This window comes from Cavia porcellus, unplaced genomic scaffold (assembly GCF_034190915.1).
Source record: "Cavia porcellus strain 051 isolate PalLab524CR breed Dunkin Hartley unplaced genomic scaffold, mCavPor4.1 scaffold_17, whole genome shotgun sequence".
Lineage (NCBI taxonomy): Eukaryota > Metazoa > Chordata > Mammalia > Rodentia > Caviidae > Cavia > Cavia porcellus.
Genome location: NW_026947500.1, coordinates 54566243 through 54638331, shown reverse-complemented (window position 1 = coordinate 54638331; position 72089 = coordinate 54566243). Strand labels below are relative to the sequence as shown.

The following is a 72089-nucleotide window of genomic DNA, read 5'->3' as shown; positions in this document are numbered from 1 at the left end:
AGGCTTTGCTCAGGATAGAAGAATCATTGCTGCTACTTCTTTCCTTCCTGTGGATTTGCTCTGGGCAAGAACGAGGTATCAGAGTGAACATGCACTGGGGTGCTTTGAAGGGGTAATTTCTTAATAACTGGGAGTCCTAAGACTTTTGGTTGCTAGAATTTATTGTCCCATTCTACAGTTAGTAATTCTCACCAGTGCCAGGCTTTATTCTCTCCTTGGGTCCAGCAAAAGGTGTCAAATGAATCCTGTACTCAGGTTGCTGTTATGTTCTCTGAGTTTTCCCACAGTTTATTCCACCTCCTCACCCCTCACTTTTCCTACTTGGAATTTCCCAGGAAGTCACCTGTGGGAGGATTGCTCTTCTACATGACTCTCCCTGAATTACTCAACCACATATCCACACTGGTCTCCCTACCCCATTGCCTCTCTTCCCATCTGGGTTACCAGAGTTATTTTTTCTTAAGCTACAACTCTGCACAGTCCTTCTTAAACTCTCCAGTGCTTCCCTTCAGCCACGAAGGTGGGGCACAGACTGGCCTTCTGTGTCCTACAAAGACTGACCCCAGGCTGCCCTTGATTCCAGGTGTCCAGTTGCTTCCCAGAGCACCACAAAAAGGACATTTAAGATGCTTGTTTTTCCAAGGGCTGGAAGTTCAGTGAAAGGGAATAAGGGTTTTCTAGGCCACAGAGATTTCAGGTTTTATGCAAATTATGAGAGGAAGGAGAAATCTGCATACACACTGGTCAAGTGGTTGTGTCCACAGCCATCCTAAAAAGAGAGGGAATCTGGAGGCAATGCACTCCTGTAGGAGGCTGCTGACCCATCCCAAGTGAGATGGCAGTACTGTGACCATGAACAGGTGTGAGCTAAACTTCCAAGGAATAAGTGAAAAGATTTGGGTAGAGTAGATTGTGCCTATGAAAGGAAAGAAGGAATTGGAAATAAATTCTAAATTCTTTTGGCTTGGATATTGGATGGATTATGGTGCTATTGACTGCCCTACAGAGAAAATATACAGGAAATTGGGTAAAATTACGAGTTCTCTATTGAAAAATGTCCCTTTTGAAAGGATTATTTCAAGTATATTCTTCATATCTAGTAGCTAACCAGAGAAATGAGCCTAAAACTCAGGAGAAGGGTCCACACCAGCATAAATACAACATACTGGTCTCCTGGGATGCCAGGATTTCAGTCCCAAGAGTGACAAGCCAGCACAATTCCCAGTCCTGGCTCTGTCCTGCTTCTTCGACCTTGTCACTTTAATCTCGTCACATAGTGGATATCAGCTATCTTGTGGCACACTGCTATGGCTAAAGACTTAAATGTGTGATCTGTCAGCAAAGGGCTCAAGTTCTATAGAGACATCACGTTAGGATCCTGGACCAGATAGAGCTCTGAGGGTTCTTTCTGAGCATAGTGCAACTTGATGGTGGCCACTGGGGGACAGGCGGTAAGGACAGGAACCCTTAAAGCAGTGAGAAGAGGGGTATTCATGTGGGTTTCCTTCAAGTGGCCTATTCCCACTCAAATTTAAATTGTTCTTTAAGCTGATTGTTTTCTCTTCTCTTTTAACAGTGTCGGTGCAGTGCACCCGTTTTAATTTCCATGCTATTGCTAAAACGACAATGTTTGGCGCAGATCAATTGGTATACCCTGACGAATTATCTTTAGGGACCGGCTGTGGGCCTTCTCTTGTGCTATTAGATGAAGTTCATTTCAGTTATCCTGTCAACCTCTGTGGAATTAAAATGCTGGTAAGAGAAGCAACCTTTTTACCCAGTGCCATCTATAACATCCTCGGGAAGGCTGATTTGTATTTGGATTATAATATGGTACAGGTATTCCTCCCCAGAGGAGGACACATGACTGTTTTTGTTGTTTTCATTTGCCCATCAGAGGACTGCTATGTGAAAGAAATTGAGCCTCTAAGCAGATAAACTTGATGATCTGTCTCTCAAGGAGCCCACAGCTTGTGCGGTGGGGCAGGTGTGGCATGCATAGCATGGGAAGGTAGCTACACTTGAGGCTCTTCCTGTAACCCTGTGAGACTGGTGCTATCCCCACATCAGAGCAAGGCACTGAGGCATAAAGGCCAGCAGTGTGGAGTTAGTGCTTAGCAGAACCAAGCGTGCTGCTGCCTAGCCTAATTGCTGTGTTTTCAGTGAGAACAGCTCTGGGACAAGCAAAATGGATTGGATAACAAGGGCAAAAGAAATTTCCAGGGAGGGAGGTTCAGAGGAAGGAATGAGCTGGGAAGGTCTTGAACTAAAACTAGACTTTGCTTGTTCTCTCATTCAAAAATATCACTGAAAACACACCAATCATGCTTCAGAAGCCAGAGATGCTGCCAGGACATTGCATGGTCTTCTACAACAAAGAGTTATCTGGCCTCGAATGCTCCTGGGGTCCAGGTTGGGAAAATGGTCTAAAAAAACCCTAGTCACTTTCTCTTCTCCCTTGTTCTATGCAAACTTTCACCCAGAAGTTTAAATACTTACAACTGAAACAGTCTATAGTCTGACAATATAATGAGAGTACTTTATACCTTTAAAATTGTCTTCTCTATCTTAAATCTTTTTAATAGCTGAATGAGATAAACCAACTTCACCCCAATGGAAGCAGATGGGTCCTCATATAGAATTGTGTGCAGCTAATCAACTTATTCAAGAATTTAATGACATGGGAATCTCTTTGCAAGTAGGAATAAAAAAAACACATTAATTGCAGTAGCAAAAATAGCAATAGCAGGATTGCTATAGCAGAAGTAAAGGGAAAAAAAGGCCAAAGTGGATTACATATAAACAGAGAAATTGAAATATGAATTTCCTATAATCAATGGAATTGTTTCATTTATTGACCACTAAACATATTTCAAATGTTCCCTATGATAAGTATATATTTTAAGTTCAGAAAATTTAGTTGGTTAGCCATATTCTGTTCCTGGCTAACTAACAAACCAAGGCATGGATTTTTTTCTCACTCAGGCTCTGAAATATATGGTTCCCATCACTTTTAACTAGCTACTTTTCCTTTTAAACACCTAATATGTTCAGCAATTTGGGAATGAGAAATAAAGGGAAAATAGTATATTTTAGTTCAGAAGTATCAGATAAAGTGTTTCAAAGTGTCATAATATTTTTGTTCTTTCAATCATCCTTATAAGAAAAAATGTCTCCTAAGTACCTATAAAAATCTTTCTTTCCTAGAATTTTGAGATAGCGAATAGTAGGCCTTTCCAGTCACTGCACCCTCACTTGCAAAATTCTCAAAAGTCATGCATTGCATGTTTTTCATTTATTTCCTCATTAATAATTTCTTTCTGGGATAGAAGTACATATATATGCTGATATAGACCTAGACTTCATCTAAAGAATTAACAAGAATCGATTTTATTATGTGTGATGGTATGAAAACCTACTTTGAAGAAAACGAGACAACATGGTAGCCATTGCTGATTTCCTATCATTTTGTTTTGAAGTCCAATAATGCTTTTATTCTTGGTTTTGATTGGTTTTAGTCTGCTTTCAATTATTTGATATCAGTATGTATGAAGGTATGGATAGCCATTTTGAAAAAAACAAGAGACATTATGGTAGCCATTATTGATTACATATTGCCTGATTTTGAAGGCCCATAAGTCTCTCATTCTTTAGTTTCAATTACTTTTATACTATTAAGTTTTGTATTAACTTATTGTGTGTGAAGGTATACGCAACTATTTGGAAGAAAACACTATGACCGTTTCCTCTTGTTTTATTCTGAAGTTCTATGTTATTTGCATTGTTTTGCTCTGATCTTCTTTTTCTGTTTTGTTTTATTTTGCTTTATTGTCTTTAAAATAAAATAATAATAATTTCCTTCTGTGTTGCCAGTTAATTAGAGAAGATATTTGGATCTCTACAAATGTTGGAAGAGCTAGGTTTTTTATCTGAAAATAGATTCTGACAAGTGATCACACAAAGTTCTCTTTTCCCATCAGGTATACATGGATGGGGTTACCTTCCATTCCTGGCTCAATTACATACCGAGAAATGGATTATATACTGCTGAAGTTGAACTGGAGTGTCAATTTCCCAAGTGAGTCCGAATATTCCCTGGATCCTCAACTGCACAGTAAAATCTTTGTGCTGAAATGTGACCTTAAGTATCAAACAGCCCATTAAAAAGGATTTTCTGTGATTTAAGGAGCAAGTATGTATTTTCATAAGCAAATTAGAATAAAATAAGGAAAGAATTAGAAGGCTCACAAATCATAAATTCAGCTAGGTGTCAGCTCTTGAGCAAAGATGCTGTCTGCCCGTTGTTCATATCAATAACCGTAGGTAAGGTCCTACTCTGCTGGCAACAGGGTTCAAAGAGCTACAGCTCTGAATCCTCAGCATGGACTCGATGCAGGAGTCACTTCCATTCCTAGGTGAGGACTGAGAAGCAGAGTAAGGGATTTGCCAGCTTCTCACACCTAAGAGCCCCAGGTTTGCTTCAAGGCAAAGCAGCCCAACATATCATACACTGTCCTGTCACTGTGCAGTGGTGAGTGAGCTCTGGTCCCTGTCCCCCTACCTGATGGGGTCTTCTCTGATCACATCTTTAATAGAAGTACTCAAACAGTCTTGCTAATCTATTAAGCAAACTTGAAGAGATTCTAGGAATGTCTTGTTTTAGACTCATTACTACTTACAAGCAATAATTTCTCCAACACTCTGAATATCTCCTTGATAGAGTATTTATCAACCTAACACAGCAGTTTCTGTATCCATGATTTATGATCCCCCAAAGGAGGATGTGGTGAGAGGCTGATGCTATTGAACAACAGCAACACAGCTGTGTTATTCTTAAAGCAGCAAAGAGTTATAATATTAGTGAACCTGTGAGATCTCCATTAAGGTGTTACATCACAGCGACAGACTCCGAGGGCCCAGCCTGCTCCCCCAAACCCACTTCTGTATCACAGAGCCATGCTGCAATTAAACCAGAATACTGAGTTTCAGGTTTTTTCAATTTTATTTTGAAGATAAAAAATCAGAAAAATGAAAAAGAAATCAAACAGACAATGACACCACTATTAGAACAATAGCAATCCTGCTGCAACTCATGGTAACATGGCAAAGAGAGGTCTGCGTGCCACTTTATGATGCCTGAGCCTGAAGTTCAATCCCAGGAACAACAGCTTTCAAACCTTTGTGTCGCTGCTTAATTTCTTTTCTCTTTTTCCTTCTGAAAGCTCCTCTGGACTACGCAATGACACTCTGCTCTCTTCACGCTTCATCCAAAAACCTGTTCTTCAACAGTGGTTCTTGGTACAATATAGATATTGCCAGAAATGTGGCAAAAGTCACTTCCGGGATAACTGGGTAAGGAGTCCCACAAGGCCCACAGGTAATGTGCCAAATCAAGTATTTATTAACCAAAGCAAAAAAATTCAAGGCAATTGCAAACAGGTAAAGTGAAGCACTCCACCCCCTAAACCCAACACATACCACCACACAGAGGCCTGCGTGGTCCCTGATTCTGGAGCAGAGGGGTACACAGGGGTGTGTGGCCTTCGCTCTCTCATCCCTTGTGTCCCATAGCATGCAGAGTTGATTTGAAGAAGACCCTGCCATTGTCAGTCTTAGAATTCTCCCCTTATCCTGGGATGTTTTTCCCTCACTGTAAGATTTCCCTTTACAAAGTTCAGTTGGACATTAGAATCCAAAACCAATGCCTGTAACAGCAAGAGACATTGGTTAGGAGTTCTGGAGTTGTCAGTTTGAAACGTTTTCTTCACGAGTTCCCCAAAGAGAACAAATGTCAGGGTTAGGAGGGTGTGCAGGAAACAAATGGATGAAATTGCTGGAGTTTTATCACTGGGTCCATTTCAAACATTTCAAACATTACAAGATTCACGTGTGTGTGTGTGTGTGTGTGTGTGTGTGTGTGTGTGTGTGTGATTTTTGCCTCTTGCTCTGTTTTCCTTTTCCTATAATCTTTAGGAGGCAGAATCTGTGTTGCTCCTGTCTGAAAGTCAGGACTATTTTAAGACTGTGTGTCACAGAGCTCATTTCTTACAGCTATAGAAAGTTCCTTGGTTCATTCCCATGCAGATGAACCCAAGGAGCACCCTTACACCCACCCCCTTATTTGAGCGACATCCCTGAAATGGGAGTTTGATAAGTAACAAATGTCAGCTGCTTATGGACTTTGTTTTTTCCACAGTCAACTCTTTTTTATGGGCCACGCAGTCAACAATCATCGTAGCAGGGCTTTCATCAGAATTTCAGAAACTTCCTGCCTTGGACATGAAGTAGCAACAAAAAGTTACCTGGTTTAATCACATGATGTGGTCTTCTGTTTTTATAAACAGGTCTGTTTTTAACTCATTTTAAACTATTGTAATCCCCTTATGATGCCTTTGAGAAAAGGCTGTTTGTATTTTTAAGTAAAACTTGGCATATTTTATTGCATGCCTGTGTCTGTTTGTTTCTAACTTAATTAAAATTGACTAACTCCTAAGCTGCTAGGCTGAGTCAGTTGGTAGATGGGAGCCTAGGGTTCAGCCATCCAGCATCTAAGAAATACCCAACTACCAAAACTGGTCCTAGCTGAATGCAGTACCAGAGCCTGTAAGGTAACTTGGAAAACAGTAGAAATTGAAAGCCACTAGAAGCACAGAGAGCCCAAAATCACAGACAGGAGTGCTCCTTGGAGATTCACCAATAACATAATATATTACATTATTCCCCAGTATGAATTCAAGGAATTACATCGTGGCCCATGTCACATTTATCCACATGTTGTTTCCTCAGATGCTTTGAGCATTGTGAGCACTCCTGCTCTTGATCCCAGAGATTCTGTGTTAACTGGGTTCAGAAAACACTGGAAGTTGTTATTCTATTACCTATGCTTCTTAAGGTTAGCTTCTTTCAAAATATTACTGTCACACTACACAAAACGATACTTGAAACAAACAACAGTGCCCATGATTTCACATCTTTGTTGTTTCTTAGCTGTACAACACTTATTCAGTTAACTGCTGTAATATATAACAGAGATTATGAAGCTCAAAATACGGGATATTCCCAAGGGATACACTGGGCATCCACCCTAATGGGTAAGAAAGGAAACATAATGGATTGGTCCAGAGCAGAGAGAATTATTGTGATGATTGCTCACATCGAGCTTGTTCAGTGCTGTTTAGGAAAACTACCTGGAGTTATAGGCCATCTGATATGAATTGGAGTCATTTGATAAGGACAATGAAGAAAGCATCTTAAACCTTAAGTACATGGACAGTTTTAGCTAAAGGGGACAAGAAAGAGAATGATTGTACCCAGCAATAAAAACAACTGGTTCAAGAGGCCTGAGGCCAGATTGGGATTCCACACTGGCATGCAGAAAGCACACCCATGAGAACAAAGGCCAAAAAAGGTAGAAACAGACCCTGAGACCTGTGTGGAAATCCTAACAGTGTCTGTGAAAAGGGTGGGTAATGGAGGCAGGTGTGTGGGGTGGGCAGGTATTCATCTCGACGCCTCCACCCAACATGCATTTCTCTGGTGGAGATAAAAAGACTGTATAGAAAGCTGTGTGAACATAAGCACCAGCCAGCTTGATGAGTAATTGGAGAGCCTACGTGATTCTATAGAGGAAACTGAGAGACCATCTGTGCTGCTGATCCAAAGGCAGGTTCTGCCCCAGGCCATCCCTGCCCTCTGCTCAGCATTCTATGTGTTGGATGCTGGGTCTGCCTCAAAAGCAGGTGCTGGACTGTGCTGGGACATACAGAGGACAGTGCATACCCTCATTATCGAAGTGTGACAGGAATTGGAGAGACATGCCAGAGGGACTCATATCACCACTGGTTTATACGAGGTGTCAAGGCACATTCTGGCTGACATCTTCTGCCTCACTGGAAACTGTAAACTGCAGGAGGGAGGAGCACTCTCACTGGGAGGAAGCCCTGTGAACAAGATTCCTGCTGTCCATTTCCACTTGACTCTTCTCCTGCCTCAGCATGAGAGAAATATGATGATTACTTGCTGTGTGTCTGGTATGAAAGACAGCAATGAATACATCTCTACCTTCATAGGCAGAGTACATTTGTGTAGTAATTTTAGCAAAGTCAAAAATAATGACATGGAAGTGTACTAATTTTGGAGAGAGAGCTCAACACAGTCATTCTGAAGCAGTAACATAAGATAAAACGTAGGCGATGAGAATGGTCAGTGCAAAGCCCATGTGAATAGCATTCCAGACAAGAGCTTAGCCTGTCTGAGGGGCGGAAATACTATCTACCGAGCAATGATTATCAATAAGGAGATCCCAGCTCTCTGCCTTCCACTGTGAAGAGCTGAAGAAGCAGCGCTGCGTTGAAGCCCCAGCATGCTCCTCAGGGGACCAGACCCTGAGAATGTCATCAGCTGGAAGTTTGCAACAACCCCAGCAGTGGACTGGGAAGGCAGGAACCATAAAGATGGGACCCAGAGGTGAAGAGTGCAGCAATTCTCTTTAATGTAGAATCGAACACTGTGGGGTTAAAGGGGATGGGGTTCATAAATGGGAGCAACTAACATCATCATCCATACCTCAGTCCTTAAGACAAAAACACCAACCCCTGAGCGCAGGCTTGTGCAACTACAGTGCAATTTCATAGCAAGAAACTTTTAAAAATCTATTAGTTGTCTGTTACTGTATGGAGACAAGATGTGCTCCCCCCACCTGTCACTTAATTACACCTACTCTAAATTACTCAGCCTTGACTGAGTAATTACTCAGCCTGTGCGCAGCTGTTTCTCACAGATGGCCTGGTTCAGGTCAGCCTCCATGGTCCCAGTGCAAGGGCTATATTTTCCCACACAAGAATGTAGCCTGCTTTTCCAACATGTTTCTAGGACTTTCTAACTATCTGCCCCACTCAGCACCCCTTTTCCAAGAATTTCCCTACCGCATAAAAAATGGTTGTCTTTAGTTAATGCTGCCTGACCATGTATGACTTAATTCTCATAACCAGTCACCTGATAACCTGCTATCAGCTTTTGTACTTCCTGCTTACAAACTGTGTATAAGCTTCTGTTTCACTCTCAGTCAAGGTTGGTGATTTGCAACTGATTCCTCTTGGACCACTAGTGTAATAGATCACTGCCTTCCAAACGCCTCAGTGCCAAGTGCCTTCCTTTTTGTTCAGCACTGGTTTCTACAACACAACCACTGTAGAAATCAGTGTGCAGATTCATGAAAAAGCTAGCACTAGAAGTTCCATTTGATTCCCCTCTTGGGTATCTTCCCAAAAGAATTAAAAGCATCATATATATTGTGACATATGTGCACCCATGTTTATACCTGCAAAATTTGCAATAGCTAAATCTTGGAAACAGTAATGCCCAGGAACTGAGGAATAGATAAATAAGGCGCAGGGTTTTGATACAATGCAATGTTCCTCTGCTATAAAGAAGGATAAACGAGTCATTTCCAGCTAAATGGATGCACCTTGAGATCATACTCTTAAGTGAATCAACACATGGAAATATTGCTTGGTTCTCAGGTGTGAGAATCTGAATGTGTAAATAAAGACCAAAATGTATAACAGATAATGTGAACTAGAAAGCAAATGCTCAAATAGAAGGGGAACAAGTGAGGGAGAAGGGTAAAAGAAGAAAGGGAAAAGAAAAAATGAGACAAAATGGAAACAAAGCTTTTGTAAATAAGGAGGGGACCAGGGACTGAAGGGAGGGCAGGGTAATGGAAAAAAAGAATCAAGTCATATTTTGAACAGGCCCAAAATTCCTACACTGAATGTGATCATTATTTATATCTAAAATGTACAATATAATTAATTAATTTCTGAAATTTACCCCCCAGAGATTTGACTCAACCAAAATGAAATATGAATGACTGGCCCAGCACAGTTTGCTCTGTTAGTCTGAACTTTTCCATATTGGTTAGGAAATGAGAAAATGCACTGTCCTGGTGGGTAAAGGTGCCACCTGCAAGTCTGCACAGACTCCACTTGTAGACAGCCTGAAAGGTGACTCACACTGTACTTCCACTTATAGCTCTGTCCCTGGCAATGTTACCTACCCAAGTTAGGGTTTACGGTGATAGCGATGCATCCTGCATGTAGCACACTAAACAAGATAAAGCACTAAATTTTCATTTGGCTAATAATGCATCATCACCTCATGGATTGCATAACGCATCTGTTTGATACATAAAAGTTGAAGAATAATAGTTCCATGTTTTTTTCATTTTCATTATTCCCCTCTGCCCCCTTTTCCATACAAATTCAAAGCTCAAAAAAAACCCAACAAAAACAAACCCTGCCCTCAAGGATAAAGTCAACTGTGGCACTTGATGGGGTTACAAAAGGAAAGAAAAACAGAGAGCATCTGAGAATCCTCTGAGTCCTCAGGCCTCTGGGTTCCACAGTGTGGTGAGGACCCTGTCTGTTTCCACTTTCCTCCCCTCACCTTCTCTGCCCATGGCCAAGTCCACCCACCTTCTAAGCCCACCCTGACCTGCACTGTGTGCAGCCTGCAGGGATCCCAGGTGACAGGCCCAAGCTCCACCATGTTGCCATCTGACACTGTCCCTTGGCCATCAGGGAGGGGCCTCTGGTATAACTTCATGGCCATTTGGGCAGAGAATTCTGGAGGCCCAGGCTTGGGGTAGCACTTCCTTTCGGCCCAACACATCTCTTTCACCCCTCACTCCAGAAAAACACAGGCGACACTGTCTAAAGCATGGCTCCCTGAGCAGAGCTCTTCCTCCCCAGATCAGAGAGTGGTACAGCATGGTGAGGTTGCAAGTTGATTTGTGTGCTCTATCCCTCCCTCTCCCTCTCTCCCCCTCTCCTACCCCTCTCCTCCCCCTCTCCCTTTCCCTCCCCTCCACCTTTTCCTTCCCCTCTCCCTCCCCCTTTCTCTCTCCCTCTCCTTCTCTCTTCCTTCTTTCTCTCTGTTATGATGGACGGGGATGTAGAAGAAGCTCAGACCAGGAGGGAGGTGGGAATACTGCAGTAGGTGAAGGGAACTTGTCCTCTAAAGGACAACATAGTTCAGAGCTCTGATTCCAGAGCTCAAACCTGGTTCAGTGTCACTCAGGTACCAGATATGGTCCACAGAAGCCCTCAAAGCTGCCAAGGAGGAAACCTGGCTTCCCACAGGTTCCTGACTTCCATCACAGAAAAACAATGTGAGAGATGAGTTAGGAAGGGACTCATCAGGCAGAATTTAAAGAGCACACACTCAAAGGATTGGAGCAAGGACCCTCAAAAGGAGTAGAGGACTCCGAGTGACTATATATATTTATTAGTTAAATGACTGCATCTTCCTCTGCACTGGCATTTCTGATGTTGTCCTGGGTCCCTGAGAGCATGTTCCCTGGATGGCAGCCTAAGTCTGTCAGTCCCTGCCAAGTAGTACCTTGGAACTGCGGACACAAAGCACCACAAATCTGCTGGCTTTGCTCTCTCATTCTGGAGGCTACAAATCCAAGACACAGCTATCCAAGGCCAGGCACTCTTGGGGTCTCTTCCTGAAGCCAGGTGTTCTTCTCCCTGCCTTCGTGGACTGCTAACCGTCCTGGGAGGTGCTTGCCTGGTGTCCATGTCCCTTCATCCTCTGCCTCTGTCACTACTTGGCGTTTTCCTTTCTGTGTCCTTGTCTTCTCAGAGGGTTTTGTCTCGTTTCTGTGGACACTGATCAGTTGGATGAAGGGCCACTCTGTTCCCAAAACCTCATCTTAACTAATTTTGTCTACCATGATCTCCTTTCCAAAAAAGGGTGCGTTATGAAATACTGGGGTTAGAACTTTAGTGTATCTTTTTGGGGAGATAAAATTCCATCCATGGCCCTCAAGGTTCTGTGCAATGCCTCTCAGGCCTCAGTAAGAGGCAGAGTCTCTGTCACATCCCAGGAGGCCCTGAGCTGCCCAGCGGTTCCCTCCCAGGGGAGAGGGCTCGATAATGAGGACCTCCCAGCCTGTCCCGCACCATCATTCCCCCCAGTCTCACCTGAAGCCTCGCCAGCCACGTAGTAGAACCAGTGTCACTTGCCCCCCGCCCCTGCCGGCAATCCTCACTGTCCTAGGGCTCTGAGCCCAGCTCTCTCAGCAACTCCAGGTCACCTCTGATTGCTAAGCATCTAGAATTCTCCCCACTTCTCTACATTGCACAGCTGACCAAGCATATTTGTTTTTGGTGTTTACTGCCATCCCCTGCTGTTTACTTTTTGTCATCTAGAGCCCCTCATTCTAAGCTCGCCTACCTGAGGAGACCATGTTCTAGGGTTCACACATCTGAGTCTCCGGAGCCCCAAGCTGGGCAGCCATGTGCTGTGCATCAGCACATCCACATTGCACAGAAAGACTCATCTCCGCACCTGGAGGACTTATCTGGCTGCTACTGAGCCCAAGCAGTGGGTGGGGGGTTGCAGTCTGCCACTAGCCTGCAATAGAACTGGGTCTGAGAGTTTGTGCCCATGTTCCCTAAAACATGAGAAACAAGGTCACTAAAGGGCAGGGAGTTCTGGAGGTCACAGGGTAGCAGGCTGAAACAGAGGGTCCCGGGGCTGAGGGAGTCACTGGGGAAATGGACTCTGACTGGGGACCCAAAGGAGACTCAGAAGGCCAGGCTCACCACAATGGTATTTTAAGGTTACTTCAACCAAGCGTCTGAGTTTACACTTGCTTTGATATGTGGCATGAGAGTAATATGATTAAAAATGCCCATCAGAGCACTTTCAATTTTTATAACATGATTCGATGACTAAATGGTAAAATGCATTGTGTTAATGGGTAGCTTATAAAGTCTCAAAAAGATAAAAGTTTCTTTCATCTTGGTAGAAAAGATACTACTGTACCTAAATTTGATACCTTAGGTTCCATAAAAAAGCATAACAGATGCTCTAATATTTGTTAAATGACAATTTTCCATCCTTAGGGTTCTTGCTAAGTTCAGCAACCCCATCTACAGGGAGAGGAGCTTTGGGCAACTTGTTTACATGGCAGTCAGCATAGCTCATAGTATTTGACTTTATATGCTTTCCACTGAAACTTATAAATTCCCATTTTTTCAGAAGACAGGAACTCAAAAAGTCAGGAATGACCCTCAAAATTTGAATTATTTGACCATAGTTTTCTTTCTAAACATTAGGAGAATGACAGTAACCTTAGCAGGTAACAATAACTGGCAAGGTAACCATAACTATCTGAGGGTATCTCATAGAATCATCACAGTAATTTTAGTCCATTTAAAGCTAAGGTGGGAAGTTATTCTGTGTGAGACAGAATAGGCATTGTCTCATATAAAATATATTACATAGTTCATATTTCTAAGTAGCAAAACATGCTTTCTCCAGACATTAAAATCAAGAGTGCAAGCTGCCCAAAGGCTCAGGTCAGCCACACCTACAGTGCAGCCAACTGACCAAGCACTTTGCTTCTGTTTATGAATCTCACACTCACTCTTTCCCAGAAATTTCACTCAGTCTTTCCCAGTATTTCCCAGAAAGTGGGAGACCAAGTGCATTACCCTGCGGCATATCCATTGGAAAGATTTCTGTTCACTGTTATCTTTCACTTCTTATCTTTCAAGGCCACCTGTAAGAGGGGCTCCCTGCGGTGTGGTGCCATTCAGCCTGTGCTTGCATACCGAGCCAACTCATCTGTGACCCATGCTTGGCATCTTCCCTCCTCTATCAGCTGATCGTGAGCGACCTCCTTAGTGTCCAAACCATGAGCAGACAGAGGTGCTGGTACGATCTCTGCTGTGGCCCACTGGGCCCCTGAACTGGTGCCCCCTGAACTCACTGGCTCTGGTCATGGATGTAGCACTGCATCTTCTCACGTTCTCATTATTGTTTCTGAATCTGAGAAAATCCAGCCCATGATGGGATGTTCTGGCTACAGGGTTACTTACCAGTCCAGGGGCAAATGTTCATCCCTACCAGGACAAGCAGCACACAATATCTGGTGTGTGAAAGGTGCATGCGTCTGGTTCAGATCACATGATTTCTTTGAGAAATCAGGGATCTATGTGCAGCAATTCATGGTGAGTCACCAGAGGTATCTTTTCCCCCACTAGTTTCATCATTGTCATCTGCATGGATCACTTTTATGGCCCGTGGCAATTTCATTCCCCAGTATGGGGTTCAAGGCATATTTCTAGCCTTGTGCTTTGTTGCCTTTTAAACTGCAAGAGACCTACTGAGGTCTATGCTTACATTTCAAGATCAGAGGCCCAAGACACAAATATTGTCATTGTGAGGGGATATCCCAGCATGCACCAGTCCACTGGGTGCAAATATTTTAATGACGTTTTGGAACTCTAAAACTCAGGTCTCACTGGGATACATTATGAGAGGGAATAGAAGTATTAAGGTAGCCATGGGGCGGCACTGCCAGTGTCCGTAGCTATCAGTTCCAGATCAGCAGCCATGCACCATCTTACTCTCTGTTTTTATTTTAAAACTCAAAACAGAAAAAAAGGATAGAAGTGATACAAAATTCAAAAAAAAGTAGGAAATTAACACTAGTTAATATACTGCATATTGTTATCTTAGAGGTTACAAGATCTAGGCACAAAGATAAACAACGACAGCAAAAACTGTTATTTTTGATGAACTAACAGAGGTTGGTAGTATAGTTATCTTGCATACAAAAATACCTTTATGTATGCTTACCAACATACATATAAACTTTTCCTTCCTTCCTTTTCTCCTTTCCCCTACTCCAGTCATTCTTTTTATCACATTCTTTCCCTTTCATTATTATAAAATTTATTGTACATTTCGAATCTTATTGCTCTTTCAGCCTTTATATTTTATTATTTTTATATGAGGGAGACAATATGATATTTATAAATGTGAGTTTGATTTATTTCACTTATTATTATGGTCTCAAGTTACCTCCATTTACCTATAAAAGTCTTTTTTATAGCTAATAGTCCACTGTTTAAAAATACCACCTCTTTTTCATCCATTCTGCAGTTGATGGGCATCTGGGTTGTTTCCAAGGTCTAGCTATTACAAATTGAGCTGCAATAAACATGAGATCACATATATCGCTGTGGCGTGACATTTTCAATTTTTCTGGGAACATACCCAGAAGGGGAGTAACTGGATTGAATGGGATTTCCAATCCTAGTTCTTTGAGGAATCCATCTTACTCTTCCTTCCTCTCTGACATACGAAAATGAATGGCTTCATGATGTCCTAAGTCCATTTATAACCAAAGAATCTTCCATTCTCACTGAAGCCTGGAAGGCATAATTTCTCTAAAACTTTGTTAGCACAATTTCCTGTCTAGTTACCTGAACATTTGTTAAAATGCAAGTTCCTCGTCCCTAAACAGTGAGTCCAGATAAGCCCTGTCATTTCCATTTTAAAGTAAAGATCCAGGTAATATTTACAGAGCCTGTCTTTTAACACCCTAGGGAATATTGAAGGATGAACTCTAGTCTCAGAGGTTATTTCTTAACCCTTCAATTTATTTGAAATATCATTTACTTTGAATGAGCATAATGCTTTCTAATAAAGAGAGCTGATTAAAGGCACCAAGCACATTCATGGAAGATAGATAACCTCTTTAATAAATGGGGCTGGAAAAACTGGCTCTGTACATGCTGAAGATTAAAGGTGGATCCATATCTTTCACCATGTTCTAAACTAAATTTGCAATGGATCAAAGATCTAAATATTAAAACAGAAACATTAAATCTACTGGAAGATAAAGTAGGTAAAACTCTTGAAGACATTGGTATAGGCAAAGACTACATGAACAAAATCTCTAGTGCACAGGAACTATCACAAAGAATTAACATCTGGGATCTCACCCTATTGAAAAGCTTTTGCACAAGAGAACCCAGCAACAGAGTGAAGAGATAACACACAACATGGGAGAACACACTTCTTCAATGAAAAAATACCAACAGCAAATAAATATATGAAAAATGTTCAACAGCACTGGTCATTCAGGAGATGCAAATTAAAAGAACACTGGGATTCCACCCAGAAAGAATGGCTGATAACAAGAAATCAACCAATAACAAATGTCTGTGGGGCTGTGGTAAAAAAAAAAAAAGGAATACTTATCCACTGTGAGTAGGAGTGTAGACTGGTGCAACCACTGTGGAAATCAGTGTGAAGATTCCTCAAAAAACTAGAGTTGAAGGTCTCATTTTAGCCAGTTATTGCCTGTCTGGGTATTTTCCCAGAAGAATTAAAAACATCACACCACAATGATAAATGTTCACCCATGTTTATAACAGCACAATTTGTAATAGCTAGGACTTGGAAACAGCCTAAATGCTCATCAACTGAGGAATGGATAAAAAAGATGTGGTATTTTTATATAGTGGACTACTACTCAGCCATAAAGCAAGATAAATTTGAGACTTTCATAGGCAAATGGATGCAATCTGAGACTATATTCATAAGTAAAATAAATCAGACATACATGTGTGAACATATTGTCTCACTAGCCTGTAAAGCTGAAACAGTGTGTGTGTGTGTGTCTGTGTGTGTCTGTGTGTCTGTGTGTCTGTGTGTGTCATAGTTAAGATAATTATACTACTGATTTCTCTGAGTTCACTGAAGAAAAAGATTTATGCTAATATTGTTTGGACAATTAAATGCACATATCTTGTACTCCTAGTAACTGATTTGAAGATAACATTATGCAATGTATATACCATTGTTTCCCCCTAATTGTTGTGTTTTGAAATTTTGTTTTATTTTTTTTTCTTTATAGTAAAATAGAGTTGGAAAGAAAAAACAGAGAGCTGAGTCAACTCATCCTGTGATTACTACTTCCATATCAAATGAAGGGCCATGGCCTATAAAAACACAAGAGAATGCCAAACACTTGATAAAAATGCCACGGAGCCACAATAAAATAGAAACAAGAATGGGAGAACATTGTTGAACAAACAGTGAGCTGGTCTAGGGAGTCACATTAGGGTCTGGATATGACATATTATGGAAAATTTTCCACGTGGGCTCAGTTCAGTGCATGAAATCAGAGGTCAAAGTGCACTTCTACCTCCACCTGCATCTGTGCCTTCACCCCTGCTTCTATCTCAGGCAAGACCCCCTACATCTCCATCAGGATCTCCATCTTTCCTTCCGATGTTACCTTTATCTCCATCTCTTCCTGTGCATCCATTTCTACCTCTGCCTCAACCTCTACCTCCACTTGCACTTTTATCTCCATCTGTACCTGCATCTCCACCTAAACCTTCATGTCCACCTGTACCTGTACCCTCATCTCCTCCTTTAGGGAGGGCAGCTGGGATGGAGAAAATGGAAAGCCTCAGCTGTCCTATGGTCTAATAACTGAAGAATGGAAACTACAGCCTTCATTTCAGTCTGGGGTGCCTGGTTTCTGTCTTCCTATATTGCACCATCTGGCGACACTGGAAAAAAATGAGTCCTTTTCAGAGTGGTAGTGAGTATGTGATACAGGTCTGAGTTGTGTCACAGCACTCCCATGTGCAAGCCCTAATCCCCAGAATCTCAGAATGTGACTCTATTTGGAGAAGGATCTTTAAAAGGGTAAATACAATGGGATGAGGTCGTTAGGATGGTCCCTAGCCCAAGGGACGGGCTTCCTTATAAGGAAATATGAGAACACAGACACACAAGGGAGGCCACTTGTAGACAAGGAGAGTATGGTCAGCTGTCTGTCAAGCAGAGAAACCTCAGAGGAACCATCCCTGCTGACACCTTTCTCTCACCCAGGCCATTTGTGGGGAAAGAGTTACTAATATAAAGCTAAGAATAGTACCAAATCAGGATCAGTTCTGTTCAGAGAACACCAAATACACATATTTCAGTTTAATTTTGGAATTGGTGTTGGGTTAGGCTGGTAGTCGCTGTCCCTTCATTGGGGCCTAGCTGCCACCACCTTCTTTGACTAAATCCTTCTTAGACTAAATCCTTCTTCATATTGAATACCAGGAACTACAGAAAATGAGAATATTTCCCAAGTGTCTTGTATCTTGTTTTTCTCTTTGGAGCTGGATCATGTGGAATAACATAGAAACTTTAAATCACAATAATACATTTGTTTCCAGAAGTCCCAGATAGATTAGTGGGATAGCTAGGCTATGCTATTTTAGGATTACTTTTGATTACAGGCATGAAATAAATAATGAAAACATAAATTTGCATATAACAAGTTTTATGTGGGAATGAGTTACCATAGCATAGATTTTTTAGTCCAATTAGGATGCTGTAACAAAATAACCTTAAACTGGGTGGATTATAAACAACAGAAGTGTATTGTTCACTGTTCTGGAGGCTGGGAAGTCAAAGTCAAGGCAGATTGGGGGTCTTGTAATGGCCTATTTTCTAGTGTGTACTAGGCATCACCTTAGGGTCATCAGTTGGTAGGAGGCAAAAGCAGGCTACCTACCATGGACATCATTTATGAGGGCACTAATCTCACTCCCAAAGGTCCCACCCCTGAAATCTAATGGCCTCCAAAAGGCTCCCTTCTTAACAATTCAACACTGGGATTAGTTTTTAGCAAGTGAACTTTAGAGATGGGCAGAGATGTTTAGACCATAGCTACAGTACATTAATAAACAGACAATTCATTAAGAGAAAGCATTTTATTATAGCTCCTTGAAAACTTAAAAACAGGAAGGTCCTTCTTACTAGGGGCTCAGGAAACTGCAAGGAACCATTTCATTTAAAAGTGAGTCATTTAAAACATTTAAAAATGAGATAAACAGGATCCTAAGGCGTTTGCCAGCTGCTAACATGTCTGACAGCTGCAGCTACACCTTTGGGGCATCATGTCTGCTTCTAAAAACTCAGGTGGAGAAAGACAATCTGAGTAGCTTTTAAAGCAGAGATGTTGATCTGCAAAGAGAAGGATCAGAAGCTGCTGTTAGTGATTTTCTGACTTTTTGTCTCAGGAAGGCTACTGTTCTTAAGTCTCTGGGACATGTGGGGAGAGTAAGAAGAAGTGATGTTTGAGGTCACGTCCCCACAAATTAAATACAAGCCCTGCATCTCTCTAGAGATAAGTATCTGACCTTCTCTTCACTCTGAATACTGCAGAGATCTATAGCATATCTCATCTAGTATACCATCCATAACACACCTCAAATTTCAAAGAGTGTTTACCATCTTTCTAATATTCAGCATTCTCTTTTTTATCCTTTGAAAATTATTTTAACTACAAACAAAAATGGTATATACCATGTTGTTCAAGACATTTTCAAATATTTATACTCCATAGGATGGATATATATAGCTCTTTCCCTTTGGACACAGCCACCGGTGAAGTTTAAAACACATGTATGTCTCTGTAAGTTTAGAACTTTCCTTCATAACTGTCTCAGAAGGAAAGGCCACTTACTTTAGGAAGTGTACTCCCTGGCAGGAAGATATTAGCTCTTTTAGGACAGACTCTGGATCTCAAATATTTCTTTTCTCTCTCTCTTTTTAATTTTTATTTTAAAGAGAATAAAACTAAGTAAAATAAAACCAATCAAAATGAAACAGTGCAAGTGGCACAGGATTTTTTAAATTTTATTTAAAAGGAAAAAGAGAAAAAACAAAACAAAACAAAGTGGTGTAAGGGTACAAGTCATACAGAATTTAAAAAAACAGTAAGAAATCACCAGTTAATAGATTACATATTATCATCTTAGAGATAGTTGCTCAAGTCACAGTATCAAAGCATGCAAAGTGAACATTCAAACAGTGAGACTTCAAACAGTTGTGTTCAATGATCCAACCAAAAACATTAATATGGTCAGCTATTTAACACCCCTAAACACACTTGCAGTTGTATCCTTTAGAGCACTTTTTATCTCTCTCTTTTTTACAACAAAATTTACACATTTTGGGTTTTATTACTCCTTAGTTCTTATTACTTTTTTGGAAGAGAATAAAGTCAAATATGGCAAAACAAAGCTGTCAGTCAAAACCAAGGATAAACATAGTACATGATGTAAAAACAGAGTACAAGGTTATCAACAATGGTTACATAATGCCTCTTGTTTCCTTAAAAAGAATTGTCTATCTCATTAGGTATTATAAAGTTGAACAAAACAGTAGAAAACAAGACCAATAAAACTTAAACATTGTAAACATTACAGGACTTCCAAAGGAGATAATACTCAAACCAGAATAGGCATCTTAGTGAATCTTATTGCCTTCAAAGTAGTTGCCTATACCCTCAAACTTGATACTATCATACAGAACGGAACAGAGTCTAATCAGTCAAAACAAGATAGTAGGAGTATTACAGGAATTCAAAACAAGTTAATAGTAAATCAAAAAAAGTTACTATAATATATCCTGCTAATTTTTTAAATTTTCCCCTTAATTAAAAAAACCATAAAAAATAACTAAATTGTTTTAATGAATAAGGGAGAGATTGAGATAAAAGAGGACATAACAACATAACAATACAGGTCAAAGCATGACTGTTTCAGCAACCTAGTGCTTCACCACCAAATAACCCGACTTAATAGTAGTTACTATAGTGTCTGTCTTTTTCCTTGAAATATTTCAATATAACTTCATATACTATAGCTTCAAATATTTCCATAGTGATACAGGTTTTAAAACCAAGATAATAGGAAATCAGCAATGGTTACCATAATGTCTCTTGTTTTCAAAAGAGCTGTCCATACCTCCAGATAGAGTAAAGATCAAAAAAAAAAAAAAAACAGAACAGAATAGAACCAATAAAAACAAAACAATTAATGCAATAAAGGACTTCAAAACAATATATTAGTAAATCCAAAATGGCTACCATAATATGTCTTGTTATTTTTGAAATAGTTGCCCATGCCATCAGATACAACAAAATCAAACAAGATAAAACAAAATAAAACCAAACCCAACAAAACAATGAAAATGATACAGGACTTCAAAACAAGATAATAGAGAATTAACAATAGCTACCACCTTCAGAAGGAGATTCCCCCATAGATGCTACACTGCATATTATTATTCTGTGAATATATGATCAGATTACCAGCTTTAGACCTGCAAAGTCAGTGAAACACTAAACACTACAAGCACCAAATTGCATTTCACCTCAACAGCCATCATCACAGCCTGTCTTTCTCTGGATTAGCCAGTCACTTATGATGGGGGTGGGAGTTGGCTCTTCTTGTCCCCCAGCCCACATGACAGAAAGGGCCAGCATCTGGCTCTCCCCATAGCGACCTGCCCATGGCACCAACTCATAAGGCTTCTTGTTGATTTCTTGTTCTACTCCCCTGCAGTCCAAAAATGGTGCTGGCTCACAGGAAAAGGCTGGAGTTTGGATCTCAAATATTCCTAAACATGGATTCTCAAGATCTAGTTATGCTACCAAAGCCTATATTCTTTGGTTTTGGCATTGATATTAAAGTATTTCTATTTAAAGTTCTATCACTATCTATTTTGGTAAAAATATTTCACTTAGTGGGCCATTCTCCAAGGTTCCTGAAGGATGATCTTTGTCATAAGGTCTTTCTTTCTGTTAATGTCAAACCAACAAGGGCTGCCATGAAACTAGACTTCTAATAAACAAATAATGCATTGATCACCCTCATGTATAATAAATTTACACAATTTCCTTGTGAAGTTTAGTTTAGTACTCTAGATCATATCTAGACAGCTTTGATGAACGTATTTTAAGTAACCTCACCTCAAGTTTGCAGTTGGTTTTCTCCCCAGTGTCTAAATGTGCTACTTCTGCCCTTTTGGGGGAGCCAGTCTCTTAATGTGCATTATGTCCTTTGTTTTTAATAGCAACTGGAAGGCTGCAGAAAGGGAAAAAAAGATAAACAGGAAAGGGTCTGAGATCTTCTCAGATCCTGGTTTTGGAGGTTCAGGACCTGAAGCCAAGGCCTGACCCTTCCCTGTCCGGATTTTGCACTGGTAACTTCCCTGCTGATCATGAGGGAGGCGCTGTGAAGTGTTACCACTCTATTCCCACTTTGAAGACTGAGTCATAAGTTTAATGTCTTGAACCCAGTGAGCTTTATGTCAAGGATGGCCATCAGTAGAGTTGCTCAACACCTCAGTAGAGTTGCTGACCAGAAGACAGTAACATAAGGTTTGATGATCTTCCATCATCAATAAAGGATGGTACTAAATGAGCCCATAGTGCTCCTACTTACGGATTATGGAGACAGTGAAAACATTATCTATGTAAAATGAATTTTCTTAGCCTGCAAGTTCATGATAATAAAACTGTGTCCCCATTGCCTTGCTAACTTATCTCAGGTCTCTAATATTCCTGATTGATCTTGGCTAACACATAAGAAACAGACTTTGTAATAAGGGCATTAATTAGAATAAGCCAGAGTTTCAGCATAAGAGCTAGTAGGCACGGGTGACAAGTGAATCTGTGCAGGCTTACATACAATTCTGTGCCACTGTGGAGACTTAGCTGACAGAGAACCACAGCAGCATCCTCTGTGCCCTGGGTGCATTTCAAAGTCCACGCTGCTCCCATCCCTTTACATGCAGCATCTAGTTTAAGCCTCACCCAAAATCTGTGAAACAGGCATTAGCATCATCATGGGAAAGAGCAGGAAACTGAGGCACAGAGTTGTTAAGTCAATTCCTTAAAGTTACAGAGTTAAAAGATGTGGTATTTTTATAAAATGCAGTACTACTCAGCTATAAAGAATGAACACATTGAGATATTTATAAACAAATGGACACATCTTGAGACCATACTCATAAGCAAAATAAATCAAACTCACATGTATAAATACTGAACAGTTTCCTAGTGTAAGAAATGAAAAGAATACATAAAATATGTAGTAATCATGATTCCCCATATTACTTTGAAGTCTTATGTTTTCATTCATTAGTTGGAATGGTTTTATTCTGGGTTGTTTGATTTTATTGTCTGTGATGATATGAACAGCTATTTTGAAGAAAACAAGATATTATAATAGCTAGTGCTGATTTCATATCATCTTGTTTTGAAGTCCCACCAAAATTTTGTTCTTCTGTCTTCATAGGTTTTATCATGTTGTATCTTATTGGATTTTATTATATGTGATAGTATAAACAAAAATTTTTATGGACAAGGAGATAATATAGTAACCATTATTTGTTTTCTGTTAGTTGATTCTGAATACTCTGTAATACTTTCATTCTCTTCAATGGTTTTACACTGTTTTGTTATGTTTGATACTATAGTGTGTGAAAGTATACTCAAATATTTCAAGGAAAGAGCCACTATGGTAGCTACTGTTCTGTCAGGTTGTCTTGTGGTGAAACACTATGTTGCCTAAATTGTTCTGTTATGTCCTCTTTTATCTTCATCTTTTTTAAAATAAAATTTTAAAAAAGTCACAGAGCTCAAAGTAGCAGAGCTAAAAGACAGTGAACACAGCAGAATGTAGTACCCAGAGAGTGAGCCATGCATCGGTCAGGGATGGCCCTTGCATGATGACTCAGTATCTCAGCGTGAGATGCCCAGCCTTGGCAGCCAGTGACATGTGACTTGGAGGACACAAAATGAGTTAGTCATGATGGACTCATCCGGGCACAACACAGTACACAGGTATCAAACTGTGAAGTTGTGTCAACATCGATTTAAAAATGACTTCAGATTCAAAGAGGAAGAGATTCCCTGGGAGAATCTGAGGCAAAAAAGGGAACATCAGAGTTGAGGTAAAGATCCCATCAGGGCACAGTATCTCAGGAAGCAGCTCTCCAGCATGGCTCTACCTACTGAAAAGGAATCTTCCCCAGGGGCTGAGAAGAGGGAATGAAAAAGCCAAAGAGAACACACACCTGGAATAGACCAGGGCTCACAGGAGGCCAGAGCAGGGCTTGCCACTTAAGTATCAATTCCAAGCTCTTGTGCATTACTGTAAAGAAAGCTTGAAACTTATCCTTTCAAAAAAAACTTTTATGTAGATTTTGTGAGGCTTCAAGATGCCAAAAATGGCCTTTGAAAGAAGGATGAGGAAAATATATGGTAAATGTAGTTATGAAGAGTATAATTAGATTGCATGCTCTTGAAATAATATGGCTTTGGGGAATGTGAAAAATGGATACCAAAGATGTAAATTTTGCTAATTTCATCATCTAGAGACTACTATAGTGGATTTGTGTATACAGTCTATTTATTATATTCACTTAAGATGATCCAAATTGATAGCTCTTGGCCACATCACTAACACTCATTAATACCCTAACATTTTATACAATGGCATGAACTTTGTATTCAATTCTATTTCAATATGGTAACTACTTTTAGGTCAGGATTATCTGGTGGTGAAACACTATTCTGCTTAAATGGTTATGTTTTGATCTGTGCTGTTTCGTTGTTATGCCCTCTTTTATCTCAATCTCCACTCCATTATTTACTTTTTTATTTTTATCCTTTTAATTAAAGGAAAAAAAATAGCAGGATATATTATAGTAACCCACTTTGACTTTCCATTACCTCGATTTAAAGCCCTGTATTACTCTCACCATCTGGTTTTTAACTGATGTTCCCCTATTCTGTTTTGCTGGATAGTATCAGGTTCGAAAATTTAGGCATCAGCTGTGAAGATAATGAGATTCATTATAACGCCCATTCTCGTTGACTTTTATCTACTTTTGAAGACCTACAATGTCTCCAATGTTTTGGTTTTGTTGGTTTTATTCTTTACTGTTTTGTTCAATTGTATTATAACTAACGATACAGGCAATTCTATTAGAGATAGCGGGAGGCATTATGGTAACCATTGTTGATCACCTTGTATTATGTTTTCACATTATCTATTATGTCCACCCTTTTGACTTGACCGATTCTGTTCTGTTATGTCTCATTTGGTTTTACTCTCTTCCAAAAAAGTAATAAGAACTGTGGGAACAACAAAACCCAAAATGTGTAATAGTCATTGTACAAAAGAGAGGAAAAGAAAGTGCTCTAAACTATATAACTGCATGTATATTTAAGTGTATAAGATAAAAAATGATATCACAGAGTTTTATTGGATCATTGAACAGAACTGTTTGCAGTATCATTGATGGAATGTCCACTTTACAAGCTTTAATTTTGTGTCTTGAACAATTATTTCTAAGATGACAATATGTAATCCATTAACTAGTGATTTCCTACTGTTCTTTTTTTTTCTGCAAATCTGTATAACTTGTACCCTTTCTCTGTTTTTTTTTCTTTTCTCCTTAAATAAAAAAAAAGAAAAAGAAATAGTAAATTTTAAAAAACTAAAAAGAAAATTAAGAGAAATGATACTTCCTTCAGGTTTTCTCATCGAGGTTCAGAAGGAACAAGATTGGTGTTGTCTGAAGGCAAAAGAACCTAGAAGGCTTAAAATCTGCCCACCCTGTTACCCTCATCATACTTGTCCTGGCTCCCAGATCAGAAAGGGGAACCAGAGACTCTAAGGGGGCTGAAATGTCAGGATGTCACACCATCAGCCTTTGTTGTTTGAAAACATCAGGTATGAGAGCCACTCAGATGACTCCTATATTTTCCTTTATCACAAAGGGCTGGCTGTTTCCTAACAGTGAAAATCTAGAGTGCCATGGGGCAGTCGGCTTTGATGCTATGGCACAGTGCACTTTGGTAATGGATCACAGATCAAATACTTTGGGCTTTGGAGGCCATGAGTTCTTGGATTCAAGTACTTAGCTTTCTCTTGTATGGTGAAAGCAGCCATCGACAATTAGTAAATGCATCAACAAGCTTATTACTGTGTCCTAATAAAACTAAATATGAACACTGAAATGTGAACTTTACATTTTTTCACCTGTCTCAAAATGTAATTATTTTGCTATTCTTTGGACATATGAATACTATTCTTAGTTGGCTGAAAAAAAAGTGATAGGACAGTTTGAGGCTGAAGGCTGTATATAGTTTGTTGACTCCTGATAGAAATTTTTTAAAAAAAAAACATATTTTCTGAAATGAAGACAAGTTCCATGCCTTACCTAGAAACTGACAAGTGAGAACTTGTCTCTTATCAGCTCATTTATTTTGGACCCTTTGTGGCCCATTTGATATTTGGAAAAATCAGTTTAGCTTATTACCAGAAATAAAGAACATCCCAACACTTAAGCATGAAATTTATGAGCTGCAAACTCAAAGATTGAATTAGGTAAATATCTAATTACCTGGTCCTAATGTCACAGTAAGAGGTAGGGTACATAAAGAGATAAAATTCTTGATATGTTTCAATTACAGGACAGCCATTTCCTAGAAACACTTCTTTAGGGAACATCACGATGGCACCATCAAATATAGTTGGCTTAACTTTGGCAAAGAACCAAGCAACGCTGCATTGTATATCGACTGTGGAGAGGCAGAAAAGAGAGAGAGTCAGATGGCACTGGGGACATGGAAGGTCAGAGATGATAGAATATGAGGTTCTGTGATTCACAGAGGAAAATGCATGGTACATGTGTTTTCTTTTCCCTCCTTTAAAATACTGTCTTCTCATCCCCAAGACTAATGCAGGGGGCGCTGTATGCCAGTGAAAACCAGTCCAAGGGTGATCTCAAATCCCGTGGAATCCTGCCATGGAGACCTTCCAGCCCTTAGGGTATCATGCTCAGTTAAAACCCCTAGAAAGCAGAGCCTGTGTTCCAACCATGTATGGATGTTTAATCTTGTTATTTTGTGAAGCTATGCAGTTACTGGACTAAACTAATACCCACAAAGCTGAGACAGAAAGGTAGCAATCATAGCTTAAACCAGTGCATTTTGCCAGTATTTTTTCTTACTATTGTGACATAGTAATTATATTCTTTATTGTTTTTCTCTTTCCATTAGACTGGAAGCTGCACAATGATAGAAACAAGTTCTGTTTTGTTCTTTGCTATGTTAGATCCAAGAACAAACCCACAATATGGTCACATTGTGTATTTGCCGGAAGGATGTGTGAATGATACCACTCGTGCTGAGAAAGAAGGAAGCCAGCACAAAGCCCTCCCTGATCACTGATCTGAGCTGCAGAAGAACGAAAACAGAAGCTCAAGTTGGACTGGTACAAAGGGTAGACAAACAAGAACTCTCCTAAGTCTTGCTGATCAGTAAGGGGAAAAAGCTGCTGGCTTCAGGGTCGGCTAAATCCTGTCTACGAGGAGATAAATAAAATGATTATAGGTTCATCTATCACTTTTTGTTTTAAAGTTACATTTCATCATGGATACTTATGGTAAACAACATGGCGTGAAGACATATGGATTTATATGAGCACGGCGCCTATGGTGAAGGGAATCGGCAAAGCCTCCATAGCCATCCTTGTGGTGAGAGCAGCTACGGTCTATTTACTGAGAAGAATCCCTGAGTGCACTGGTAACTGTGGTCCTCGGGCAGCACACTGGACCTGCAGACTCACTGATCCCACCATTCAGCTTTGGAGTCCCTGACCTACAATTTTCCATTTCCTTCCTTGAATACAACACTTGGTGTTTTATTCTATTCCTGTATATTTTTTAAATAGTATTGCATATGGTTAGCTTAGAAGTAGTTGTTCAGATTACAAAATTCAGGCCTGAAAAATGATCAGTCAAACAATGAAAGCACAACCTGTTCTTTTTGATGGATAGAGATTCTGATTTTTAGAAAAATTTTAAAAAGAAGCATTTCACTTATAAGGGAGGTCAGGCAATGTTTTTCTTTCAGTATTTGACTTATTTTACTCACGCTGTGCCCTCTGGTCCCTCCGTGCTGTAGCACACAGCAGAATCTCCTTAAAAGGCTGAGTGATGTCCCACGATGTGTGCACATATACCATGGGCCTAGCGGGATTGGACCTAAGGTATGAAAAGTCACTTTTGTAGGGAGAAGGAGGGTGGCTTTGTGGCATGAGAGTAAAGGGGAAGAGTGAGGTCACAGGGGTCAGTTCCTGAGGACATTCAAATATGCAGGGGGGAGCAGCTGCCAGTGAGGACTCAAGCTGCTGAAAATACAGACAAAACCAGAGGGATTCTAGAAGACTTTGGATAAATGTACATTTAGGGGTGGGGAAGAAAAAATAATTTTATAATTTCCCCCCCCCAAGAATCTGAATCAACAATGCTACTATTGCCTGAGATAAAAATGTGGAGAGGGAAAGGGAGGCTTACAATTTGAAAGAGCATATATTTTGCTTTAGGTATAGTAATTGTGACATGCATGGAGGACATTCAAATTAATACCTTGAATAGAGAGTAGCGCTCAAAGGAGACATTACCAAGTGCAAGCAGCACTGATAATTTAGCATAAAGGAGATATTAAACTGGACTGACATGTGACAGAGAAGAACTGAAGGATCTTGCCAAATCTTCAGAGAGTTAATTCTGACAACTAAAAACAGGTACATAAAGTGATTTCATACTGAATCCTAATTTTAGTTGGACTCAGGAAGTGGGCTTTTTACTAAATTCCATTATGGAACCATCTTCAGCATTTACTAAAAACACAAGTTCTATGGCCATATTTTCAGAACTCAAATTCATTAGCTGTGGGCTGGGGAATCATTTGTCTACCCTTTAATAGGTACTCAAGGTGTTTCTTATATAGGAATTTTTCAAAAACTACCCAGGAGATGGAAACTGGCTTTGTTAGCATTCTCAATTAGCCCTGCAATGGTGGGAGATATTTTTTTCCTTAGAAGTAAGCACTGAGAACATTTATCTGAATGTCCTTAAATGTGTATCTCAAACAACTATATGGTAGTATGGGCTTTAGCTTGAAAATGTATAATGACGTAACTATGGTCTTATTGTCAGAATTTCTGGGAAAACTTTTTTTTCAAACTCAGCATTTTGCTTTACCCAGCCAAACATTATAAGTCCCTCTGAGAATCTAGATAGAATTAAGCATTTGATAGACCTACTGTGAGGGTAATTCTCTCTTTAAGATTTAAACCCAGGCATCATTTTCTACTGTGGAATATAATATAACCCTACCATCCATATCAGAGGCATGGAAACCTCTTCCATCTCATCAGTCAACCCCATCCTTCTTATAGCATGACACATCCTTCAAGAGAGAAAGGACTGGGGAGGAGAAAGATACCACTGGTCAAGCCGTGTTAGGTCAAAAGATATTCCAACTTCAGCCACTGAGAACAGAATATTCATTGTGGCTCTTTAGTTACAAGCAATGCAGCAACAAATTGAAACAGTCACATTGAAAAAGTCAAAGAAAAAGCATTATTATTATTATTATTATTATTATTATTATTTACTATCACTATCACTTTCAGAATTGGGCATCGGGCTTAGGCTGCACCCCCAGTCGCAGGCCTCCTCTGTTACCGCCATCCCTCTCTTACTTTGTAAAGCATCTTGCTGGTCTCCAGAGCAAGTCCCAGTCAGAGAAAACAGGAGAAGCAGCATTCCAAACAGTGGGAAAATCTCCATCTAGCTGAAGCCCAAGGGCGCCATCCAGCAGGGAGCAGGAAGTGGCGGCGTGGCCCACCTGCCCAGCTACGTGCCTTCGGAAGCCCTTCTGATGTTCACGATCCTGAATTACCGAGGGGGGCTTGGAAACAGTTTTTCCTCCTTATAGATCCAACCTTCGCAAATTCAGCGGCAGAGGGTACTCAACTTCAGGGAGACAGGAAGCGAGCAAGGCATCTGGAGGATTCCACCGATCTTCCCAGGGCCACGGGACCTACCTGAGGCTCCATGCTTTGCAGCTATATTTCAGAGGGCTGGTCAGGTTTGCTTTTTGTTTTGTTTTGTTTGCAAGTTTTGTTTTTTCCATTTCAATTTCTGCTTAGCCATATTTCCAAGTGAGAGGCGGTAGTAGAGATATGAGCATCTTCAAGGAACACTGCATTTGTGCTCTATACTTAAAGCAATGCTCTGAGATTGTGTGGGACCAGGATGGTCAGTATTATGTACTAGGCGTTATCACTGTGAAGCAGCCTTTGCCAGGACTTTTTTGTCGTTGTAGACCGGGTTTCTGCAGTTCAGGCTGGTCTTGAACTTGCAGTGATCCTTCTGCCTCAACCTCTCAAGTACCATGACTACAGGACTTGCTATCATGCCCAGCTAGGCTAGTTCTTATTTTTTTTAAAGAGAGAAGAAAAAGAAGAAAAAAAAGGAAAGGACATAAAAAAACAGTGCAGTAAAGGGGTACAAATAATACAGTATTTCTAGAAAAAAATATCTACAGTACGAAATCACCAGTTAATACGTTACATATTATCTTCCCAGAAACAGTTGTCCATATCACTAAATTAAAGCATACAAAGTGAACATTCATACAGTGAAACTGGAGACAGTTCTGTTCAATGGTCCAACAAAAGCTCAGTTATATGGTTTTCCATCCTACACACTCGAACATACCTGTGGTTATATCCCTTAATCCACCTTACCTTCCTCTCTTTTTTACAGGAAGAATTAGATGTTTAGGGTTTTATTACTCTCATGGTTCTTATTACTTTTTTGAAGAGAATAAAACCAAATGTGACTAAGCAAAACCGAGTCAGTTAGAACAGAAGGGTGCGCATAGCATGTGATGCAAAAATAGAATACCAGGTGATCAAAAGTGGTTACCATTGTGCCTCTTGCTATTTTTAAATTGAGTTGCCTATTTCATCAGGGATTATAGAATTGATCAAAACAGTACAGAACAAAACCAATAAAATCTGCAATGAGGACCTTACAGGACTTCAAAAAAAGGATGACAGTCAATCCATATTGGGCATCATAGTATATCTTATTGCCTTCAAAGAGATTGCCTATACCCTCAAACTTGATACTATCAAACAAAGTAGAATATACAATAATCAGACAGAACAAGATAGGGAGAGCAATACTGGGGTTCAAATCAGGTTAATAGGACAACAAAAAAGTTACTATAATATGTCCCATTATTTTTTAATTTAGTTTTCCCTTAATTAAAAAAATGAGAGAAGATAGATTAATTTAAAAATAAGGGGAAGATTGAGATAAGAGAGGACATTGTAATAGAACAACACAAGGCAGAACCGATCATTTCAATCATCATTGTGTTTCACCACCAGATAATCTAACATAATAGTAGTCACCATAGTGCCTCTTTCCTTAAATTATTTGAGTGTAACTTCGCATGCTATACATCAAGCATATCTAGACAGCCTTTCAAGAGAATGCAAGAATTACAGGGTATTTAGAACCTGCTAACAGAAAACAAACAATGGTTTCTATATTATCTATTTGCCTATAAAGAATTTTGCTTATACTATAGCCGATAGTGAAATATAGTAAGATACAACATGTTATTTTTTTTTAAGAGGAAAAAGAGAAAAACACAAAACAAACCAAAGCGGCGTAAGGGTACACACAATACAGAACTACAAAAAAAAAAAAAAAACCCAACATAACAGTAAGAAATTACCTGCTAGTAGATTACACACTATCATCTTGAAAATAGTTCCTCAAATCACAGTATCAAAGAACACAAGGTGGACATTCAAACAGGGAGACTGCAAACAGCTGTGTTCAATGATCCAAAAACATTGATATAGTCAGCTATTTAACACCCCCAAACACACTTGCTGTTATATCCGTTAGAGCTCTTTTTCTTTTTTTTTTCCCCTCTCTTTTTTACAACAAAATTTACACATCTTGGATTTTATTACTCCTTAGTGCTTATTACTTTCTTTGGGGGGGAAGAATACAGTCAAATATGGCAAGACAAAGCTGTCAGTCAATACCAAGGATAAACATAGCACATGGTGTAGAACAGAGTACAAGTTTATCAACAATGGTTATTAACGTTGTCCCTTGTTTCCTTAAAAAGAATTGTCTATCTCATTAGATATTATAAAGTTGGACAAAACAGTAGAGAACAAGACCAATAAAACTTAGGCATTGTAAACATTACAGGACTTCCAAAGAAGACAATAGTCAAACCAGAATGGGTATCTTAATGAATCTTATTGTCTTCAAAGTAGTTGCCTATGATTTCAAACTTGATACTATCAGATAGAATGGAACAGAGTCTAATCAGTCAAAACAAGATCATGGGAGTAGTACAGGACTTCAAAACAAGTTAATAGGAAATCAAAAAGAGTTACTATTTATATATCCTAATTTTTTGAATTTTTTCTTTAATTAAGACAAACATAAGAAATGACTAAATAATTTTTTAAAACAATAAGGGGAAGATTGAGATAAAACAGGACATAACAATATAACAATAGAGGTCACAGCGTGACTGTTTCAACAACCTAGTACTTCACCACCTTATAACCTGACTTAATAGTAGTTACCATAATGTCTTTTTCCTTGAACTATTTGGATAAAACTTCATATACTCTAGCTTCAAATATTTTCATATCAAGAAGCCCAGAATAAAGCCTTTCTAACTAATGAGTGTAAACTTTATAAGGCTTCAAGGCCACCTAATGGGGAATCATGATTACCACATATTTTTATATATTTGAATCATTATTTACATTAGGGAAACTATTCGGTATTCACACATGCGAGATTGATTTATTTCACTTATGAGTATGGTCTCAAGCTGCGCCCATTTATTGATAAATATCTCAATGTGATCCTTCTTTATAGCTGAATAATACTCCATTGTATAGAAATACCACAACTTTTTTATCCATTCCTCAGTTGATGGACACTTGGGTTGTTTCCAAGATCTGGTGATTACAAATTGTGCTGCTATAAACATAGGTGCACATATATCACTGTGGTATGATGCTTTCAATTCTTCTGGGAATATGCCTAGAAGTGGAATACCAGGGATAAATGGGATTTCCAGTCCCAACTTTTTGAGAAATCTCCAGACAGATCTCCACAAAGGCTGTACCAGTCTACACTCCCACCAGCAGTGCAGGAGAGTTCCTTTTTCCCCACAGCCTCTCCAGCATTTGTTGTCGGTTTTCTTGATCCTGGCCATTCTTTCAGGAGTGAGATGGTATCTCAGTGTGGTTTTAATTTGCATTTCTCTAATGACCAATGATGATGAGCATTTTTTCATGTATTTATTTTCCATTTGCATTTCTTCATCTGAGAATTGCGTATTCATCTCAGATGCCCATTTTTGGATTGGATCTTTGAATTTCGGAGGTCTGAGTTTCTTTAATTCTTTATATGTTTTAGACAAGAGGCCCTTGTCTGAGAGAGAGTTCACTAAAATCTTTTCTCAGTTTGTGGGTTTTCTTTTCACTATGCTGGAGATTTCTTTTGACATGCAGAAACTTTTTAATAAGAAGTGGTCCCAGTTATTGATTCTGGGAAGTATTTCCCGTGCGGTTTGAGTCCTGTTCATGAATTCTTTACCTACTCCTATGTCTCCAAGGTTTCTGCATAATTTGTCTTCCAATAGATTTAGTGTTTCTGTTTTAATTTTTTTTTGAATTTTTTCTTTAATTAAGACAAACATAAGAAATGACTAAATAATTTTTTTAAAACAATAAGGGGGAGATTGAGATAAAACAGGACATAACAATATAACAATAGAGGTCACAGCATGACTGTTTCAACAACCTAGTACTTCACCACCTTATAACCTGACTTAATAGTAGTTACCATAGTGTCTTTTTCCTTGAACTATTTGGATAAAACTTCATATACTCTAGCTTCAAATATTTTCATATCAAGAAGTCCAGAATAAAGCCTTTCTAATTAATGAGTGAAAACTTTATAAGGCTTCAAGGCCACCTAATGGGGAATCATGATTACCACATATTTTTATATATTTGAATCATTATTTACATTAGGGAAACTATTCGGTATTCACACATGCGAGATTGATTTATTTCACTTATGAGTATGGTCTCAAGCTGCGCCCATTTATTGTTAAATATCTCAATGTGATCCTTCTTTATAGCTGAATAATACTCCATTGTATAGAAATACCACAACTTTTTTATCCATTCCTCAGTTGATGGACACTTGGGTTGTTTCGAAGATCTGGCGATTACAAATTGTGCTGCTATAAACATAGGTGCACATATATCACTGTGGTATGATGCTTTCAGTTCTTCTGGGAATATGCCTAGAAGTGGAATAGCTGGAATAAATGGGATTTCCAGTCCCAACTTTTTGAGAAATCTCCAGACAGATCTCCACAAAGGCTGTACCAGTCTACACTCCCACCAGCAGTGCAGGAGAGTTCCTTTTTCCCCACAGCCTCTCCAGCATTTGTTGTCGGTTTTCTTGATCCTGGCCATTCTTTCAGGAGTGAGATGGTATCTCAGTGTGGTTTTAATTTGCATTTCTCTAATGGCCAATGATGATGAGCATTTTTTCATGTATTTATTTTCCATTTGCATTTCTTCATCTGAGAATTGCGTATTCATCTCAGATGCCCATTTTTTGGATTGCATCTTTGAATTTTGGAGGTCTGAGTTTCTTTAATTCTTTATATGTTTTAGACAAGAGGCCCTTGTCTGAGAGAGAGTTCACTAAAATCTTTTCCCAGTTTGTGGGTTTTCTTTTCACTATGCTGGAGATTTCTTTTGACATGCAGAAACTTTTTAATAACAAGTGGTCCCAGTTATTGATTCTGGGAAGTATTTCCCGTGCGGTTTGAGTCCTGTTCATGAATTCTTTACCTACTCCTATGTCTCCAAGGTTTCTACCTAATTTGTCTCCCAATAGATTTAGTGTTTCTGTTTTAATATTCAGATTTTTGACCCATTTAGATTTTAATTTAGTACATGGTGATAGACATGGATCTAGCTTTAGTTTTCGGCAAATGGAGAGCCAGTTTTTCCAGCACCATTTATTAAAGAGACTGTCGTTCTTCCAGTGAACCTGCTTGGCTCCTTTATCAAAAATAAGGTGGTTGAGTGTGTTCGTAGTTGTGGTTGTATCTTCTAATCTATTCCACTGATCTTTGGCTCTGTTTTGATTCCAATACCATGTTGATTTTACTACTGTTGCTTTGTAGTATAACTTCAAGTCAGGGATTGTGATGCCTCCTGATTTGTCTTTGCTGCTTAGAATTGCCTTTGCGATTCTAGGTCTCTTCTGGTTCCAGATGAAATTTAGGAGTGATTTCTCTAGATCTATAAGGTATGTTGATGGTATTTTTATTGGGATTGCATTGAATCTGTATAACAGTTTTGGGAGAATGGCCATTTTCACAATGTTTGTTCTTCCTATCCATGAGCAAGGGATGTCTTTCCATTTTCTGAGATCATCTTCAATTTCCTTTTTCAGTGTATTATAATTTTCACTGTATAAGTCTTTCACTTCTTTCGTAAGAGTAATTCCTAAATATTTCATTTTTTTGCTTGCTAATGTGAATAGTCCAGTTTCTCTTATTTCCCTCTCTGTAATTTTGTTGTTCGTGTATAGGAATGCTATTGATTTCTGAGTATTGATTTTGTATCCAGCCACATTACTGAATTTATTTATTGTATCTAAGAGTATTTCAATGGAGTTTAGGGGGTCTTCTATGTAGAGTATCATGTCATCTGCAAACAATGATAATTTAACTTCTTCTTTTCCTATCTTTACCCCTTTTATTTCTCTTTCTTGCCTAATTGCTCTGGCTAGTACTTCCAGTACTATATTAAATAGGAGTGGTGATAAAGGACATCCTTGTCTTGTGCCTGATTTTAAAGTAAAGGCTTTCAATTTTTGGCCATTTAGTATGATGCTGGCTGTTGGTTTGTCATAAATGGCCTTTATTATATTGAGGTAATGACCATTTATTCCAATTTTCTGTCAAGTTCTTATCATGAATAAGTGTTGGACCTTATCGAAGGCTTTTTCTGCATCTATAGAAATGATCATGTGATTCTTATTTTTGGCTTTATTGATATGGTGGATTATATTTATTGATTTGCATATGTTGAACCATCCTTGCATTCCTGGGATGAATCCCACATGGTCATGGTGTATAATCTTCTTGATGATTTGCTGGATCCTATTTGCCAATATTTTATGGAGGATTTTTGCATCTGTGTTCATTAGGGAGATCGGTCTATAGTTCTCTTTTATAGTTGGGTCTTTCTCAGGTTTTGGTACTAGAGTAATATTTGTTTCCAGGAATGACTTAGGAAGGATTGCTTCCCTTTCAATTTCATTGAATAGTTTGAGGAGTGTCGGCATTAGGTCTTCTTTATATTTCTTGTAGAATTCTGCAGTGAATCCATCTGGGCCTGGGCTCTTCTTGGTGGGCAAGGACCCAATTACATTTTCAATTTCATTAGCAGAGATTGGGTTATTCAACATTTTTATATCCTCTTGATCTAGCTTTGGTACTTCATATGCTTCTCAGAATCTGTCTATTTCTTCTGTGTTATCAAACTTTTGAGAGTAGAGGTTTTCGAAATAGGTGTTGATGATCCTCTGTATTTCTATTGGGTCTGTAGTGATTTCTCCTTTTTCATTTCTTATTGCATGGATTTGAGCTTTTTCTTTCCTTTTTTTAATAAGGTTGGCTAGGGGCTTATCGATTTTATTTATTCTTTCAAAGAACCAACTCTTTGATTCGTTGATTCTTTGGATTGTTTTCTTAGTCTCTATTGCATTGATTTCTGCTCTGATTTTTATAATTTCCTCTCTTCTTTTGGCTTTGGGCTTGACTTGCTCTTCTTTTTCTAGCTGTTTGAGGTGTAGCATCAAGTTATTTATTTGTATTCGTTCTGTTTTCCTGATGTGGGAACTCAGTGCAATAAATTTTCCTCTCAGAACGGCTTTCATTGCATCCCCCAGATTCCGGTAAGTTGTATCTGCATTTTCATTTTCTTTTAGGTATTGTTTAATTTCTTCTTTAATTTCTTCTGTGACCCACTGATTACTCAAGAATGTGTTATTTAGTTTCCATGTGTTTGCGGAATTTTTGCAGTATCCTTTGTCATTAATTTCTAATTTCAGAGCGCTATGATCCGATAATATGCAAGGGATGATTTCAACTCTTTTGCATTTGCTTAAATATGTTCTGTGAGCTAATATATGGTCTATTTTAGAAAATGATCCATGTACTGCTGAGAAGAATGTGTATTCTGATGTTGTTGGGTGGAACATTCTGTATATGTCTATCAAACCCATTTGTTCACAGGTATGATTCAGTTCTGTTATTTCTTTGCTCATTTTCTGTCTGGTTGACCTGTCCCTTGGTGTCAGTGGTGTATTAAGGTCTCCTGTTACAACTGTGTTACTGATAATTTGAGTTTTCATTTCTGTTAATAATTGTTTTATATAACTGGGTGCTCTGGAGTTTGGTGCGTATATATTTAAGATAGTTATCTCTTCCTCTTGGAGTTTTCCCCTTACGAGTATGTAGTGACCTTCTTTGTCCTTTATGGTCATTGTTGGTTTAAAGTTCACGTTGTCTGCAAACAGAATGGCTACTCCTGCCTTTTTTTGGATTCCTGCTGCATGAAGAATTGTTCTCCATCCTTTGACTTTCAGTCTGTGAGTATCTTTCTGGGTTAGATGGGTTTCCTGTAAACAGCATATGGTTGGATTTTGTTTCTTGATCCATTCTGCTAGTCTGTTTCTTTTGATTGGTGCATTGAGACCATTTACATTAATGGTTATTACTGTTAAATGCTGGTTAATTGTAGGAATGTTATCTCTCTGCTGTTGCATCTTTATCTTTCTGTTCTGTTTAATTATTTGCTTTGCTTAGTGGTGTTTTCCTTTGTGTATCTAAACTGTCTTTCAATATTTTTTGCAGGGTTGGCTTGGTGCTCATGAAGTTCTTCAGCTGTTCTTTGTCATGGAAGTATCGTATTGCACCATCAATTTTGAATGATAGTTTTGCAGGATATATCAGTCTTGGTTGGAAATCATTTTGCTTTAGGATCTGGAATACTTCACTCCATGCTCTTCTTGACTTTATCGTTTGTGCTGAGAAGTCTGCTGTGATTCTGATAGGTTTTCCTTTATAAGTGATCTGTCTTTTCTCTCTGACAGCTTTTAATAATCTATTCTTGTGTTGGATTTCTGGGATGGTGATTATTATATGTCTGGGTGTAGTTTTATTTTGGTTATGACTGTTTGGAGTTCTATATGCTTCACTGATCCTGATGTCAGTTTCTGATCTCATGCTTGGGAAATTTTCAGCTATTACTTCTCTAAACATCCTCCTGACATCCTTCATGTTGTCTCCCTCTCTTTCATTAATCCCTATCATTCTTATGTTATTCTTCTTTGCATCGTCTTGCAGTTGTTGAATTGTTGTTTCCTGATTCCTTGTTATTTTTAAAAGATCTTTCCTTTCCTGTTCACTAGCTGCAATCCTGTCTTCAAGGTCTGAAATTCTATCTTCACTTTCATTAAGGCGGTTTTTACAACTTTCAGTGGAGTTTTTTATTTCCTGTATATCTCTGTGCATCTGCATTATGTATTCTGTTTGTTTCTTATATTGCTCGTCTAGGGATTCTATCTTTTTGTTTAGTTCCTCCAATTTTTTATCTGTGTTTTCTTTAGATATATTTAGGATGTCTTTCATTTCTTTTATCATTTCTTCTTTTATCTGGGAGATTATTTCGGGTTTGAATTTCTTTAAAGCTTCCTGGAGTTGCTTGTCAATTTCAGTGGCTATTGTGTCCGATATATGAGGTAGATGGGATATATTTTCTTCTATATACATCGCTCCTAGGGTTTCTTGAGATGGGCTGGAGGTTTGAGGTTGTAATTTGGTCTTTCGTTTTGTGATTTTCCTATATTTCTGTGTTCAAGTGTTATTTGAAAGCTTCCTCAGGATCTGTTGAAAATCCCCTTCTATGTTTGGAGCTACTGAGACTCTGGTGCCGCGCTACTCCAAGCCATTGGGCCTGCAGAACCAGTGGCCCTCCTCTGCCTGCTCAGAACTCCGCAGTTCCAGACAAGCTGGGACTCAGGGACACTGTGCGCCCACCTGCCCCTTGGAAGCTCCACAGTTCTTCAATCGCAGCCGGGTTAGGGTACTCACCACAGGTCGCAGTGCTTCAGGAACCTGTGGACCCTCCCTGGTTGCAGAGATATCCACAGTCCTCCAGACACATGGAGAGGCCGATGCAGGCACCCCAAATCTGCCCAGCTCCTCCTCTGCAGACCAATGGCCAGGCGCGGCAGCTAAACAGGCTGGGCTAGGCTGATAGTGTGGGCCCGCCCACCCGTCGGTAGCTCAGCAATTCTCCAAGTGTAACCGGAATGGGGAGGCTGATGTGGAAGCCTCAAACCCACCTCTCCCCTTCACTGCACCTGGAAGCCTGGGGGAACTCCAGCAGTCTGGGCGCAGATATCCAGAGTCCTCCAGACACGCAGAGAGGCCGGTGAGGGCACCCCAGATCTGCCCAGCTCCTCCTCTGCAGACCTATGGCCAGGCGCGGCAGCTAAACAGGCTGGGCTAGGCTGGTAGTGTGGGCCAGCCCACCTATCGGGAGCTCAGCAGGTCTCCAAGTGAAGCTGGAATCGGGAGGCTGATGTGGAAGCCTCAAACCCACCTCTCCCCTTCACTGCACCTGGAAGCCTGGGGGAACTCCAGCAGTCCGGGCGCAGATGTCCAGAGTCCTCCAGACACGCAGAGAGGCCGGTGAGGGCACCCCAGATCTGCCCAGCTCCTCTTCTGCAGACCTATGGCCAGGCGTCGATACAACATGTTAAAACCAGTGGAAACAAACGAACTACAGCTTGATGGGACTTCAAAACAAGACGATATCAAATCAGCACTAGCTTTTATGTTGTGTTGCTATCTTCAAAATAGCTATTCGTGCTATCATAGATACTAAAATTGAACAACCCAGGTTAAAACCATTGCAGTTAATCAGTGAAAACATTATATGGTTTCAAACCAATATGATTGGAATCATGATTACCACATACTTCTATGTATTCTTATCATTTCTTACACTAGGGAAACTATTCGGTATTTATACATGTGAGTTTGATTTATTTCACTTATGAGTATGGTCTCAAGCAGCATCCATTTATTTATAAATGTCTCAATGCGGTCATTCTTTATAGCAATGAGTAGGACTCCATTGTGTAAAAATACCACATGTTTTTTATCCATTCTTCTGTCGATGGACACTTAGGTTGTTTCCAAGATCTGGCTATTACAAATTGTGCTGCTATAAACATGGGTGCACATATATCACTGTGGTATGATGCTTTCAGTTCTTCTGGGAATATGCCTAGAAGTGGTATAGCTGGGTCATACGGAGCTTCCAATCCTAGATTTCTGAGAAATCTCCAGACTGACCTCCACAATGGTTGCACTAGTCTACACTCCCACCAACAGTGCAGGAGAGTTCCTTTTTCTCCACAGCCTCTCCAGGATTTGTTGTTGGTGGTTTTCTCGATCCTGGCCATTCTTTCAGGAGTGAGATGAAATCTCAGTGTGGTTTTGATTTGCATTTCTCTAATGACCAATAATGATGAACATTTTTTCATATATTTATTTGCCATTTGTATTTCTTCATCTGAGAATTGTTTATTCATCTCAGATGCCCATTTTTGGATTGGGTCTTTGAATTTTGGGGATCTGATTTTTTTTAATTCTTTGTATGTTTTAGACAGAAGTCCCTTGTCTGAGGGGCAGTTCATTAAGATTTTTTCCCAGTTTGTGGGTTTTCTTATTACCATGCTGGAGACTTCTTTTGACGTGCAGAAACTTTTTAATAAGAGATGATCCCAGTTATTGATTCTGGGAAGTATTTCCCGTGCAGTTTGAGTCATGTTCATGAATTCTCTACCTACTTCTATATCTTCAAGGTTTTTACCCAATTTGTCTTCCAATAGATTTAGTGTTTCTGTTTTAATATTTAGATCTTTGATCCATTTAGATTTTACTTTACTACATGGTGATAGGCATGGGTCTAGTTTTAGTTTTTGACATATGGAGAGCCACTTTTTACAGCACCATTGATTAAAGAGACTGTCATTCTCCCACTGAACATGTTTGACCCCTTTATCAAACACAAGGTGGTTGAGTGTGTTTGCAGTTGTGATTGTATCTTCTAATCTCTTCCATTGATCTTCAGCTCTGTTTTGGTTCCAGTACCATGTTTGTTTTACTACTGTTGCTTTGTAGTATAATTTCAAGTCAGGGATTGTGATGCCTCCTGCTTTGCCTTTGCTGCTTAGAACTGTCCTTGCTATTCTAGGTCTCTTCTCACTCCAGATGAATTTTAGGAGTTATTTCTCGAGTTCTATGAGGTATGTTGATGGTATTTTTATTGGGATTGCATTGAATCTGTATAAAAGTTTTGGGAGAATGGCCATTTTCACAATATTTATTCTTCCTATCATGAGGAAGGGATGTTTTTCCATTTTCTGAGATCATCTTTAATTTCATTTTTCAGTGTAATATAATTTTCCCTGCACAGGTCTTTCACTTCTTTCGTGAGAGTAATTCCTAGATATTTCACTTTTTGGGTTGCTAGTGTGAAGGGTGTGGTGTCACTTATTTCTCTTTCTGTGACTTTGTTGTTAATGTATAGGAATGCTATTGATTTTTGAGTATTGATTTTATAGCCAGCTACATTACTAAATTTATTTATTATATCTAGCAGTCTTTCAATGGAGTTTTGGGCATGTTCTATATAGAGTATCATGTCATCTGCAAATAATGATGGCTTAAATTCTTCTTTTCCTATCTTTATGCCTTTTATTTCTCTCCCTTGTCTAATTGCTCTGGCTAGTATTTCCAGTACTATATTAAATAGGAGCGGTGATAAGGGACATCCTTGTCTTGTGCCTGATTTTAACGTAAAGGCCTTCAATTTTTGGCCACTTAGTATGATACTGGCTGTTGATTTGTCATAGATGGCCTTTATTATATTGAGGTAAAGACCATCTATTCCAATTTTCTGCAGGGTTCTTATCATGAATGAATGTTGGACCTTATCAAAAGCTTTTTCTGCATCTATATAAATGATCATATGATTCTTACTTTTCGCTTTATTGATATGGTGTATTACATTTATTGATTTACGTATATTGAACCATCCCTGCATGCCTGGGATGAATCCCACTTGGTCATGGTGTATGATCTTCTTGATGATTTGCTGCATCCTATTTGCCAATATTTTATTGAGGATTTTTGTATCTGTGTTCATTAGGGAGATCGTTCTGTAGCTCTCTTTTTTAGTTGGGTCTTTCTCAGGTTTGGTACTAGAGTAATATTTGCTTCCAGGAAAGACTTAGGAAGGATTTCTTCCCTTTCAATTTCATTGAAGAGTTTGAGGAGTGTCAGCATTAGGTCTTCTTTGTATTTCTTGTAGAATTCTGCAGTGAATCCATCTGGGACTGGGTTCTTCTTTGTAGGTAAGGATTTAATTACGTTTTCGATTTCATTAATAGAAATTGGGTTATTCAGTAGTTTTACATCTTCATGACCTAGCTTTGGTACTTCCTATGCTTCTAGGAATCTGTCCATTTCCTCTGTGCTATCAAACCTTTGAGAGTAGAGATTTTCGAAATAGGTGTTGATGATTTTCTGTATTTCTATAGGGTCTGTAGTGATTTCTCCTCTTTCATTCATTATTGCATGAATTTGACCTTTTTCTTCCCTTTTTTTAATAAGGTTGATTAGGGGCTTATCAATTTTATTTATTCTTTCAAAGAACCAACTCTTTGATTCATTGATTTTTTTGGATTTTTTTTAGTCTCTATTGCATTGATTTCTGCTCTGATTTTTATAATTTCTACTCTTCTTTTGGCTTTGGGCTTGACTTGCTCTTCTTTTTCTAGATGTTTGAGGTGTAACATCAGGTTATTTATTTGTATTCATTCTGTTTTCCTGATGTGTGAACTCAGTGCTATAAATTTTCCTCTGAGGACAGCTTTCATTGCATCCCACAGATTCTGGTAAGCTGTATTTCTGTTTTCATTTTCCTGTAGGTAGTGTTTAATTTCTTCTTTGATTTCCTCTGTGACCCCCTGATTACTCAAGAGTGTGTTATTCAGTTTCCATGTCTTTGTGGGAATTTTGTAGTATCTTTTATCATTAATTTCTAATTTCATAGCGCTATGGTAAAATAGCATGCAAGGGATGATTTCAACCCTTTTGCATTTATTTAGATGTGTTTTGTGAATTAGTATATGGTCTATTTTATAAAATGACCCATGTACTGCTGAGAAGAATGTGTATTCTTTTGTTGTTGGGTGGAATACTCTGTATATGTCTATTAAGTCCATTTGTTCACAAGTGAGATTCAGTTCTTTTATTTCTTTGCTGATTTTCTGTCTGGTTGATCTGTCCATTGGTGTCAATGGTGTTTTAAGATCTCCTGTTAGAATTGTGTTACTGATGATTTGGTTTTTCATTTCTGTTAGTACTTGTTTTATATAACTGGGTGCTCTGGAATTTGGTGCATATACATTTAAGATAGTTATCTCTTCCTCTTGGAGTTTTCCCCTAACCAGTATGTAGTGACCTTCTTTATCCCTTCTGATCATTATTGGCTTGAAGTTCACATTGTCTGCAAACAGAATAGCCACCCCTGCTTTTTTGGGGGGTTCCTGTTGCATGAAGTATTGTTTTCCATCCTTTGACTTTCAGTCTGTTGGTATCCTTTAGGGTTAGATGGGTTTCTTGTAGACAGCATATGGTTGGATTTTGTTTCTTGATCCATTCTGACAGTCTGTTTCTTTTAATTGGTGCATTGAGACCATTTACATTAATGGTTATAACTGTTATATATTGGTTTATTGTTGACATGTTATCTTTCTGCTGTTGCATCTTTGTCTTTTGGTTGTGTTTAATTGTCTGCTTTGTTTAGTGCTTTTTTCCTAGATGCATCTAAGCTGTCTTTCAGTATTCTTTGCAGGGTTGGCTTAGTGATCATGTAGTTTTTCAGCTGTTCTTGTCATGGAAGTATCTTATTTCTCCACTCAATTTGAAGGACAGTTTTGCAGGATACATCAGTCTAGGTTGGAAATCATTTTTCTTTAGGATCTGAAATACTTCGCTTTATGCTCTTCTTGACTTTATTGTTTGTGCTAGAAGTCTGCAGTGATTCTGATAGATTTTCCTTTATAGGTGATCTGTCTTTTCTCAATTACAGCTTTTAATATTCTATTCTTTTTTCCATTTCTGGGATGTCCATTACTATGTGTCTGGGTGTAGTTTTATTTTGGTTATGGCTATTTGGAGTTCTATATGCTTCACTGATCTTAATATCGGTTTCCAGTGTCATGTTTGGGAAATTTTCAGTGATTACTTCTCTAAATATCCTCTTGACATCCTTTATGTTGTTCCCTTCTTTTTCATTTATCCGTATTAAGCTTATGTTGTTCCTTTTTGTGTCATCTTGCAGGTGTTGAATTATTATTTCTTGATTTCTTATTATTTTTAAAAGATCTTTCCTTTCCTGTTCACTGGCTGCAATCTTGTCTTCAAGGTCTGAAATTCTATCTTCACATTCATTGTGGCGGTTTTTACAACTTTCGATGGGGTTTTTGATTTCCTGTATATCTCTTTGCATCTGCTTTATATATTGTTTGTTTCTTATATTGTTCATCCAGGGATTCTATCTTTTTGTCTATCTCCTCAAGTTTTTTAACTGTGTCTTCTTTAGATATGTTCAGCATCTCCTTTATTTCTTTTATCATTTCTTCTTTTACCTGAGAGATTATTTCTATTTTGATTTCCTTTAAGGTTTCCCAGAGTTGCTTCTTTATTTCAGTTACTATTATTTCAGGTATTTCAGGTATGTGGCATATATTTTCTTCTACGCACATGGCTCCTAGGCTTTCTTGGAATGGGCTGGATGTTTGAGACTGCATTTTGGTCTTTTGTTTTGTCATTTTCCTATATGTTTGTGCTTCAAGTTTTGTTCCAAGTGAGGTAAAGAGGTCAGCCAGGCTGGGACAGAATTCCCTGCTCCCTCTTTACTCACTGATTTCTACAGGAAGCTGGATCCTGGGCCCCAGGTGAAGAAAACAGTTCGCTGGGCTGAGGCGGGCCTCTGCTGGACTTACTCTACCGACAGGAACCCAAAGCCTGGCCCCCAGGCAAGGAGGAGAGTTCCACACCTCTGCTGGACTTAAGCAACCCACAGGCACTGGATCCTGGGCCCCAGGCAAGGAAAACCGGCTAGTTCTAGATTTAACGTTGGAAAAAACTTAGTGCTAAAGCAGAATTCCTTTATCACCTGTAAATCCTATACAATTTTTCAAAACTAGAGCTTATTTTAGAAAAAAGTGACTCTCTCATTGTAAAAAAAAGAGAGGAAAAGAAAGTGCTCTAAAGGATATAACTGCATGTATATTCAAGTGTATAAGATAAATAGCCACATTACTGAATATTTGTTGGATCATTGAACAGAACTGTTTGCAGGCTCATTGTTTGAATGTCCACTTTTGTAACTTGAACAACTATTTCTAAGATGATAATATGTAATCTATTAACTAGTGATTTCCTACTGTTTATTTTTTCGAAATTCTGTATTACTTGTACCCCTTTTCTGTTTTTTTTTTCATTTTCTCCTTAAACAAAATTAAAAAAAAGAAAGAAAGAAAAAAGTGACTCTCTTTTGGTTCATTGCAGTGTATTATTTCAACATGAAATACTTTGCTAGAGATCAGATTAGTACAACAGGATCACTTTCAATAATTGTTTAAAAATATAAGACATTGGTTCCTATCAAAAGGATTTCTAACTTGGTAAATCTGGAGTGGAATTTAAGGATATGTATTACTGATATATTCCCACATAAGACTAACACCGTAGGCAGTGGGCCTCAGCTTTGAAAATCATAACAGCTTGATTAAAATGAGGAAATAGAGATTGGTCTTAATGTCCACGACTATCAATTTCATTATCACTTCTTTAGGATGAGTGTACTCCTCAGTTTTTTAGTTGGAAAAAAAAATATACACACACACACAAACACACACACACATACATATGAACACAAAATTGTTAAGAGAGATATGCTACTAATTTCTACTAGTTAATTGAAAAGGTTTGTGCCTATATTTTTGATCAATTTTTCATGGCTGAATCTTGTAATATGAGTCACTACTTTGAAAGTAACAATACGCCATTAACCATTGTTATTCTCTTATAATCTTATTTTAAAATTTTGTACCACTGCTTTCATTGTTTTTTTTCTTTAACATAAAAAAGGAGTACACAGTTTTTAACTAAATCTTAGACGTTTTATTCCTTCCTTTGTAGCCACATCAAGAGCCATAATTGATTTTATTCTTGAGGGCAGGGATCTATTTTTCTTCTTTTTTTTAAATTTTATTTAAAAGGAAAAAGAGAAAAAACAAAGTGGTGTAAGGGTACAAGTAATACAGAACTACAAAAAAAACAGTAAGAAATCACCAGTTAATAGATTACACATTATCATCTTAGAGATAGTTGCTCAGGTCACAGTATCAAAGCATACAAAGTGAACATTCAAACAGTGAGACTGCAAACAGTTGTGTTCAATGATCCAACCAAAAACATTAATATGGTCAGCTATTTAAGACCCCTAAACACACTTGCAGTTGTATCCTTTAGAGTACTTTTTTCCCTCTCTTTTTTACAACAAAATTTGTACATTTTGGGTTTTATTACTCCTTAGTTCTTACTACTTTTTTTGGAAGAGTATAAAGTCAAATATGGCAAAACAAAGCTGTCAGTCAAAACCAAGGATAGACATAGCACATGATGTAAAAACAGAATACAAGGTTATCAACAATGGTCACCATAATGCCTCTTGTTTCCTTAAAAAGAATTGCCTATCTCATTAGGTATTATAAAATTGAACGAAACAGTAGAGAACAAGACCAATAAAACTTAAACATTGTAAACATTACAGGACTTCCAAAGGAGATAATAGTCAAACCAGAATGGGCATCTTAGTGAGTCTTATTCCCTTCAAAGTACCCTCAAACATGATAAACCCTCTAACTTGATACTATCATACAGAATGGAACAGAGTCTAATCAGTCAAAACAAGATAGTGGGAATATTACAGGACTTCAAAACAAGTTAATAGGAAAACAAAAGGTTACTATAATGTATCCTGCTAATTTTTTAATTTTCCCCTTAATTAAAAAAACCATAAAAAATAACTAAATAATTTTTTTAATGAATAAGGGAGAGATTGAGATAAAAGAGGACATAACAACATAACAATACAGGTCAAAGCATGACTATTTCAGCAACCTAGTGCTTCACCACCAAATAACCCGACTTAATAGTAGTTACCATAGTGTTTGTCTTTTTCCTTGAAATATTTGAATATAACTTCATATATTATAGCTTCAAATATTTCCATATCAAGAAGCCCAGAATAAAGCCTTTCCAATTAATCAGTGAAAACTTTATAAGGCTTCAAGGCCACATAATGGGTAATCATGATTACCACATACTTTTATATATTTGAATCATTACTTACATTAGGGAAACTATTTGGTATTCACACATGAGATTGATTTATTTCACTTATGAGTATGGTCTCAAGCTGTGCCCATTTATTGATAAATATCTCAATGTGATCCATCTTTATAGCTGAGTAATACTCCATTGTATAGAAATACCACAACTTTTTTATCCATTCCTCAATTGATGGACACTTGGGTGGCTTCCGAGATCTAGAGATTACAAATTGTGCTGCTATAAACACAGGTGCACATATATCGCTGTGGTATGATGCTTTCAGTTCTTCTGGGAATATGCCTAGAAGTGGAATAGCTGGAATAAATGGGACTTCGAATCCCATTTTTTGAGAAATCTACAGACTGACCTCCACAAAGGCTGTACCAGTCTACACTCCCACCAACAGTGTAGGAGAGTTCCTTTTTCCCCACAGCCTCTCCAGCATTTGTTGTTGTTGGTTTCTTGATCCTGGCCATTCTTTCAGAAGCGAGATGGTATCTCAGTGTGGTTTTAATTTGCATTTCTCTAATGACCAATGATGATGAACATTTTTTCATGTATTTATTTGCCATTTTAATTTCTTCATCTGAGAAGTGCGTATTCATCTCAGATACCCATTTTTGGATTAGATCTTTGAATTTTGCGGGTCTGAGTTTTTTAATTCTTTATATGTTTTAGACAAGAGTCCCTTGTCTGAGATAGAGTGCACTAAAATCTTTTCCCAGTTTGTGGGTTTGGAAGGCAGTGATCTATTACACTAGTGGGCCAAGAAGAATCAGTTGCAAATCACCAACCTTGACTGAGAGTGAAACAGAAGCTTATATACATTTTTTGAGCAGGAAGTACACAGCTGATAGCAGGTTATCAGGTCATTGGTTACGGGAATTAAGTCATACATGTTCAGGCAGAATTAACTAAAGCAAACTGTTTTTTTTTAAGGAGAAAAGAAAAAAAAACAGAGAAAGGGTACAAGTTATACAGATTTGCAGAAAAAAATGAACAGTAGGAAATCACTAGTTAATGGATTACATATTGTCATCTTAGAAATAATTGTTCAAGTCACAAAATTAAAGCTTGTAAAGTGGACATTCCATCAATGATACTGCAAACAGTTCTGTTCAATGATCCAATAAAACTCTGTGATATCATTTTCTATCTTATACACTTAAATATACATGCAGTTATATAGTTTAGAGCACTTTCTTTTCCTCTCTTTTGTACAATGACTATTACACATTTTGGGTTTCATTGCTCCCACGGTTCTTATTACTTTTTTGGAAGAGAGTAAAACCAAATGTGACATAACAGAACAGAATCGGTCAAGTCAAAAGGGTGGACATAATAGATAATGTGAAAACATAATACAAGGTGATCAATAATGGTTACCATAATGCCTCCCGCTATCTCTAATAGAATTGCCTGTATCGTTAGTTATAATACAATTGAACAAAACAGTAAAGAATAAAACCAACAAAACCAAAACATTGGAGACATTGTAGGTCTTCAAAAGTAGATAAAAGTCAACGAGAATGGGCGTTATAATGAATCTCATTATCTTCACAGCTGATGCCTAAATTTTCGAACCTGATACTATCCAGCAAAACAGAATAGGGGAACATCAGTTAAAAACCAGATGGTGAGAGTAATACAGGGCTTTAAATCGAGGTAATGGAAAGTCAAAGTGGGTTACTATAATATATCCTGCTATTTTTTTCCTTTAATTAAAAGGATAAAAATAAAAAAGTAAATAATGGAGTGGAGATTGAGATAAAAGAGGGCATAACAACGAAACAGCACAGATCAAAACATAACCATTTAAGCAGAATAGTGTTTCACCACCAGATAATCCTGACCTAAAAGTAGTTACCATATTGTCTCTTTCCTTGTAATCCTTGAGTACAACTTCATATACTGTAGCATTAAGTATATCAAAACAATGTAAAACCATTTAAGAGAATGACAGCATTACAGAGTATTTAGAATCGACTAACAGAAAATGAACAATGGTTTCTGTATAATCTCCTTGTCTTTAAAAGGTTTTTGCTTATACTATCGTACATAATAAAATCCAGTAAGATACAACCTATTTAGACCATTGGAGACAGAAGGACAAAAGCTAGATGAGACTTCAAAACAAGATGATACTAAATCAGTATTACCTATTAAGATGTCATTTTCTCTAAAATAGCTGTTCCTATCATCCAATCTTCTCTGTCTCATTTCTGTTGAGCTCTTATTCTGTCAGTAGCTGTCAGTTTGTCTTCTTCACTTTGTTCTCTGCTCCATTCATTGTGGCCTCCACTATTTCTGATTCTTTGTATTTTTCTTTTTTTAGAATATCCTGCAATACTCTCTGTAGAGTTGAATTGGTGGTTGCAAATTCCCCCAGTTCCTCTTTATCCTGGAAGCACCTTGTTTTTCCATCAATTTCCAGGGACAGTTGTGCAGGATATCTCAGTCTTGGCTGGAGATTATTATCTTTCAAAGCTTGAATTATTTCCCCCCACGCTCTTCGTGATTTGATGGTTTGTGCAGAGAAATCTGCTGTAATTCTGATGGGTGTTCCCTTGTAAGTGGTCTGTTTCTTGTCTCTTACAGCTTTTAATATTCTGTTCTTGTATTGAATTTCTGGAATTTTTATTATTATATGCCTGGGTGTTGCTCTGTTTGGGTTGTAGGTGGCTGGGGTCCTGTATGCCTCATACATCTGAGTATCTTTACCTTTTGCTAAATTAGGAAAATTCTCCTGGATTATTTCTGTGAGTAGCTTTTGTAGTTCACTTGTTTGTGTCCCTACTTCTTCTTTTATGTTCTTAATCCTTAAGTTATGGATCCTCTTATCATCTTCTTGTCTTTGTATTATTGCTGTTTGTTTCTTTGTTATTTTTAAGAAGTTTTTCATTTCATTCTCCCATATTACAAGTCTGCCCTCCAGTTCAGATAGTCTGTCCTTAGTTTCTTTCAAGCTGTTATGCCAGTCTTCGATAGACTTCTTAGTATCTTGGTAGTCCCTTTGAACCTGCTTCACGTATTCTATGCTTTCTCTGTTTTCTCCATCAAACAATTCTCCCCTTTTTTTCTGTTCTTCCATTCCACCACCTGTTTTTTCTTGGGTGGTACTTAGCATTTCTCTAACTATTCTGCATACTTCTAGCTTCAGGTCGTTGATAACTTCATTCCTGAATTGGTCTATGAGGCTCTCTATATGGCGCCTTATGTGTATTGGTGCGGTATCTGCTATTGCCTGATTCTCAGAATTGGGGGCCGAGGAGCCTTTCTTGTTGCTGCCTCTTCCCATGCTGCCTCTTCTTCTCTGTTCCTTATATATGCAAGCTTATATAAGAGGCCCAGCTTCTCTCCCAGTCAGCCACAGCCTGATCGAATTGCGCCACTCACTGCTGCGCACCAGGGAGTTACGGACTAGGCAGCCTACGCGTCTCCCCTCCCGGCCACCATCAGGCTCTGGGATCTGGGTTGGGACAGCCTACGGGGTCCGCCGGCAGCGTCACGCAGGCCAGGCACTTTTCACCAATCCTGCCCGAGAGGGGAATGTGTGGCTGGAGTCGCCACCGCGCCCTGCTCCCGCAGGACTGCTCGGGCCCAGAAAGTCCGCTGGAGTCAAACTGTGGTGGAATGTCAGTTTCTCTCACTCACCTCACCACAAGTCAGAACATGCCTCCCTGCCCGTCCTGTTTTCGACTCCGTTCGCAGACTCCCGTTCTCAGAGTTTCCGCGCATCTCTCTCCTTGCCGAGCCGATGTAGAGGCAGCCAGCCACCGCGCGGCGGGAAACCCAAATCGCGGCTTCCAATGGCGCGGGGTCCAGCCTCGGCAGCGAGGCTTTTCTGTTCCTGTTTTAGCACCAGGACTGCATTCCAAGTTGGTTTCTCTCAGCCGAGTTCGTTCCTGAGTCAGCAGAGCATAACTCCACCAGCTTATGTCTCTTTAGTCTGCACCATACCTGGCTTCTGAGCCTAGTTTTTCAGAGAGCCTCCGGTAGTTGCTGTTATCTGTCCACCATGTTCTCCCAGAAGTCAAGCAAACTGTTTTTTTATGAGCTGGGGAAATACTGGGAAAGTGGGTGCTGAGTGGAGTGGGTAGAGTGAGAAAGTCCTAGAACCATGTTGGAAAAGCAGACTACATTCTTGTATGGGAAAATATAGCCCTTGCACTGGGACCATGGCAGGCTGACCTGAACCAGGCCATCTGTGAGAAGCAGCTGGACACAGGCAGTCAAGGCTGAGTAGTTTAGAGTAGGTGTAATTAAGTGACAGGTGGGGGAGCACATCTTGTCTCCATACAGTAACAGGCAACTATTGGATTTTTAAAATTTCTTACTATGGGCTGTTTGCAGCTGCCATGAACTGCGGCCCAGCCATACCTGCCTGCCTTGGAGCCAACTGAGTGTGGACTGAAACCTCCAAAAAACTAGGAGTATGGATGTAGCTGTGTGAAGATTTACCAGTGATATGGAGAGACCAAAAGACATTAACACTGGTGCCAGAATGTTTCTAGAAAAGATTCTAACATTTGAATTAGTGGATCCAATAAAGAAGACCTGCTTTACCACTGTGGGTTATAGGACTTCTGGGAGAACATGGTGGATAGATAACAGCAGTTATGGTGACTCTCTGAGACAGCCAGCATAGAATCCAGGAATGGTGTGATGTGAGGAGTCCTAAGCAAGGGGATATACCCTGCGGACCCAGGAACGAACTAAGCTGAGAGAAACCAATTGGAAATGCAATCCTGGTGCTATCACTGGAACAGATAAAATCTCAGCACTGAAGCTGGAACCTGTGCCTCTGGAAGCCATGATTAGAATTTCCTGCTGCCGCTGCTGCATCTGAATCGGCACAGCAGGGACAGAGAGGCAAAACCTCTGAAAGCGGGAATTGGCAAATGGAGTTGAGAGCAGGACTGCTGGGGAGCCCTGCATCGACCTGTGGTGAGTGAGAGGAACGGGGACCCTTCCATAGACTAGGAGGCTTCAACAGAGGACATTCTGGGACTGGGCAGAATAGCCGGAAGAGGACACTGCAGTAATTTCAGTCACATATTCCCCTCTCAAGCGGCATTGGTAGGAAGCCCTAACCTGCGTGATGCTGCAGACTAAGACCCAGTAGGCTAGCCCAAACTAGGTCCCAGCACCTGGTGGTGCACCCTAGCAGTGAAGCCTTCAGTAGGTTGACTGACCTACTGGAGGGGTGTCCCCAGCAGAGGCAGCCCAGGTCTGTGTCTCCCTAGTAGATTGCAGTGGGTGGGAACACATCACCGGTGCAATTCAAACAAACTGTAACCCACAAAGAAAGAAACTGGGCTTCCTATATACACTTTTATGGAAGGAACAAAAAATATGGGAAGAGGGAGCAACAAGAAAGGGTCCTTGGCCCCCAATCCTGAGAACACTGATCCAGGAAAGGTAAATGCAAAGGAGAATGAGGACAGAAAACATGCAATATCAGATATGGCACCAATAGACATAAGCAATATCTCCAGAGCCTCATAGACGAGTTCAAAAGTGAAGTATTTAATGACCTAAAGCAAGATATAAGTAGAATAGTTAGAAAAATGCTAAGCACTGACAAGAAAAAACAGATGATGGAATGGAAGAACAGAAAAAAAGGGGAGAATTGTTTGATGGAGAAACTACAGAAAACATAGAATACATGAAGCAGATTCAAAGAGATTACCAGGAAACTAAAAACTCTATTGAAAGCTGGCATAACAGCTTGAAAGAAACTAAGGATAGATCATCTGAACCGGAGGACAGATTTCGGAGCATGAAATGAAAAACTTCTTAAAAATAACAAGAAAACAAACAGCAGTAATACAAAGGCTTGAAGATGATAAGAGGATCTATAACTTAAGAATTAAGAACATAGAAGAAGAAGTAGGGACACAAACAAATGAACTACAAAGGCTATTCACAGAAATAATCCAGGAAAATTTCCCTAATTTAGCAAAACGTAAAGATACTCAGATGTATGAGGCATACAGGACCCCAGGCACCTACAGCCCAAACAGAACAAAACCCAGGCATATAATAATCAAAATTCCAGAAATCCAATATAAGAACAGAATATTAAAAGCCATCAGAGACAAGAAATAGATTACTTACAAGGGAACACCCATCAGAATTACAGCAGACTTCTCAGCACAAACCATCAAATCATGAACAACATGGGGGGAAATAATTCAAGCTTTGAAAGATAATAACCTCCAGCCAACATTGATATATTCTGCACAACTATCTCTAGAAATTGATGGAAAAACAAGGTGCTTCCAGGATAAAGAGGAACTAGGGGAATTTGCAACCACCAATTCAACTCTACAAAGAACACTGCAGGACATTCTAAGAAAATGAAAATACCAAGATTCCAGAAGCAGTGGCAGAGAGGCCGCAATGAATGGAGCAGAAAGCAAAATGAAGAAGACAAACTGACAACTAATGACAGAAAAAGAACTTAACAGAAATGAGGCAGAGAAAGTTGGATGATAGGAACAGCTATTTTGGAGAAAACAAGAGATCATAATAGCTAGTGCTGACTTAATATCATCTTGTTTTGAAGTCCCATCCAGCTTTTGTTCTTCTGTCTCCATGGATCTTAAGATGTTGTATCTTATTGGATTTTATCATATGTGATAATATAAACAAAAACTTTTATAAACAAGGAGATTATACAGAAACCATTGTTCATTTTCTGTTAGTTGGTTCTAAATTCTCTGTAATACTGTCATTCTCTTCAATGGTTTTACATTGTCTTGATATGTTTGATGCTACAGTATACGAAGTTATACTCAAAGATTTCAAGGAAAGAGACAATATGGTAACTACTTTTATGTCGGGATATCTGGTGGTGAAATACTGTTTTGCTTAAATGGTTGTGTTTTGACCTATGCTGTTTTGTTTTTATGCCCTCTTTTATGTCAATCTCCTTTTTTATTATTTACTTTTTTATTTTTATCTTTGTAATTAAGGGAAAAATTTTAAAATAGCAGGATATATTATAGTAACCCACTCTGATTTTCTGTTAACTTGATTTGAAACCCTGTATTGCTCTCACCATCTTGTTTTGACTGATTTTCCGCTATTGTGTTTTGCTTGATACTAACAAGTTTGAGAGTATAGGCAACAACTGTGAAGACAATAAGATTCACTATGACGTCCATTCTGGTTTGACTATTATCTTCATTTGAAGTCCTGTAATGTCTCCAATGTTTTGGTTTTATTGGTTTTGTTCTATAGTGTTTTGTTCAATTTTATTATAACTGATGATATAGGCAATTCTTTTTAAAATAGCAAGAGGCATTATGGTAACCAATGTTGATCACTTTGTATTTTGTTTTAACAGTATGTATTACGTCCATCCTTTTGATTTGACTGACTCTGATTTGTTATGTCACATTTGGTTTTATTCTCTTCAAAAAAAGTAATAAGAACTGTGGGAGTAATAAAACCCAAAATATGTAATTGTCATTGTACAAAAGAAAGGAAAAGAAAGTGCTCTAAAGGATATAACTGCATGTATATTTAAGTGTATAAGATAGATAACCATATTACTAAGTTTTGTTGGGTCATTGAACAGAACTATTTGCAGTCTGACTGTTTGAATCTGCACTTTGTATGCTTTGATTTTGTAACTTGAACAGCTATTTCTAAGATGACAATATGTAATCTGTTAGCTAGTAATTTCCTGTTTTTTTTTCCTGAGGTTCTGTATAACTTGTACCCTTTTTCTGTTTTTTTTTTTCCATTTTCTCCTTAAATAAAATTTTTTAAAAATTTCTTACTATGAAATTCCACTGTAGTTGCACAAGCCTGCCCTCATGGGTTGGTGTTTTTGTCCTAAGGACTGAGGTATGGATGATGATGTTAGTTGCTCCTGTTTATGAACCCAACCGCGTTATCCCCACAGTGTTCAATTCTACATTAAAGAGAGAATTGCTGCACTCTTCTCCTCTGGGTCCCATCTTTATAGTTCCTGACTTCCCAGTCCACTGCTGGGGTTGTTGCAAACTTCCAGCTGATGACATTCTCAGGGTCTGGTCCCCTGAGGAGCATGCTGGGGCTTCAACGCTGTTTCTTCAGCTCTTCACAGTGGAAGGCAGAGAGCTGGGATCTCCTTATTGATAATCATTGCTCGGTAGATAGTATTTCCACCCCTCAGACAGGCTAAGCTCCTGTCTGGAATGCTATTCACATGGGCTTTGCACTGACCATTCTCATCATCCACGTTTTATCTTATGTTACTGCTTCAGAATGATTTGTGTTGAGCACTCTCTCCAAAATCAATACATTTCCCTGTCATTATTTTTGACTTTGCTAAAATCACTACTCAAATGTACTCTGCCTGTGAAGGTAGAGATGAATTCATTGCTGTCCTCCCCTCATACCATACACACAGCAAGTGATCACCATGTTTCTCTCACACTGAGGCACGGGAAGAATCAAATAGAAATAGATAGCAGGAATCTTGTTCACAAAGCTTCCTCCCAGTGAGATTTGCTCCCCCCTCCTGCAGTTTACAAATTTTCCAGTGGGGCAGAAGATATCAGGCAAGATGTGCATGGAGACCTCACATGAACCAGTGGTGATATGGGTCCCTCTAGCATTTCTCTCCAACTCCTGTCACACTTCCATGATGAGGGTCTGCACTGTCCCCTGTGTATCCCAGTACAGATGAGCACCTGGGCAGGGATGGCTTGGGGCAGAACCCACCTTTGGATCAGCAGGGGAGGTGGTCTCTCTGGCTCCTTCTCTGTAGGACCAGGAAGGCTCTCCAACTACTCATCAAGTGGCTGGTGCCTGTGTGCACACAGCTTTCTGTACAGTCTTTTTTCTCCACCAGAGTGATGCATGTTGGGTGGAGGTAGCAAGATGAATGCCTGCCCTCACCTCGTCTCCATCCCCCACACTTTTCACAGACTCTGTTAGGGTTTCCACATGGGGTCTCAAGTGCTATTTTTAACTTCTCCAGCCTTTGGTCACATGGGTGTGCTTTCTATACGCCAATGTGGAATCCCACTCTGGCCTCAGAGCTCAAGGCCTCAAAGCAGATTGTTTTCATTGCTAGGTACAGTCATTCTCTTCCCTGTCCCTAAAAACATCCATGTCCTTAAGGTTTAAGATATCTTTTTCACTGTCCTTATCAAATGACCCCAATTCTTATCAGATGCTCCTGTAGCTCCAAGTATTTTTGCTAAACAGCACTAAACAAGCTCAATATGGATAATCATTGCAATAATTCCCTCTGCTCTGGACCAATCCATTGTGTTTTCTTTCTTACCCATAGAATGGATGCTCTATCTATGCCCTGTATATCCCTTGAGAATATCCCATATTTTGGACTTTATAAACTCTATTATACATTACAGTAGTTAACTGAATAAGTGGTGTACAGCTAAGGTACAATGAAGATGTGAATTCATGGACAATGATATTTGTTTCAAGTCCCATTTTTCATAGTGTGACAGTAATATTTTCATGGAAGCAAATCTTAAGAGGCATAGGTAGCTAGAATCACAACTTCCAGTGTTTTCTGAACCCAGTTAACATAATCTCTGGGATTAAGAGCAGGAGAACCACTCAGTACTCAAAGTGTCTGGTGAAATAACATGTAGAAGAATGTCACACAGGCCACGATCTAATTCCTTCAATTCATACTGGAGAATAATGTAGTATATTACGTTACTGGGGAAGCTCCAAGGAGCACTCCTGTCTGTGATTTTGGGCTCTCTGTGCTTCTAGTGGCTCTCAATTTCTACTGTTTTCCAAGTTACCTTACAGGCTCTGGTACTACATTCAGGTAGGACTAGTTTCGGTAGCTGGGTATTTCTTAGCTGCTGGATGGCTGAACCCTAGGCTCCCATCTACCAACTGACTCAGCCTAGCAGCTTAGGAGTTAGTCAGTTTTAATTAAGTTAGAAACAAACAGACACAGGCATGCAATAAAATATGCCACGTTTTACTTAAAAATACAAACAGCCTCTTCTCAAAGGCATCATAAAGGGGATTACAATAGATTAAAATGAGTTAAAAACAGACCAGGATATAAAAGTAAGAGACCACATAATGTGATTAAACTAGCTGACTTTTGTTGCTACTTCATGTCCAGGTGAGAAGCTTCTAAATGTCTGATGAAAGCCAGCCAGGCTAACATGTTCTTGATTCTCAAGCCTATAAGGAAAGTTTGACTGTGGAAAAAACAAAGTCCATAAGCAAGGCTCCCTGGACTCATCTGCCTAGCAATGAACCAGGGAACTTTCTATAACTGTAAGAAATGAGCTCTGTCACTCACAGTCTTAAAATATTTTTGACTTTCAGATGAGAGCAACACAGATTCTGCCTCCTAAGGATTATAGGAAAAGGAAAACAGAGCAAGAGACAAAAAAAAAAAAAATCACACACACACACACATTCACGCGCGCGTCTTGTAATGTTTGAAATGTTGTTTGAAATGGACCCAGTGATAAAACTCCAGCAATTTCATCCATTTGTTTCCTGCACACCCCCCTAACCCTGAAATTTGCTCTCTTTGGGGAAGGTGTGAAGCAAATGTTTCAAACTGACAACTTCAAAACTGCTAACCAATGTCTCTTGCTGTTACACGCATTGGTTTTGGATTTTAATGTCCAACTGAACTTTGTAAAGGGAAATCTTACAGTGAGGGAAAAATATCCCAGGATAAGGGGAGAATTCTAAGACTGACAATGGCAGGGTCTTCTTCAAATCAACTCTGCACAGTATGGGACACAAAGGATGAGAGAGCGAAGGCCACACACCTCTGTGTACCCCTCTGCTCCAGAATCAGGGACCACGCAGGCCTTTGTGTGGTGGTATGTGTTGGGGTTAGAGTGCTTCCCTTTACCTGTTTGTGATTGTCATGAATTTTGTTTTCATTTTGGTTATAAAAAAAAAAACGATTTAGCACATTACTTGTGAGCCTTGTGGACTCCTTACCATGTTAAGTTCAAGGTGAAATTCATGACATTTATGGCAGTAAATTTGTTTTGCAACGATTGGCTCTTGTTGTTCAGTCTTACGGACGAGGGGAGTATGAACTTTAGGGCCTTCTGGGGAAGTAGGGTCACTGTCAGAAGAAAAAGAGAAAAGGTTAAATTAAGCATCATCACAAAGGTTTAAAAGCTGTTGTTCCTTGTACTGAACGTCAGGCTCAGGCATCATAAAGAGGCACGCAGACCTCTCTTTGCCATGTTACATGAGTTGCAGGAGGATTGATATTGTTCTAACGGTGGTGTCATTGTCTGATTTCTTTTTGATTTTTCTGATTTTTTTATCTTCAAAATAAAATTGAAAAAACCTGAAACTCAGTATGCTGGTTTAATTGCAGCATGACTCTGTGATACAGAAGTGGGGGTGCAGGCTGGGCCCTCAGAGTCTATACCCGTGATGTAACACCTTAATGGAGATCTCACAGGTTCACTAATATTATGTCTCTTTGCTGCTTTAAGAATAACACAGCTGTGTTAACCACACCCTTTTTGGGGGGATCATAAATCACGGACACCAAAACTGCTATGTTAGGTTGAGAAACACTGTATCAGGGAGATATTCAGGGTGTTGGAGGAATTATTGCTTGGAAGTAGTAATGAGCCTAAAACAAGACATTTCTAGAATCTCTTCAAGTTTGCTTAATATATTACCAAGACTGTTTGAGTACTTTTTTTAAAAATGTGATCAGAGAAGACCCCGTCAGGTAGGGGGACGGGAACCAGAGCTCACTCACCACCACGCAGTGACAGGACAGCGTACTGTGTGATGTGCCAGGTTGCTTTGCCTTAAAGCAAACCTGGGGCTCTTAGGTGTGAGAAGCTGGCAAATCCCTTACTCTGCTTCTCAGTCCTCACCTAGGGATGGCAGTGACTCCTGCATTGAGTCCATGCTGAGGATTCAGATCTCTACAGCTCTTTGAAACCTGTTGCCAGCAGAGTAGGACCTTAACTACGGTTATCGATGTGAGCAACGGGCAGACAGCATCTTTGCTCAAGAGCTGACACCTACCTAGTTGAATTTATGATTTGTGAGCCTTCTAATTCTTTCCTTATTTAATTCTAATTTACTTACGAAAATATGTTCTTGCTGCTTAAACCATAGAACATTCTTTTTAATAGGCTGTTTGATACTTAAAATTTTTTTCTGAGACAGGGTCTTACCATGCAGTTTGGAGTGAGCTTAAGCTCACTTTCTAGCTAAGGCTGGCCTCAAATTCACAACAATCCTCCTGCCTCGGCCTCCCAAGTGCTGGGATTACAGGCACGTGCCACCATGCCTCCCTTGATACTTACATTTTTAAAAAAAACTTTTCAGAGAAGGAAAAGTGATTTTGGTTCACTCTCCAGGAAAGAGGAAATGAATTTTATTTCCTCCAAGCCTTCTGCCTTAATTCTTCTCAGAGTAATAGCCAATGGCAAATTTGGGAGAAGAAATTGGTCACTTTTAGTCCCTTCTTACTGGCTGTTTGGAGCCAAACTGCCTTTAAGGGGCACACTCTGCCTGCCTCATGGCCAAGAGGCCCGCTTACTAGGAAGTGTTCATGCTTTCAAGGGGAAACTTGCAATCATACAATTCCACTTGTCCCAGGGTCAACAAAGTCATTTCAGGGTGGACTTCAAGCAAGGAGGCTTTCCAGCTGGAGAGGGAAAGCCCCCTTTACCAACTGTCTTTTTTGCTGCAAAAGGGAAGGAGGCTAAGAGATGCAAGGAAGAGGGAGAGAACAGAGGGGGAAGAGGGTGAGGTGGGTTATGTACACATATCAACCCCACAGAAGGAGTGTAATCATGTATTGCAGACACCTACTAATGAGAATAAAACATGGAAAACACCTTGCTAACTAAACCCTAAAAGAAAAACATAACAAAACAAAAGCTATGTCTCCTGAATCATTTATTACTGAATTAATTTAAAATTCAGGAGAGTAACAAATTACTTCTACCACCCCAACTATTTGCACAATTTAGAGCTTCTCCAACTGTGAAGAGCAAAGCCAATTGGCACACTTAAGAAACCTGTATAGGTGTTGGGTAACAGTTGGCAATGTGTCCTCATACTCCTGAGGGGAGCAGAAAGAAAAGATCAAGTTGTTTTTCCAGCTTTGTAATTTTGTTTCATTAATTTGTTTTGGATTTTGGCCTCTGACTATCAGGCCAACATGCTCTGAGGCTGAGAAGCTAAATAACAATGACCATGAGGTTTCAAAGTCTGTGTAAGGAAGGACACCATTTCAACACAAAGCTTTTACTGTGCAGGCAAAGAGCTAGTGACTATTTTTACTGACCTGGAAAGTGAACACTCCAGTGGAATTACAGTAGGATTTAATCCATTCCTCGGTTTATAATTCAGCCAGGAATAGAAGGTAAGCGTATACATGTACATCTGGTGGGAAAAAAGAACTTTCTGTGTTCATCTGTCACAACATACTTTCAGATAAAAAAAACTAGTTCCTTCCACATCTGTAGAGATCAAGATATCTACTCCAATTAACTGGAAAAGCAGAAAGAAATTATTAATGATAAAATAAATGAAAAACAGGCAATGCATGGCTTTTGAGAATTTAAGTGAGGGTGAAGTGGCTGGAAAGTCTATTAACTATCTCAAAATTCTAGGGAACAAAGATGTTTACAGAGACTTAGGAGACATTTTTTCTTATAAGGATAATTGAAAGGACAAAAATATTATGATGATTTGAAACACTTTATGATACCTCTAAACTGAATTGTGCTACTTTCCCTTAATTCCTCATTCCCAAATTGTTGAACACATTAGGTGTTTAAAAAGAAAAATAGCTAGTTAAAAGTGATGAGAACCAAATATTCCAGAGACTGAGCAGGAACAAATCCATGTCTTGGTTTGTAAGTTAGCCAGGAACAGAATATGGCTAACTAAATTTTCTGAACTTAAAATATATACTTATCATTTAAAATATGTTCAGTGGTCAATAAATGAAACACAATTCCACTGATTATAGGAAATTCATATTTCAGTTTATCTATTTACATGTAATCCATTTTGGCCCTCTATTCCTTTATTTCTCCTATTGCAATCATATATTATTATGCGTTTTTTATTCCTACTTGCAAAGAGATTCTCATATGTCATTAAATTATTGTAAAAGTTGATTAGCTGCACAACATTCTATATGAGGACCCATCTGCTTCCACTGGAGTGAAAGTGGTTTAACTCATTCAGCTATTAAAAAGATTTAAGATAGAGAAGACAATTTTAAAGGTATAAAGTACTCTCATTATACTATCAGAGTATAGACTGTTTCAGTTGTAAGTATTTAAACTTCTGGGTGAGAGGCTGCATAGAATAAGAGAGTAGAAGAGAAAATGACCCAGTATCTTAGACCAGGGCTTCCCAACCTGGACCACTGGGGGATTCGAGGCCAGATAACTCTTTTTTGTAGAAGACCATGCAGTGTCCTGGCAGCATCTCTGGCTTCTGAAGCATGATTGGTATGTTTTCAATGATATTTTTGAATGAGAGAACAAGCAAAGTCTAGTTTTAGTTCAAGACCTTCCCAGCTCATTCCTTCCTCTGAACCTCCCTCCCTGGAAATTTCTTTTGCTCTTGTTATCCATTCCATTCTGCTTATCCCAGAGCTGTCCTCACTGAAAACAAAGCAATTAGGCTAGGCAGCAGCACACTTGGTTCTGCTGAACACTAACTCCACACTGCTGGCCTTCATGCCTCAGTGCCTTGCTCTGATGTGGGGATAGAACCAGTCTCACAGGATTAGAAGAGCCTCAAGTGTGGCTGTTTTCCCTATGCGTGCTATGCATGCTACACCTGCCCCACCGCACAAGCTGTGGACTCTTTGAAAGATCATTGAGTTTATCTACTCCGAGGCTGTTTCTTACACATAGCAGTTCTCTGATGTGTGAAAGAAAACAACAAAAAGAGTCATGTGTTTTCCTCTGTGGAGAATACCTGTACCATTTTATAATCCAAACACAAATCAGCCTTTCTCAGGACGTTACAGATGGCTTTGGGTAAAAAGGTTGCTTCTCTTACCAGCATGCTAATTCCACAGAGGCTGACAGGATAACTGAAATGAATTTCTTCTGGTAGCACAAGAGTAGCTGGACAGTCTTTCCCTAGAGATAGTTCCTCAGGCTCTACAAATTCATTTGCACGAAGCAGTCGCCTTTTAACAACAGCCTGGAAATTAAAACGGGTGCATTGCACTGACACTGCTAAAAGAGAAAAGAAAAAACCATCTTAAAGAACAATTTAAATCTGAGCAGGAGTAGGCCACTTGAAGGAAGCCCATAGTGATACCACTCTTCTCACTGCTTTAAGGGTTCATGTCCTAACCACCAGTCCCCAGTGACCACCATCAACCCACACTGCACTCAGAAGGAACACTCAGAGCTCCCTCTGGTCCAGCATCCTAACGTGATGTCTCTGTGGAACTTGAGCCCTTTGAAGCTGGATCCCAGATTTTAAGTCTTTAGCCATAGCAGTGTGCCACAAGGTAGCCGATGTCCACTATGTGGGGAGAAAAAAGTGACTCAGGGTCACAGAAGGACAGAGATGGGACTGGGAGTTGTGCTTGCTTGTTGCTCTTGGGACAGAAACCCAGGTGTTATCCCAGGAGACCGGGATGTTGTATTTATGCCTGGCATGGACCTTTCTCCTGAGTTTTAGTCTCATCTCTCTGGTTAGCTACTAGATATGAAGAATATTTAAAATATTCCTTTTAACAGAGACATTTTCAATAGAGAACTCATGATTTTACTCCATTTCCCGTATACTTTCTCTGTATGGCAATCAATAGCACCACAATCTGCCCAATATTTAAGCCAAAAGTATTTAGAATTTATTTCCAATTCCTTCCTTCCTTTCATCCCACATCCAATCTACCCAGATCTTTTCACTTTTTCCTTGGAAGTCTAGCTCACACCTGTTCACTTCCACAGAGTCAGTACCCAGATCATAGTATGGCTATCTCACTCTGGGTCAGGTTGGCAGTCTCCTATGGGAGTGCCTTATCTCCAGATTCCCTCTCCTTTTAGGATGGTTGTGGACACAACTACTTGACCAGTGTGTACACAGATTTCTCCTTCCTCTCATAATTTGCATAAAACCTGAAATCTCTGTGGCCTAGAACACCCTTATTCCCTGTCATTGAACTTGCAGCCCTTGGAAAAACAAGCATCTTAAACGTCCTTTCTGAGGTGCTCTGGGAAGCCAGTGGACACCTGGAATCAAGGGCAACCTGAGGTCAGTCTTTGTAGGACGCTGAAGGCCAATCTATGCCCCACCTTCGTGGCTGAAGGGAAGCACTGGAGAGTTTAAGAAGGATTGTGCAGAGTTGTAGTTTAAGAAAAAATAACTCTGGTAACCCAGATGGGAAGAGAGGCAATGGTGTAGGGAGACCAGTGTGGATATGTGGTTGAGTAATTCAGGGAGAGTCATGTAGAAGAGCAATCCTCCCACAGGTGACTTCCTGGGAAATTCCAAGTAGGAAAAGTGAGAGGTGAGGAGGTGGAATAAACTGTGGGAAAACTCAGAACCTAACAGCAACCTGAGTACAGGATTCATTTGACACATTTTGCTGGTCCCAAGGAGAGAATAAAGCCAGGCACTGGTGAGAATTACTAAGTACTAACTGTAGGAGGGGACAATAAATTCTAGCAACCAAAATCTTAGTTAGGACTCCCAGTATTGAGAAATTACCCCTTCAAAGCACCCCAGTGCATATTCAATCTGGTACCTTGTTCTTGCCCAGAGCAAATCCACATGAAGGAAAGAAGTAGCAGCAATGATCCTCCTAGCCTGAGCAAAGACTTCATCATGCTAGACATGAGGCTGAGACCTCCTCAGGCAACAGGCAAACAAGGAACTGGGAACTGGGGAGCCAGAATGCTTTTATACCCAAGGCTGCTCAGGTGTGTGCAGTTCACTCAATTCCCAAAAGAGAGAAGGTAGCACTCAGCACGTGGCCAGCTCCAGCTCCAGACCCTGCCTTAATCACTTTGGTATAGAAAAACCACACTGTCATATAAAGTGAACCCAACTAAGCCTGATGGAAAGCTTGCTCGCTGAACTGGCTTTCCTTCTGGAACCTTTGAAGTGCTTGAATGTCATTCAATGGCTAATTTTTGATACTCTTTGGATTGATCTGGGGATGCTACAAGGCTGTGGCTGATGATGCACTTACTCTGTTGTTCACTTTGTTGTTAGAATCTGTGATTTTAATTGATTCCTTCAGTGCTTGTAGGAGCCACCACACCAGCTGCAGGGCTTTCACAGTGCTATCAATCTAGCAGGGAGAAGCCAACAGTATCAGGACGCTAACTGTGACCACATGTGTCATTTTAAAAACTCTGCCTTGATCAAGTCCTGTTTGCTTCAGTGACTTCTTAACATGTTCGGCAGAGGTCAAAAGTCTAAAGCTAGCCAGGAGCCAAGACAATTGTCAAGGATGTGTCACGAATTGAAACTAGGGTGTATTGTGGTTAAAAAAAAAACTTCCAGGTCAATAATGGAAATTCATTCATTCCTGTGTAAGGAGAAGCTGTTACTGATTGTAGTGGTCTTATTATTCTGTCATTGCCTGGTAAAGATGTCATATAAGTAAAAGATGTCTGTCTTGGGCATTATACAAATCAAATACCTATCAATTCCAATGTCAGCAAGATTCTGAGTTCTAAAGAACCTTCAAAGGTGTGAAAGAGAAGTCAGCATGGATAGAAAGGAGTCCCTGATGCCACATGGGTAGAGCTATCAGTCACACGGGTATTTGTTGAGCAGTTAAAGAAGATGAACACCAGGAACTAATCACCTGACCCAGCAGTGGGGAGGACCCTGGTGACTGCACAGAAGTGGCTTTGGTGGTTGAGCATTTTTGAGAGTCTGCAGAGAGAGGTCAAGAAGAAAGAAACCCAGAAGCATAAACAGGAGCAGCTTTCTCCAAGCCTATGATGGTGAGAAGCATGGAAACTGGGGCCTTTGGTTGGGGGATAAAGGGGTGGCTGCACCCTGGTGTAAGGAGGAGTGAGTGAAGAGAGCTGGCGAGGTGGCAAATACAGAAAAGATGTCTGGTGGTTGGGTGGGTGCGTGAGTGGTGGATGTGGGTCCAGAGGTCAAGGGGAGGTGGAGCCCTCGTTGCTATACTAATCGCCCTTGGAGCTGGGATCCTAAAAGAAACAAACACCACGCGAAAATTATACAGAATTTGCTCTGAGTGCTACCATAGACAGGAGGTCTCTGGACACAGGTACTTTTAATGTTTGCCTGTAGTCTTGAATTTATCACCCATGGACTGGGTGAAGGATCAATGTTTGGAAAATCTGGTTAAGGAGAGGCCTAAAGAAAGGTCCACACACAACACCTGAGGTCTCTGAAACTAGGAAGCCAGCCCAGCTTCACTTTGTTATTTGCATCCTAAGTATTTTGGATCGGGCAGCACAAGGTCTCTCTTGAAGTCATCTTAAGTTCGCCTCCTTATTTCTGGGACTGTTTTTGGGGGCAGTGCACCAAGAGGCATAAGACAGATATTTGAGAAGTTTGTTCAAAAGAGATCTTTTATTGGCATTTGAGCACAGTGACGTGGCCCATCTGTGTTGAATGCTTTAACTGGCTGCTTATCTGACTTTCTGATTCTTATTGATCTTGCTGCATAATAAGGAAGGAGTAATTCAAGATTTTCTGATAGTAATTAAACGTAGGGCCAAATAAGTGCTAGGGCCTTATTTTCTGCTAATTTGCTGAGTTTAAATTGGGGTTATTTTCCTTTTATGAAGCATTCTGTAAGCTCCAAGTATTTTATTCCATCCCATATCTAGCTTTTCTCTTTTGGCAGGTGCTTCTTCCAGCTCTGGACCCTCAGGGCAGAATTTCTGAGGAAACTTGGTGGTCTCTGCAGGTTCAATCACCTAAATCTTACTGGTGACACTCTTCCTAAATTAAGTTTATGCTGCCCATCCTCCAGCTCCTGCAGGTGCTTTTTATGTCAGTTGAACCCTGCTTGTCCAGCACGACCTCGCTGCCCTCTTGCATGATCAGGAAGTGCACCAGAAATAAGCAATTGTCGGGTGATGCTCTTCCTGTGACCTCAGGAAGCTGAGTCTCGGGAGGAGCCTGGGTGGTGTTTGTCTTCCTCACCACTTTCTTTACAGATCTGTCTGCAAAGCAGGTTTGGCAGACAGCATTCTTGAAGTATTTTTCATAAGATTCAGTGTGCATGGATTTGGAATAAGCCCATTAAACTTTGTTGTTAGTTATATCTAGCAAAGGGTCAGTGGTGGTTATTTGATTTTTTAAAAATCCCATTTGTTCAGTGCTACTTTTCTGTTGATGAGTGTAGTGGCTGTGACCTAAGAGAGAGATGATAACCTTCCTTCTCCTGCCCCTCAACTGGTTTCCTTACACAGTAATCTCAGCTCAGCATTCCGACAGGTGATGAGAGAAGCTGTGAGCCTTGTTGAGTCTTGAATCAGAGAGGCACACATCATCAATTACACCCACATAGTGTTGGACAGACAAGTCACAGAACAGCCCAGATGCAAATAGGGGACAAAACTGATTTTGCCTATGCAGTAGGAATGCAAAATAAGACTTTATACTAGGAATGGAAGATTATGTGGTTAATGAGTAAGCTATCATATAGGGCAGAAACACTCAAAGATGTGTTTATATTATAAAAACTCAAAACTATTAAGCACTTTAAACATTGTAGGTACCGTGTTAGTTTGTTTTTATCTTTTTTTTATACCTCTACCTTTTATCCGATGGGTGAACTGAGACCGTTAGAATTGATGGTTATAACTGATATGACTTAGTTTTAAACCAAACTTATCACAATATCTATTAATGAAAAAATGAAAGTCTCTTGTTAAAGTAAATCCTCAGCCTTAGGGTAGCTCATGGGGGTCATGTCCTCAATGCGTTTATTGGCTATACTTTTAAAGAAGCAAATAATGTACCTTGATTTGGTACAGTTGTATTCAGTGCTTTAGGGGTTTTTTGGTTTTTTGCCTATCAATCTGGTTGTTAATCTATATGTATGACAAAGTCTTAAAGATAAATAAATGAATCTGATTCTGGCCAAAAAAGCGGGTGGAGGAAAGGAGAAAAGAGGAATTGAGATATGTTAGGTACATGTACCAATTCTCTACAATGAATGTAGTCATTAGGTACTGCAGTATTGATAAAAACTAAAAATTAAAAAAATGAAATGTAGCATTGTAGCATACTAATTAAATGACTGTTGCAGTATTTCTATGTAACTGTGTGACAAAAATACTAACTGGTATTTATAGTAGTTTTCCACCACACTGTCTTGCAGGTCAAGCCGGCTTCCACTATGAGCCAGGAGATGGAGCTCTCTGCAGCCTTGGTGGCTTGAAGCCCAGAGGAAAGAGTACAGGAAAAAGGGCCCCCTGCTCGCCTGTTGTCACATGCACCACAAAAGAGAAGTAAACATTTTTATGCTGGTTACTGAAAGTTCAGGCTTAATATATGACCTGAAAATACATCCTGTCCAGAATGTACCTTTAGGAAAGAGACTCTCAGCGTTTCTCAGACACAGAAAACAACTCCACAAAAGACCAGAAAAAGAATGGGTTAGGAGTGAGGTTTTATTAATTTTTAAAAAAAGATTAAGATAAAAGAGGACAAAATAACACAGGTCAGAACAGAAGATTTTAAGCAACATAGTGTTTAACCACAAGACAATCCAACATAACAGTAGCTACCATAGTGTCTCTTTCCTTGAAATATTTGAGTATACCTTCACATACGATAGTATCAAACATAAAAAGACAGTGTAAAACCATTTAAGAGAATGCAAGTATTACTGGGTATTCAGAACCAACTAACAGAAATGAACAATAGTTTCTATATTATCTCCTTGTCTAAAAAATTTGTGTTTATACTATCACATATAATAAAATCCAATAAGATACAACATGATAAAACCAATGGAGACAGAAGAATAAAAGCTTGGTGAGACTTCAAAACAAGATGATATTAAATCACCACTAGCTATATAATGTTATGTTTTCTTCAAAATAGTTGATCATACCATCACAGACAATAAAATCAAACAACCCAGAATAAAACCATTCCACTTAATGAATGAAAACATTATAAGACTTCAAAGCAATATAATGGGGAATCATGATTACAACATACTTTTATGTATTCTTACCATTTCTTACACTAGGGAAACTATTTGGTATTTATGCATGTGAGTTTGATTTATTTCACTTATTAGTATGGTCTCAAGCTGCATCCATTTATTTATAGATATCTCAGTGTGATCATTCTTTATAGCTGAGTAGTACTCCATTGTATAAAAATACCACAACATTTTTATCCATTCCTCAGTTGATGGACGCTTAGGTTGTTCCCAAAATCTGGATATTTCAAATTGTGTTGCTATAAACATGGGTGAACGTATATCACTGTGGTATGAGTGTTCAGTTCTTTTGGGAATATGCCTAGAAGTGGAAAGCTAGAACAAAAGGGACCTCCAATCAAAGCTTTCTGAGAAATCTCCAAACTGACCTCCACAATGGTTGCACAGTCTACACTTCCACCAACAGTGAAAGAGAGTTTCTTTTCCCCCATAGTCTCTCGAGCATGTGTTGTTGGTAGTTTTCTTGATCCTGGCCATTCTTTCAGGAGTGAGATGGAATCTCAGTGTGGTTTTAATTTGCATTTCTCTAATGACCAATGATGATGAACATTTTTTCATGTATTTATTTGCCATTTGTATTTCTTCACCTGAGGTGTGTATTCATCTCAGATGCCCATTTTTGCATTGCATCCTTGAGTTTTGGGGGTCTGATTTTTTTTTAATTCTTTATATGTTTTAGACAGAAGTCCTTTGTCTGAGGGACAGTTCACTAAGATGGTTTCCCAGTTTGTGGGTTTTCCTTTCACTATGCTGGAGATTTCTTTTGATGTGCAGAAACTTTTTAATAAGAGGTGATCCCAGTTATTGATACTGGGATGTATTTCCTGTGTGGTTTGAGTCCTGTTCATGAATTCTCTACCTACCCCTATGTCTTCAAGGCTTTCACCCAATTTGTCTTCCAATAGTTTTAGTGTTTCTGTTTTAATATTCAGGTCTTTGATCCATTTGATTTTAATTTAGTACATTGTGATAGGATTGGGTGTAGTTTTAGTTTTAGGCATATGGAGAGTCAGTTTTTCAACACTATTTATTAAAGATGCTGTCATTCTTCCAGTGAACGTGTTTTGGCCCTTTATCAAAGATAAGGTGGTTGAGTGTGTTTGTAGTTGTAGTTGTATCTTCTAATCTATTCCATTGATCTTAGGCTCTGTTTTTATTCCAGTACTATGTTGATTTTACTACAGTTGCTTTGTAGTATAACTTCAATTCAGGGATTTTGATGCCTTCTGCCTTGCCTTTGCTGCTTAGAATTGTCTTTGTTATTCTAGGACTCTTCTGGTTCCAGATGACTTTGAGGAGTGACTTTTCTAAATCTATGAGGTATGTTGATGGTATTTTTATTGGTATTGCATTGAATCTGTATAACAGTTTTGGGAGAATGGCAATTTTCACAATATTTATTTTTTCTATCCATGAGCAAAGGCTATCTTTCCATTTTCTGAGATGCTTTTCTATTTCTTTTTTCAGTGTTTTATAATTTTCCCTATATAGATCTTTCACTTGTTTCATGAGATTAATTCTTAATAGTCCATTTTTTTGGTTGCTAGTGTGAAAGGTGTGGCTTCTCTTAGTTGGCTTCTCTCTGTGATTTTGTTGTTAGTGTATAGAAATGCTATTGATTTTTGAGTACTGATTTTGTATCCAGCTACACTGCTGAATTTATTTATTATATCTAAGAGACTTTCAATGGATTTTTGGTGGTCTTCTATGTAAAATATCATGTCAGCTGCAAATAATGATAATTTAACTTCTTCTCTTCCTATCTTTACCCCTTTTATTTCTCTCTCTTGTGTAATTGCTCTGGCTAGTATTTCCAGTACGATATTGAATAGGAGCGCTGATAAGGGACATCCTTGTCCTGTGCCTGATTTTAAGGAAAAGGCCATTAGTTAATTTTGTTGTAAAAAGGAGAGAGGAAAAAATGAGCTCTAAAGGATACAACAGAAAGTGTGTTAAGAGGTGTTAAATAGCTGACCATATTAATGTTTTTGGTTGGATCATTGAACACAACTGTTTGCAGTCTCACTGTTTGAATGTCCACTTTGTATGCTTTGATACTGTGATTTGAGCAACTATCTCTAAGATGATAATGTGTAATCTATTAACTGGTGATTTCTTACTGTTTTTTTTTTGTAGTTCTGTATCACTTGTACCCTTACACCGCTTTGTTTTGTTTTGTTTTTTCTCTTTTTCCTTTTAAATAAAATTTTTAAAAAGGCCATTAGTTTTGGCCATTTAGTATGATACTGGTTGTTGGTAAGTCATAGATGGCCTTTATCATATTGATGTAAAGGCCATCTATACCAATTTTCTGTAACATTCTTATCATGAATGAATGTTGGACCTTATCAAAAACTTTTTCTCCATCTGTAGAAATGATCATGTGATTCTTACTTTTGGTTTTATTGATATGGTGGATTACATTTATTGGTTTACATATGTTGAACCATCCTTGCATGCCTGAGATGAATCCCACTTGGTCGTGGTATATAATCTTCTTAATGACTTCCTGCATCCTATTTGCCAATATTTTATTGAGGAATTTTGCATCTGTGTTTATTAGGGAAGTTGACCTGTAGTTCTCTTTTTTAGTTGGGTCTTTCTCAGGTTTAGGTACTAGAATAATATTTGCTTCCAGGAATGACTTAGGAAGGATTGCTTCTCTTTCCATTTCATTGAAGAGTTTGAGGAGTTTGAAGACGCTTATTTTACAAATGACTGGATGTTTGGTTTATGGAACTGAGTAGGATTTTCTCTTCTGGGTAGCAGAGAAAGAGTAATTGTATGGTCCAGCTTCCTAGATGTATTGGTTATGTTTATTTAGAATAAGATTTCTGTTTTTCATACATACTTTTCAGGATACTGCATATTACATAAAGAAGTAGAACATACAGAACAGTAAACATGATGGTGATCAGTTTAAGCAGGATTGTTTTCATTTAAATAATGATTAGTCACTTGTATGTGAGAGTTGACTTGTTATGTCTTAGAATCTAAAGTGTTCAGAAAAATCTTGAAATTTAAATTATACTTGATTCAGATCAAATATATAAGTTAGAGACCTGGAGCAAACATAAGGTATATAAATAATTTGCTATATAGGCTGTAAAAAATGCATCTAGATATACTGGTACATGCCTGGCACTCAGGAGGCTGAGTCAGAAGGATTACCATGAGTTCAAGGCCAGCCTAAGAAACATAGCAAGCCCCTGTCTCAACAACAATGAAAAAAATATAAGGAGGAGCACTGTTTCAGAGCTGACTTTGGAAGGGGAAACAAAGTAATCGAATGAATGGACTATGGACAAATACTGAAGCATACTCTTGGAAGAAAGAATGATAAAGTCAAAGGCTTTTAGTTAGGGGCTTGAGGTACTTTCAACATATTAGAGAAGGGATCTCTCCCTCTCCTTGTCTCTGTCTCTGTCTGTCTCTCTTTCTCCGTTTGGATAAGTTAATGTAAGACCAGATTATGAGGAGTCTACCAGACCATGATAAGAAAATTAACTTTTACTCCACCATAGGAAATTAATAAAGGGGTTTGAATCACACAGTAACAACAACATAATTTGTATTTAAAAAGGACCTCTTTGAATTTGCAGGTGTTTTTATACAAATGAAGCAATAGCTTTTCAGCAAAATAAGAAACAGTAAACATTCATCTTTATTGAAAATGAAATCATCTACTGCCTTTAACAAGAACAGCTTATTTCTTTTATTTATTTAAGATAAAAA

The 72089-nt window shown here is 39.0% G+C and overlaps 2 protein-coding genes across 4 annotated transcripts in view; one reads left to right on the top strand and one right to left on the bottom strand.

The window, feature by feature from the left end:
• LOC134471216 (oocyte-secreted protein 3-like) overlaps window positions 1–6935 on the top strand; it is a 7002-nt gene extending 67 nt beyond the window's left edge. The window contains exons 1-5 of one of the 2 annotated variants that reach the window (XM_063229274.1): window positions 1–75; window positions 1577–1755; window positions 3981–4078; window positions 5223–5377; window positions 6197–6935. The exon at window positions 1–75 is cut by the window's left edge and continues 67 nt beyond it. In XM_063229274.1, coding sequence (XP_063085344.1) covers window positions 1–75; window positions 1577–1755; window positions 3981–4078; window positions 5223–5377; window positions 6197–6288 — 599 coding nt within the window. In that variant the 3' untranslated portion in view covers window positions 6289–6935. The remainder of the gene's footprint in view (window positions 76–1576; window positions 1756–3980; window positions 4079–5222; window positions 5378–6196) is intronic. The other variant, XM_063229276.1, reaches the window with a different exon arrangement.
• Window positions 6936–57128: 50193 nt separating this feature from the next.
• Window positions 57129–64082, bottom strand: LOC134471215 (oocyte-secreted protein 3-like). 2 transcript variants are annotated; one of them, XM_063229272.1, is made up of 5 exons: window positions 63924–64082; window positions 62219–62400; window positions 60480–60577; window positions 58145–58274; window positions 57129–57378 (listed from the first exon to the last, which is right to left on the bottom strand). In XM_063229272.1, the coding sequence occupies exons 1-5, from the start codon at window positions 64012–64014 to the stop codon at window positions 57268–57270; spliced, it is 612 nt and encodes a 203-aa protein (XP_063085342.1). In that variant the 5' UTR covers window positions 64015–64082; the 3' UTR covers window positions 57129–57267. The 2 variants fall into 2 exon arrangements, with proteins under 2 accessions (XP_063085342.1, XP_063085343.1); XM_063229273.1 differs by having other exon boundaries at window positions 57129–57361.
• Window positions 64083–72089: the final 8007 nt, after the last annotated feature.

What these genes read in the sequence shown, in the direction of transcription:
- LOC134471215 (XM_063229272.1), bottom strand. Translation starts at nt 64,014, where the DNA reads ATGTCTAGCATGATGAAGTCTTTGCTCAGGCTAGGAGGATCATTGCTG. An exon ending in TCTGTGGAATTAGCATGCTG is followed by an intron (nt 60,578 to 62,218) that starts GTAAGAGAAGCA and finishes TTTTCCCACCAG; the next exon opens with ATGTACATGTATACGCTTAC. An exon ending in TTCACCTTGAACTTAACATG is followed by an intron (nt 57,379 to 58,144) that starts GTAAGGAGTCCA and finishes TTTTTTCCACAG; the next exon opens with TCAAACTTTCCTTATAGGCT.